Here is a 72089-nt window from a genome sequence, read left to right on the forward strand (position 1 = left end):
GAGGATGCAGGGACGATGGGACTGCAACATGGGGCTTTTCGGTTCCCCATACGCGCCAGTTCTGTTTATTGACGAAGCCGTCCAGGTAAAAATAAGCTTCGTCAGTAAACCAAATGCTGCCCACATGCATATCGCCGTCATCAATCCTGTGCACTATATCGTTAGCGAATGTCTCTCGTGCAGCAATGGTAGCGGCGCTGAGGGGTTGCCGTGTTTGGATTTTGTATGGATAGAGGTGTAAACTCTGGCGCATGAGACGATACGTGGACGTTGGCGTCATTTGGACTGCAGCTGCAACACGGCGAACGGAAACCCGAGGCCGCTGTTGGATCACCTGCTGCACTAGCTGCGCGTTGCCCTCTGTGGTTGCCCTCTGTGGTTGCCGTACGCGGTCGCCCTACCTTTCCAGCACGTTCATCCGTCACGTTCCCAGTCCGTTGAAATTTTTCAAACAGATCCTTTATTGTATCGCTTTTCGGTCCTTTGGTTACATTAAACCTCCGTTGAAAACTTCGTCTTGTTGCAACAACACTGTGTTCTAGGCGGTGGAATTCCAACACCAGAAAAATCCTCTGTTCTAAGGAATAAACCATGTTGTCTACAGCACACTTGCATGTTGTGAACAGCACACGCTTACTGCAGAAAGACGACGTACAGAATGTCGCACCCACAGACTGCGTTGTTGTCTATATCTTTCACATCACTTGCAGCGCCATCTGTTGTTGAAAATTGTTACTACTGTAATTTAGAAAGTTTGTCCGCCTGAAAATGTACTGGTGTCCCAAGCATATTGCAACAAACGGTGTATTTCTATCGCTGCTCGTTTAGTTTTTATTGCCATTTCAAATATACCAGTCATTTTTGAAACACCCTGTAATAAGTATTGGAAAATGGAAATGAAATCCCATGCTTCCTGACAGCGAGTAGGGGAACAATGCGGGAGACTAGGCAAGGTCCTAATGGAGGTGGTTTGCTGTTGCCTTCCTCTGACCGTAATGGATCCATGATGATGATGATGAAGACGACACAACAACACTCAGTCATCTCGGGGCAGGTGAAAATTCCTGACCCCGCCGGGAAACTGAACCCGGGACCTCGTGCTCAGGAAGCGAGAACGCCACGCCGAGACCACGAGCGGCGGGCATTATAATTATTCGAAATGCGTACATCAACGAATACAATAAGGTGCTAAAATATTCGGAGAGTGGCATGTCTGCAGATGATATTTACAAGCCAGTTGTTGGTTAGTTTGCCATAGCAGACAGCATTTTCATCTTCGAGTGTTATTTCTCTCGTAAATGTGTTTCTGGCCCTGAGTTATCCCTGCACGAAATCTTTTTTCGGATCTAACAATGGGTTTTGCCTTCTTTGTACGTAACTCGTGTCATAGTTCTAATGCCATAACCTGCACTGTAACATTTATACCCGACCTTATGTTGAAAGCGGTGCAGCTATACAGAATTTGTAGCGTGCCGCTAAAGAAAGCCACAAGCTGAGGCGTCACATTAATTGCGTCTGTGAAACGCTTAAAGCGCTCTGAGGGAGCGCTTGCATTTTGTCTTCAGTGGAAGATATTCCTGTCACCCATTTTATTAATCCTCGTCCGGTAATCCAGAAATAGTTACTTCCTATTTCTCCTGAACATGGCTTTACAGGTTCATCTTCAGATGGTTTTTTCCAAGATACATCACTGTTTCTAGCGTAATGCTGGGTGCTTACTTGCGGCAGTGTGGGCGCCTTTTTTCTGTCTGCTTCGATTTCAATGGCCAGTTGGTACATCACTTCTAAGGTTTTTACACAATCTGTATGCATTTGCACTGTGATAGCGAAACTTCACCACCATATACAACAGCTGTATGGCACATTTTAGAATTTCGCTCCCTCTATTCTTTCTTGGAAGAATAAAACGCAACTACAGTTATTTCTCTAATCAAAAAAGGTAATCGGATACGCACAGGAAATTATAAACGAATAAGCTTACTAAATGCAGCGTATAAAATTTATGGGAAAATTCTTAATCAAAGGTTACAAACTACCGCTGATGCAATAGTCTCAGAAGAACTGTGAGGCTTCAGAAATTATTGGAAAACGTCGGGAATTTGTTTTGGAAAGGCATTAAGCATTTATTGATTATGAGAAGGCTTTTGGTAAGAGAAAAAGATCCCTTTTGCGGAAAATGTTGGAAATAAAAGGTTTTTTAAACACCTTACTAATACCATGACAAATCTGTATGAAGATGTTAAAGTAGTTACAAGTTCGGGTTCGAAAATGTCAGATGAAATTTTAATAAATCATGGTATTCGACAAGGTTACAGTCTACCAGCCACTTTATTTAATTTATGTATTGACGACCTAGTTATGAAGCGGAAAGATGAAATACACTTAGAAATTAAAATAGAATCCTGCGTACCTTTAAATACTCTGTTATAAAAAAAGAAAACGGAAGATACTTTACAAAGAGAAATATAAAGACTGAGCCAAATTACAACTTAACTATATCTGGAATAAGACAAAGACTACAGCTTTCAAGGGAATGAATCTAGTCAGACCGAAAACAATAATAAATGAGAAAATTTTAGAACATCTACCCTACTTCAGCTAACTAGAATCTGATATTAGTTTTAACTACGACAAAGACGTTGAGAAGAAGGTTAATAAATATCAAACTATCTACATAACAATTGGAAAAAAATATGGGAAGAAAACCAAGAAAACAAACATAAAAAAATTCTACAAAGTTATGACTGTACCCATTCTTGTATATAATTCCGAATGATGGACACTAACAAAAAAAAGGGGAAGTTGTAAGTCTGTATCACGCATTGAACTTAATTCATTTCTGGCTTGAATCGTTGGTATACATGGTTTTCTAATTCACTGAGCTTCTGTCATCGGGTACCACCTCGTTCCACGACTTCTTTACAGTATTTAACGTGATTTTTTCCTCCACCCCTTTAAAACTTTCGTAATTATTTGTAACTTCACTCCATAATCTAAGTTTGCATCTTTTCATTCGTTTGCACAACACTCTGTATTGGAGCATTTCTTTCACGTAACCGAATGAAATACGGTCAGAGTGACGTCGCAGCATCTCTTCTTCGTGTTCATTGTACGGTTCATCAACACTCTCTTCATCTGGCACATACAATCCCGCACCAGTTTCCAACGTATCTTCATCACACTGTCACTATTTATCAACAAATGTTGGAAACAATCACACAAATATTGCACAATCATTCAGTCCCTTAAGGAACTTGTAGATTCCTTAAAGTTCGGAAAACGTTCATGGATCTTGTTATACGTAGCGAGTTATATTTGCTACATTCGTATTGCCCACGGAATATCACTCGTGTATTTAACACACCTATGCCCAAAGGACAGACAATCCACACCCAGCCAGGCAGCTTCGTCAACAGGAATTCTTTCTCTGCCGTGCACTGTAGTCAACTGGCGTCCTTCGTATGTTTGTTTCGTTTTGTTTCATTGTTTGTTTAGTTGTAGCGTCCTCATACCACAGTGCGGGAATCTCGCATCGGAACTGCTGCTTAAAAAAAATGGCTCTGAGCACTATGGGACTCAACTGCTGAGGTCATTAGTCCCCTAGAACTTAGAACTAGTTAAACCTAACTAACCTAAGGACATCACACACATCCATGCCCGAGGCAGGATTCGAACCTGCGACCGTAGCGGTCTTGCGGTTCCAGACTGCAGCGCCTTTAACCGCACGGCCACTTCGGCCGGCTAACTGCTGCTTACTCTGGGATCCCAAACACTAACACGTTTGTGTTCAATATCTCGTACGTTTTCATCGGCACTCGACACTGGAACCCCTTGATTACCAAGACGATGAGCTCGCAGGCGCACCTCCTATTTCTTATATACCAGGTGATCAAAAAGTCAGTATAAATTTGAAAACTGAATAAATCACGGAATAATGTAGATAGAGAGGTACAAATTAACACACATGCTTGGAATGACATTGGGTTTTGTTAGAACAAAAAAAAAAAAAAAAATTCAAAAAATGTTCGACAGATGGCGCTTCATCTGATCAGAATAGCAATAATTAGCATAACAAAGTAAGACAAAGCAAAGATGATGTTCTTTGCAGGAAATGCTCAATATGTCCACCATCATTCCTCAACAATAGCTGTAGTCGAGGAATAATGTTGTGAACAGCACTGTAAAGCATGTCCGGAGTTATGGTGAGGCATTGGCGTCGGATGTTGTCTTTCAGCATCCCTAGAGATGTCGGTCGATCACGATACGCTTGCGACTTCAGGTAACCCCAAAGCCAATAACGGCACGGACTGAGGTCTGGGGACCTTGGAGGCCAAGCATAACGAAAGTCGCGGCTGAGCACACGATCATCACCAAACGACGCGCGCGAGAGATCTTTCACTCGTCTAGCAATATGGGGTGGAGCGCCATCCTGCATAAACATCCTACGTTCCAGCAGGTGTTTATCAGTCAGGCTGGGGATAATGCGACTCTGTAACATACCGGCGTACCTCTCACCCGTCACGGTAGCAGTTACAAAACCAGAATCACGCATTTCCTGGAAGAAAAAAGGCCCGATGTGGTAAATCCAACCCATACCGTGACGTTCTCGTCGTGCAATGGAGTTTCCACGACAGTTCTAGGATTTTAGGTAGCCCAAATTTTGCAGTTATGGGCGTTGACAGACCCTCGGAGCGTGAAATGAGCTTCGTCGGTCCACAACACGTTACTCAACCAATCGTCATCTTCCGCCATCTTTTGAAACGCCTACACCACAGATGCCCTCCGCTTCACTAAATCACTAGGTAACAGTTCATGATGCCGATGGATTTTGTACGGATAGCATCGGAGGGTACGCCTAAGTGCCAACCAAACAGTAGTGTATGGAATGCCAGGGCGACATGCGACTGCACGAGCGCTGACTTCCCCGTGCATAGACGAACCCGCTACAGTCTCCATTTCTTCCTGAACTGTCTCAGCAGCAGTGCGCCTTGTGCTCGGTCGGCCACTACGGGGTCTATCGTCTAAACAACCCGTGGCTTCGAACTTGGAAATCATTCTCGCCACAGCTGCATTTGTCAACGGACCTTTATCCATTCGAATCCCCTTCCTATGGCGATAGGATCGTAACGCTGAACTAGCACATTTCCCAATCTGATAATACAGCTTCACTAAAAGCAGGTAACGTCAACATGCTGCGACTGCTGGCGTATCTGATGCTCTCTCTCATTACAGCTCCTTTCATACACGACTGTCATGTGCGAGTCACTGACGTTTTAGTGTCCAGAGCCATCTGTCGGACATTTTCTGAACTTTTTTGTTGTTGTAATAGAACCCCTTGTCATTCGAAGCATGTGTGTCAATTTTTACCTCTCTATCTACATTATTCCGTGGTTTATTAAGTTTTCAAATTTATACTGACTTTTTGATCACCCGGTACAAGAACCACATGCTATGCCCCTTCCGTTCCGTTTTGAAAGTTTGACTCTTGAATCCCGCTTACTTGTTGTTTCCATTTCTGTGACAAGGCTATGCGGCATCTTACCTGCTCTCAGTATTCATCACATTTACTTGCGACGTTAATGTATTCTTACCATACGGCTCATACTCTATAACCAATGTTTAGTATCACAATCGCCAAGACTACAGAAAGAAAACAGACACGTCAGTGAGCGGATGGATTGTTCATAATTGTGTGGAAGAAAGAGAAAAGAAAAAATGGGGCACGAGGGAGATTTGAACACTTTGCAGTCAACTGCCATGACCACAAAACATCAACGCCGTGGCTGTTCTATTCGCTCGATGTCGCACATCTGGAGCTTGGACCTTCACTGACGGGAAAAAAATCGCTACACCAAGCCAGACTTGTGCGACGTAAACGAAAGTTGGTAGGTGTGTTTCTACTTCAGAAAGACGACGGCCATTCAGATTTCGCGCCAGTCATATAAGAGGGGCTCTATTAGTGCCAGTATGAAGAAGAGAAATTTGTTAACATCGAGTATAGATTTAAGTGTCAGGAAGTCGTTTCTGAAAGTATTTGTATGGAGTGTAGCCATGTATGGAAGTGAAACATGGGCGATAACTAGTTTGGACAAGAAGAGAATAGAAGCTTTCGAAATGTGGTGCTACAGAAGAATGCTGAAGATAAGGTGGGTAGATCACGTAACTAATGAGGAGGTATTGAATAGGATTGGGGAGAAGAGAAGTTTGTGGCACAACTTGACTAGAAGGAGGGATCGGTTGGTAGGACATGTTTTGAGGCATCAAGGGATCACCAATTTAGTATTGGAGGGCAGCGTGGAGGGTAAAAATCGTAGAGGGAGACCAAGAGATGAATACACTAAGCAGATTCAGAAGGATGTAGGTTGCAGTAGGTACTGGGAGATGAAGAAGCTTGCACAGGATAGAGTAGCATGGAGAGCTGCATCAAACCAGTCTCAGGACTGAAGACCACAACAACAACAACATGAATATGGAAATCGGGTTTGCTTTAAACACACGCTGTAACGCCCGAGAGCATTAGTTACCTTTGAGATTGGGCGTATTGAGTTGATATTAGTCAAGGATGCCTTTAAGTTGATAAAAGCACCACTATCACGACCTCACTGAGTTTGAAAGTGGTCGTGTAATAGCGCTACGAGAAGCTGGATGTTTCGTCTGCGATATTGCGGAAAGAGTTGGCAGGAATGCAGCCACTGTTCAAGAATGCCGGCAACGGTGCTCACAAGAACGCACGGTCGCAGGGAGACCGGACTCCGGAGAGCCACGTGGCATTACAGAGGGGGAAGACGATCGTGTTCGGAGTACGGCTCTGGTACATCCTACTGCATCTGCAGTGACAATTTGAGCAGCAGTTGGCACCACAGTGCCGCAAAGAACTGTTACAAATCGGTTACTTCAAGGACTACTCCGAGCCAGAAGCCCTGTAGCGTGGATTCCACTGACGCCAAACCACCGCTGATTCATGGAGTTGAATCTTTCAAAGGAGAGAACAATCAGTGATTCAGAAAAAAAAAAACGGTAGCTCCAAACGTTTCCCGCAGCAGAGAGAGGGAGAGAGAGAGACGGAGCATATCAGCGGGGCCTCTGCTGAGCACACTACACGCCACACAACACAGCCAGCGCCGGCCTCTGCCCTGCTTCAACCTCGGCTGCCTGCATTGTGCAGTGCCCCATTGGATTTTGTGTTTCACATACGCCTTGCCGTCTCTGTGCTTCCTCTGCCGCGTGCAGTGTCTGGCGCAGCTTAACTTATAGCATCGCACTCCGTCGGCGATCGTTTCAGTCGCACGTCCTGCCCTCTGGGCAGCTGATGCGAGCAACAGGACAGAGAGCCTCCTAGCGGAGAACATAAGAACTACTTGCAACAACCTGCTCGCAAGAGAACGGACGATTTGTCTCGGAGCGGGTGACTCGTGGCCGTTCACCGCTCCCCCCACCCTCGGAACTCGCCCGCTCAACGCTCATCCCACCGTTCTCGACTCTGGCCAGAGCGTTGAGGAAAGCAACTCAGGTGTCACTCTGGTCTCTGCGGTCTTAGCTCACGCAGTAATACAGCTCGCGGCTCGACCTGCTTGACTCAGCGCCTCTGCATCGGAGTTCGTCTCTACTGGATATTGTTCTTCATAGTAATACTGCTATGTATATTACATTATTATGTTATGTATACATCATTTGTTTTTATTTTATTTTTATTTGTTTAAACTGATCAGATTAGGTTCCTGGCGACTCCTCTTACTATAGGATTTTTATTATGGACACTCGAATTTACGCTTTAATCACGAGCGAACCGATAAACGTATCGCAAAATGTGATACACCAATACTTTCCTTGTTTTATTCTGCGTAAGGCTATAAGCAGCACTTTACTCTTACAGTCAAATTTATATATTTTTTTTCTTATTCTGGTACGGATTTTGCGATTTTAGGCGTCTTCGGAAGGAAACGTTCATTTTAAAAATATATGGCTTGCGATGTATTTGTACGAGGTTAATGAAATTTTAATACTTTATAGCCAAATACATTGTTAATGCAAATCTCAAGTTACAACATTTTCCGATCACCCAAAAAACCACGATAGTGCAAAATAAATCAATAATCAAAAACTTTGTCATATCGTGGAAATTTCAATAAACAATACAAAATTCTTACTCATTATCTGTGTTACTTCAAAATAGGATCTAATAAGATCAAAATACAGGTATAGTACTGGAATAAACCAAGTTTAAAGGGCAATGTGCCTTCCATTTATTTTCTATTGTGAATGAGTGGTCAGTCATGAAAAAGAGCTAGTTCATTTCAGGGAGTGAACAGTTCTGATCCGATCTCTGGAAAGAACAGTTTTGCCCATCTCTACTTCAGAGGTGTCAAGCGAGATCCCATCAGGGGCAAGGTGGAGGTCTGTCGTCTGTGGACCTACAAATCGAGTTATGGTCTTCGGTATGATTTCGTGTGACATCAGGAACACTCTCATGGTTATCCCATGCACCCTGAGTGCAAAATTGTACTTCAGTCTGGTGACTCGACCTGTTCTGCTGCCAATCATGAACAGCAATCCAGGCGGTATTTTTCAACAGAATAACGCTCGCCCACATACCGCTATTGTAACTCAACATGCTCTACAGAATGTCAACATGTTGCCTCGGCCTGCTCGATCACCAGATCTGTCTCCAATACGGATATTTTAGCAACATATGGAACATCAACAGATGACAACTCAGGTGTCATCCACAACCAACATTAACGGTCCCTGTATTGACTGACCAGGTGCAACAGGCATCTAACTCCATCCCACAAATTGGCATCTAGCACCTGTACAAAACAATGAATTCACTTTCGCATGCTTGCATTCGGCATTCTCGCGGTTACACCGGTTGTTACTGTACAAGCACTTTACATTTTCCATGGTTTATCTCGCTCATATATTAACTTGTGATCCTGCAATGTTAATCACTTAAATACACCCTATATTACCTAGACAAATGTATTCCCAGGATTTTCATTGCTCTACATTAATTACTTTTTTGGTGCTGCAATTTTTTCTGTCATTATATTTTGTTTCATTTTTCACAGTACTATGCAGCTTCTTCCTGTTTTCAGTTTGAAATGTTTTCAGTTTTTGAGAGGCTATCCACTGACTCCTCTTACCACTAAACCCGGGGGGTAGGGGTGGGGGGTGGGGGGGTAAGAGGGAACGATGGGGAGTTCCCTTTGTGAGTTTCATAATGGAAACCTTGAATTTTAGAAAATTTGTTTTTAACTGCATCTAAGATTTGACTTTTTACGTGCTGCATCAGTCCTTCCTCTTTCATTTTTTCACATTTCTCCTGAAGGCATATGACGTCGTCTTGCGTGGACTACCCATTTATTTCATTCCTAAGTCATTTATATTACAAATTGACGAGGCAGTAGAAACCCTCACTAACGCCGTCCGGGACGCAGTGGCAGGCACCATACCTGATCGCACCTCACAACAACGCAGTGCGGCCCTGCCCCAGGAAATCCTGGGCCTAATCTCAATGAGGAATCGCCTCAGGAGACAATGGCAGCGCACCAGGCGTCCGTACTTCAAACGGGACATTAACAGACTACAGGGCATCATACACGATAAAATACAAACACACAGAACACAACAGTGGAATCAAAAACTCGAAGGGCTGGACACCGCACGACCTGGCGTGTGGCAGCTAGCCCGACACTTCACCAGGGAGAAAATATACACCCCAACGCTTCATGGGCCTGACGGACCTGCATACTCTGCGGAAGGAAAGCAGAACTAATGGCTCGAACACTCGCAGCGTCATTCACACCGAACCTGGTACCATCAGATCCAGTGTTCACACTTGCTACTGACCAAGAGGTTACACGCATTCTAGCCCAACCATCGCGCGACGACATTCGACATGCTACAACAGCCGAAGTCTCCTGGGCTATAATGCATTCCGCTGCTAGGAAAGCCCCTGGTCATGATGGCATTCAAAACCGTGTCCTCCAGGAGTTCACGGATAAAGCAACTGAGTACCTAACACACATAACGAATGCCATACTAAAACACCAACACTTCCCCGCCTTTTGGCAGACGGCCAAGGTCCTGATGTTCAGGAAGCCGGGGAAAGACCACAGCCTCCCACAAAATTACCGACCCATCAGCCTTCTGAGCTCGCTCAGTAAGATTGTTGAGAAGGTGATTCTCAAACGCGTCACTAGGCACTGCATAACAAATGACATCCTGAGACCGGAGCAGTTCGGCTTCAGGAATCACCACTCCACAACACAACAACTCCTACGGGTCGTTGAACATATAACACATGGCTTCAACATAAACAAAGCTACAGGGGCAGTGTTCCTGGACATCGAAAAGGCTTTCGACCGTCTATGGCACAACGGCCTCATCCGCAAACTCAGCGACGCGGGATTCCCCGACGGGCTGCTGCGTCTAATACACTCATACCTCACAGACAGGAGTTTCAACACTGACGTGCAGGGATAACAATCAACACGACACGGTATACACGCGGAAGTACCCCAGGGAAGCATCCTAGGGCCCCTACTGCTTAACCTCTACATAAACGATCTCCCAACCACACACAACACAATGATGGCAATCTACGCGGATGACACAGCCATCCTTGCGCAAGATTGGAAACCATCAAACATTACGTCACGCCTACAGACTGCACCGAGCCTTGGTTGGAGAAATGGCGTGTTAAAGTAAACGTCGACAAGTGCACAAGTGCGAAGCTATTCTGTTCACTAGAAGACCGAAGCAACTGCGCAAACACCGCTACTGCAGACCAATAACTCTACACGCACGCCCAATACGTTTCAGCGAGAAAGTAAATAACCTCGGTGTCTGGCTGGACCGGAAATTACTCTGGGGGGGGGGGGGGGGGGACCACATACAACACATGACCAACCGAGCTAGCGCGAGGCTCAAACAGCTCTATCCTATGCTCAACAGGCGTAGCACACTGAACAGAAGGGTGTCGAGGTCCATGTACATGACACTTATCCGACCCCTGATGACGTACGCAGCTCCTGTCTGGGGATACGCTGCGCCTACACGCCTGCGCCGTCTGCAGATCATACAAAACAAAGTACTCAAAATCGTAAGCAATGCTCCACGATACACACGCATCGCGGACCTTCACCGGGAATACCGACTTGAGACTCTCACGGAGGTAATCCACAAACTCACCACAAGACTATACAGAAACTCCAGACATTCGCAGAACCCGTTTATTCTGAATCTGGGGAACTACGACCACAACCATAGATGGAAACATAAAAGACCAAAAGACATACTTGTAAGGACATAACATCTATGGCCTAGCATACGCAAACATAACGGCACAGGCGAGCCCCTGTTAATCAGACGCCATTACTGGATATCCAGCTGGAATACACTGCCGAATAACTGGCACCACACAGGGAAGCCGTACCGTACACTGCATGCAAACAAGCTCCACACATCCCCCACACAGTGAGATGATCTATGGCCGATCTCCCACTAATGTATAACGATCTTGATTGTTCCAGGAATGTAGCAGCTGCAGCAACTGGGACACATCGCCATCGCTTGTCACGGTAATGATGCATGATACCTATACCAACAAACCCAACCTTGCATGAACTATCGCAGCTAGTAAGCCACTACGGCTCTTACTACCCATCCCACTGTCGCAGAGGTTTTTTTTTCCCACGGCACGAGCCATGGCACTTTTTTCCCTCTGCTCTTCAAATCGCTACCCTCACTCGCGTTTCGTCCACTATCTATCACCTGATGGACCGTGCTAATGCGTAGCCTTACCCAGACGCACGGACAACATCACAGCCCAGCATCCTGTGATCCACTTACTAGACAACTAACATGTTTACGCAGGTGACAGTAGAACTTTTGGTTTGGTCACCACGTTGGTGCGGGCGTGGAGGGGCCCCATCTCTATATCATTTATATTGCTGTATTCCTTTCTTTCAATGAACATTTTTGAACAGCGTATTCGGTATTACTAGCTGAAATATATTAGAGAACTCAATTAGTATTTGCTCTCTCTAGATCCTATTTGTTTTGTCACTAATCCTGGTTTGATAGTTTGAAGCAGCCCATCATAGAATCGTCTCGTGTACCAAACTCAGCCTCAGTGTGGCACATGCACCCAACGTCACTTGTTTGTTGGATATATTCCGATCTCGGTCTTTCCCTCCACCACCCACCCTCTACAGTTTCTCCTAGTATCACGGAAGTTAGTCCTTGGTGAAGTGTATGTTACGAAAATGGAATAGCGGAATTTAGAGCAACATTATACTGTCAATTTTTGTGTTAAACTTGGGGAATCCGCGATTGTGACCTTTCAAAAGTTGAAACCTATGGGGAACATTCCTCATCAAGAGCACAAGTTTTCCGCTGGCACAAATTATTTGTGGAATGCTGAGAACACGTTGAAGATGAACCTCGCTCAGCAGATATTCAGCTTCAAAAACCAACGGGAACGTCAAACATGTGCGTGAGATTGTTCCTCCAGGAAAAATTGTCAACCAAGTGTTTCACAAAGATGTCGTTGAAAGTCTCGGGAAAAGGATGAATCGAGTGAGACCGAACACTGCAGACAAGTGATGTTGGATCGTGACAACGACCCAAGACACCCGGTCACTTCCATCACGAAATTTTTGGTCTCAAACGTGTTCCTGTTGTCCCACAGTCCCCCTGTTCACTTGATATGAGCCCTTGTGACATGTTTTTTCTCTGAAATTGAAACTGTCTTAAAAGGAAGTCATTTTATGACTCTGGAGAACATTCAAAACAATGTGACGGTTATGTTAAAGACTGTAGCAGTTGAAGAGTTTCCGCGGTGCAACGAAGACTGGGAACGACGACTCCGCCTGTGCATAGCTGCCGAAGGGAAGTACTGTGAAGGGGGCAATATTGTTGTTTGAAAAACATAAATACTTCGACAGATAAAAAATTTCAGTATATCCACTGTGGAAGACGAACTGCGACTGTGATTTAAACTGGCGTTTATCTGGTAATAAAACTTCTTCTTAACATATCCACAATTTACTGACAAAATTCTGTGTTATACTAGATATGTGGATGACACAATAATACTTTTCAATGGTCCAACAGAAGAACTAAATAACCTAGCAGATGAAATGAATAAAATGCAGCCAAATATGAAATTCACAGTTGAACACCAGGCCACTGAAGGAATTAACTTCCTTGACATGACTATCTACACTTACAATAACAAGCATATCTTCCTAATATACAGAAAACCCACTACCAGTGATGTTACCATTAACAATACCTCGTGCCACCCGAACCAACATAAAACTGCTTTCTTCAGGTCATCTGTAAACCGTATGCTCCGCACCCCAATCAGTGAAAAAGATGCGTGTAAAGAAATGGACATACTTTAATTTATAGTTGAAAATAATAATTACAATGCCTCTTTGCCAAACACCTTATTTTAAAAAATCCAAAGGAAACTGAAGCAACCACCATCACCATTACAAACTAAGAAAGGAATTCCAAAATTTGTCTTTCTTCCATTCCTTGGCAAAGTATCATATAAACTTGCAAATTTTTTGAGACCACACAACATAAAAATATCCTTCCACACTGAAAATAAAACTGTTCACAATAATAAATTCACAAGAGATTAGCATAAAAATTCTGGCCTGTACAAACTCACATGCTCCCTTTCTTCCTCCTACATAGGCCAAACAGGGAGAAATTTTGCAATTCGCTACAAAGAACATATGGATGCCCTTCGACTCAAAAACTTAGATAAGTCCAGTTTTGCATCACATGTTGCCTATCATGAACACTCTGTTGATGATGTCAATGACAGTCTTTCTGTGCTACACATTGCTGAGAAAGGACTACAGATGGACCTTCTTGAACAGTTACAGAACACAAATTAAAATCTCCCCAAAAAATTCTGAATGAACAAACTGAGTCAACGCAAAGCTTTTTCTTCCACAATTTCCAAGATACCCTGGCACCCAAAAACAAAATGACGATAATTTATCTCTTACAATGTAGGCTTTCACGGCCGGTGTTGCCTTCAATTGAAACTTCCGGGCTGAGAGGCCGTGGTCGATGTATAAAATTTCCACCTGACGTTTCGTCTCCATCTGCAGGATACATCTTCTGAGGTCGTCCGGCTACTGCCGGTGGAAATTTTATACATCGACCACGGCCTCTCAGCCCAGAAGTTTCAACTGAAGAAAATAATTTATCTTCCTGCATAGATCTTGTTCTCCTTGGTTTGTAACGACTATGGTACACTGCGCCTTACAAAAAGTTTTTAATTATGTATTAAATATTCATCTCTAGCTGTTTATCTTTCGTATGCTGCTAGCAACGTTTACTGAAACGTAAAACCTGTACTAGTAATATTTGTATCATAATACAATGCATCTCTTGCCAAAGACTATTATGTAGTAATGTGCAGTATCTGTCTTATCCGTATTCTTTGTAAAACATCGAATGTTTACATCCTGTGAGTCAGTGTAAAACCAAGTGTAGCTACATACTGTGTTTAATTGTGTACGTAGCGTAATAATGTACGTTATAAGAAGCAATCTGATGTGAATACCACAAGGCAGTGCACTGTAAGTGCCTAAAACATAAAAAACCTTCATATTCGTAAATGTTTCGTCGCCGATTACTTAATTTCCGTTATTTCCGCCAGCAACACACCTAATACACTTCGCCCACAAGATAATGTTTCTGTAACACCTCCATCTGAAGATGAGCCTGCAGTGGCTCGAAAACACGTTCGTGATTGAATAAATCGTAAAAAGGCGACTGATTTGCATATTTATTACGAGATAAACGCCAGATAAAAAATTAGTCTTGTTACTTTTTTCAGACAAATTCTATGACAGCACCGGACACGTTAGTAGAACGATATGTATCGAAAATTTGTCATCTCTGATAGCATTATACATTTCACTAACACCCCGTTTGCATGGGGCTTCCAGAACCGAATTTCATAAACCGATTTCCCAACACCGCTCCTGAGTGGTCATGTAAACACTTCAAAATCGATTCCGCAAATCCGCTTCTCGTTACCGGTTTTCCAATTCCGCAATCGATTTTCGCTTCCATGTAAACGCGAGTCTATGGCAGCATCCACAGAAGCGGCCTCTGCAACACACCGAGAGAATTTAAGATACCCAGCAAAATCATTAGGATGATACAACTGTGCATGGATGGGTCAAAAGCAGTAGTGAAGTTCAGAGGATCCATAACCCCTAACTTCCCAATCAAAACAGGCTTATGACTGGGAGATGCTCTTTCATGTGTTCTCTTCAATCTTGCATTAGAGAAAGTGGTTCGAGAGAGTAATTTACAAATATACAATAATCTCCGATTCGAACACAGCGAAGTAAAACTTCTGGCATGTGCAGACTACACGGTCTTGCTCAAAGAAACAGAAGAAAAGCTAAAGGACTTGCACAGATCTCTCAGGCACAGTACCAACAAAATAGGACTTTTGGTAAACCAAGAAAGAACAGAATATATTGAATAGGACGAGTTATAAACCCAAATACACACTTTGAAATTGACCACCTTTATTGCTTCAGAAAAGTTCATCAGTTTTAATACCTAGGATCGTGCTTTAACAGTAAAAATATCATAACTCTGGACGTAAACGAGAGAATAGCCTCAGGATGTCTGTACTCTCTATGCAGCCCACTCAAAAGTAAAGCTTTGTCAGTCACCACTAAGATGAAGATATAGAACACCATCATCTGCCCAGTAGTACTATGTGGTTCGGAAAACTGGACGCTTACCAAGAAAGAAAGAGAAAAAACTGAATGTTTTCGAGAGAAAAGTGATGAGAAAAATTTGAGACCTTTGTTGGAGAATGACGTACGGAGAGTTCGAAAGAACATTGAAATTTATCAGTTAATGAAGCAGCCCACTATCGCCCAGAAATTAAAATGTAGGAGACTGCAATGGGCTGGGCATGTGGCTAAAATGGAAACCATCAGAATTCCTAAGAAGGCATTTGCGCGCACTCTCCAATCAACAACACCATTGGGCGGACCTCACAAGCGGTGGAAAGATGACATAGAGGACGTCGCAGCATTAAGAATACTCGCAGGGTCGAGAGATACAAGAAGATGGAAGCGAATCGTTGATGCAGCGCGTGGTTAACAGGGTCTGTGAAGAAGAAGAAGAATTAAATGAAAGCGGTTTTGAAATGTGCTTGGATTTTCAAGTGAGGCCTTGTTTCCAGAATATTCGGTTAATATGGACTTATTGTGCACTGAAGCTGTCAACCTGATATTTAACTGGGCTAGCAAATCCGCTTCAGACCTTAACATATAAACATGACAGTGAAAAACGGTTTTCGATATTCGGTTTTCGTCTTTCAGATAAGTCGCATGTAAACGTAGTGTAATAATCGCTCATACAGAAGTACTCGTTAAAAGTGCTCTGATACTATAGGTTACAAATAGTTTTTTCAACAACTGTACTGTGGACGGTTGTACATATATGTTTCACTGATAATGCTGTGGACACAGAATCGCTTATACGGACATTTAAGCTTATACGGACATTTAAGGCTGCCACTTCGTCGTAGGCAGCTTCAACCGCTGCGCGGCGCAGATGGCGGAGTTAAAGCCGTGGAGAACCTACCAGTGCCATCTCGTGGTGATTTTTCTAAGTTATTGCTAACTCAGGTGCCTCATTCCTGCTTTAGCTCAGCAATAGAGGGGTCTCTTTGGATGAAATCTGTATGGCGAGTGCACCTTGGCACCGACGAAATTCAGACTGGCGTTAAGCTAGCGTTCTAGGCGATATTAGCAGGCCTAAGCGCACGGTCGTGCTACAAATGCCCCCAAGTAAGCGCGGTTACACAGGCAGCTGATCGCGCAATTGCGCGGCAGCTCGTGGAAATTAGTAATGCTCCAGTACAGTAAAGTCTTTATAAACGCCTAATGAGATGTATGTGAAACGCAACTTGATAATCTCTGTCACAGCTTTGCGGTGGAATTGAAACAGTTGCCCAAATTAGATTTCTTAGACTTATCTAATATTAGTTTTAATGCTACTCAATGTGCATCGGAAACTCGTCTCAGCATCCAAAAACAAACTAGCAATCCTTTTGGTCAATGTTGAGAAAGTCCTTAATACACCTTAGCTTGCAGATAAAATTAACAGGGAGTTTGTTAAAGACGTTGCAGACACTATTATTTATGACGCTACGATAACCGATAAATTACGTAAGAACAAATGCAGACAGATTAAACAAGTTGCCGATAAAGAGATCACGATTATTAAAGGGTAAAATGATAAGGAAATGTCCTTGTTTGCCCTTTACCATACTACAGGACTGTTCCACGACAGGTTGCACGTTATGTTCCGTAATACGAACGTGCAGACTGGCAATCGTACTGACAGAATGCTGGGAAAGGTTATCCAACATGCTGCACAAGATTTTCAGCATTTTGCGTGCTCATGGATGTATGAAATAAATTGTGGTACCTGCAATCATTTCATCTATTTAGTAAACAGGAAAGGGGGGAGGGGAAGATTTGAGTTTAACGTTCGGTCGAGGACAAGGTCATTAGAGAAGAAGCATAATCTCAGATTGGGGAAGGACCCGAAAGAAATTGGGCCGCTCCCTCTCAGAGGAACCACTACAAGTCCAGCATGAGACTTAAGCGATTTAGCGGAACCAACCCCCCGCCCCCCCGTTCCCTCCCCCTCCTCCACCTATCCGAATCGTAGATAGTATATGGGAAGAAAGGCAATCCGTACACCTGGGTACAAGCCCAAATCGCTTCAATTTGGATACGTAATTATGCAAGATGTATGTTGCGTTAGTTAATTAGCTCCGTCTTCCATGCATCAAATCCACCATAAACATCGTGATGTGGAACGTGCCAACTGAAGAAACGTACAACCACTATATTTTAAAAACAAGAAGAATATTGATATGGAAATGCTGGTCGTAGGTTGTGTTCCAAAAATGAACAGCGTAGAGACAGAAGTGATGACACTTTCTGCAGGACCTGGCCATCATTTTGCAGGACAATGCTGAAGCACGTACAGTGCAAGCTGTTGCTGGTTTGTTTGACTGATGGGGCTGCTAAGTGCTTTCCACCTACTGCACTCCCCTCACTTAAGCCCTCGTTAGTTCAAAAAATGGTTCAAATGGCTCTGAGCACTATGCGACTTAACGTCTGAGGTCATCAGTCGCCTAGAACTTAGAACTAATTAAACCTAACTAACCTAAGGACATCACACAAATCCATGCCCGATGCAGGATTCGAACCTGCGACCGTACGGTCGCGCGGTTCCAGACTGTAGCGACTAGAACCGCTCGGCCACTTCGGCCGGCAGCTGTAAACAAATAGTTGCCATTATTAAAGTCGCAACCCTCATATATACCCCAGTTAACACCATTGCCCAGATATTTTCGATCAGATAGGGTATATTGCAAGATTCCACACTTTATACCGAAACTTATAAGTGGCCTTTTGTAGGACATTTTGTCTTAAAGCGTCTGCCAGCTCAGGATATTCAACATTTCAGCAACGCTGTCCCGTTTTTCAACCAATCATGTGACGGTTCGTGCTGACCTTCGTGTTCAGTATCCCGTTTTTAGACCTATCAGGTACGGGTTCCTCACACCTGAACAATATTGTGATAAAGGATGACGCGTATTTTGTCAGCAGTGTCTTTTGTAAACTGACTGCATTTTCTCAAATTCCTACCCATTAACCGATGGCCTGCCTTGGGGTGGTGTAAATAGCGACGCCGCTGGACATTGGATGTCGGAAAGCAGTGAGCTGGAGTGATAAATAACGCTTTACCTTGCGGCAATCATACGGAAGGGTTTTGGATTTGGCGAATGCCGGGAGAACGTCCCGCGTCATCATGTACTGGGTGATTCAAAAAGAATACCACAACTTTAAAAATGTGTATTTAATGAAAGAAACATAATATAACCTTCTGTTATACATCATTACAAAGAGTATTTAAAAAGGTTTTTTTTTTCACTCAAAAACAAGTTCAGAGATGTTCAATATAGCCCCCTCCAGACACACGAGCAATATCAACCCAATACTCCAACTCGATCCACACTCTCTGTAGCATATCAGGCGTAACAGTTTGGATAGCTGCTGTTATTTCTCGTTTCAAATCATCAGTGGTGGCTGGGAGAGGTGGCCGAAACACCATATCCTTAACATACCCCCATAAGAAAAAATCGCAGGGGGTAAGATCAGGGCTTCTTGGAGGCCAGTGATGAAGTGCTCTGTCACGGGCTGCCTGGCGGCCGATCCATCGCCTCGGGTAGTTGACGTTCAGGTAGTTACGGACAGATAAGTGCCAATGTGGTGGCGCTCCATCCTGCTGAAATATGAATTGTTGTGCCTCTTGTTCGAGCTGAGGGAACAGCCAATTCTCTAACCTCCAGATACTGTAGTCCAGTTACAGTAGCACCTTCAGAGAAAAAGTGACCAAAAACTTTATTGGCTGAAATGGCACAGAAAACGTTCACCTTAGGCGAGTCACGTTCATACTGAGTTGTTTCCCGCGGATTCTCAGTGCCCCATATACAGACATTGTGACGGTTGACTTTCCCGTTAGTGTGGAAAGTTGCTTCATCACTAAACACAATCTTTGAAACGAAAGATTCATTTGTTTCCATTTGAGCAAGGATAAAATCACAGAAATCGATTCTTTTAATCTTATCAGCTGCAGACAGTGCTTGAACCAATTTCAGACGATAAGGTTTCATAACTAACCTTTTTCGTAGGACTCTCCATACAGTTGATTGTGGAATTTGCAGCTCTCTGCTAGCTCTGCGAGTCGATTTTCCTGGGCTGCGAACAAATGCTTGCTGGATGCGTGCTACATTTTCATCACTCGTTCTCGGCCGTCCAGAACTTTTCCCTTTGCGAAAACACCCATTCTCTGTAAACTGTTTATACCAACGTTTAATACACCACCTATCAGGAGGTTTAACACCATACGTCGTTCGAAATGCACGCTGAACAACTGTCGTCGATTAACTTCTGCCGTACTCAATAACACAAAAAGCTTTCTGTTGAGCGGTCGCCATCTTAGCATCAACTGACGCTGACGCCTAGTCAACAGCGCCTCAAGCGAACAAATGTACAACTAAATGAAACTTTATAGCTCCCTTAATTCGCCGACAGATAGTGCTTAGCTCTGCCTTTTGTCGTTGCAGAGTTTTAAATTCCTAAAGTTGTGGTATTCTTTTTGAATCACCCTGTATAGTGACAGCAGTGAGTTACGTGGTCTGTTCAAAAAATACCGGAATTGTCGATTAAATTTTTCTACGCTTACCTTTTATTTATTTTGCATGGTCTCCTTCGGATTACTCTTCTCCATAATTGATACACCTCTCCCAACGCCATTTCCACTTCCAGAAGCAGCCTTGGTATGTCTCTTGCTGGATCGCGCGAGGCGGCGACTGCGAATTTTCTTTTATCTCATCTGTCGTTACAAATCTTCATCCTTTCAACGGGATTTTGGAAATAGAAAAAGTCCGCAGGGCCAGGTCTGGAGATTACGGAGGACGGCTGCAGCACAGTGATTTCGTGTTTTGTACAATTGTCACACGCCAACGGGAATGAATGTGCCGGTGCGTTATCGTGACGCAAGAGCCGTGAATTGCCTCACCACATTTCTGACCGTATCCTTCTCACATTTTCTCGCACGCGTCGCAATACGCCGCGTCCCAGTGTGAAGACTGAACCTTGGTCTCAACATCGTAACTGTAGATCCATGTCTCATCACCAGTTATGAATTTCTTAAGGAACATCTCGTTCTCATTTGCGCGATCCAAAAACTCTTCACAGATTGCGAGGCGAAGGTCTTTTTGGTCTTAACTCATGAGCAGTGGCTCGAACTTGGCGACATTCCAAGATGTTGTGTCAGGATTTCATGACATGATCCAACTGCAATGTTACATTCTTCTGCAATCTCTAGGACAATAGGTCTTTGATTGGCACGCACAATTTCCTTGCCGTTCCGACATGAGCGTCGTCGATAGATGTCCAAGGGTGTCCTGAAAGAGAGTCACCTTTATCTTCCGTCCGGTCATTTTAAACTGTGTGGACCATTCGTAATACCGAGTACGGCTTTAGCGCTCATCACCGTAGGCTTATTCCATCATTTGGAGTGTCTCTGTAGTGGTTTGTTCTTGAGTTTCATGCAAAATTTAATGGGGACGCGAAAGAACTTGCCCCCCTTCTAACAGCCGTGTACCGCAAGTCTCTAGAGGAACGGAAGGTTCCAAATGATTGGAAAAGAGCACAGGTAGTCCCAGTCTTCAAGAAGGGTCGTCGAGCAGATGCGCAAAACTGTAGACCTATATCTCTGACGTCGATCTGTTGTAGAATTTTAGAACATGTTTTCTGCTCGAGTATCATGTCGTTTTTGGAAACCCAGAATCTACTACGTAGGAATCAACATGGATTCCGGAAACAGCGATCGTGTGAGACCCAACTCGCTTTATTTGTTCATGAGACCCAGAAAATATTAGATACACGCTCCCAGGTAGATGCTATTTTTCTTGACTTCCGGAAGGCGTTCGATACAGTTCCGCACTGTCGCCTGATAAACAAAGTAAGAGCCTACGGAATATCAGACCAGCTGTGTGGCTGGATTGAAGAGTTTTTAGCAAGCAGAACACAGCATGTTGTTATCAATGGAGAGACGTCTACAGACGTTAAAGTAACCTCTGGCGTGCCACAGGGGAGTGTTATGGGACCATTGCTTTTCACAATATATATAAATGACCTAGTAGATAGTATCGGAAGTTCCATGCGGCTTTTCGCGGATGATGCTGTAGTATACAGAGAAGTTGCAGCATTACAAAATTGTAGCGAAATGCAGGAAGATCTGCAGCGGATAGGCACTTGGTGCAGGGAGTGGCAACTGACCCTTAACATAGACAAATGTAATGTATTGCGAATACATAGAAAGAAGGATCCTTTATTGTATGATTATATGATAGCGGAACAAACACTGGTAGCAGTTACTTCTGTAAAATATCTGGGAGTATGCGTGCGGAACGATTTGAAGTGGAGTGATCATATACAATTAATTGTTGGTAAGGGGGGTACCAGGTTGAGATTCATTGGGAGAGTCCTTAGAAAATGTAATCCATCAACAAAGGAGGTGGCTTACAAAACACTCGTTCGACCTATACTTGAGTATTGCTCATCAGTGTGGGATCCGTACCAGATCGGGTTGACGCAGGAGATAGAGAAGATCCAAAGAAGAGCGGCGCGTTTCGTCACAGGGTTATTTGGTAACCGTGATAGCGTTACGGAGATGTTTAACAAACTCAAGTGGCAGACTCTGCAAGAGAGGCGCTCTGCATCGCGGTGTAGCTTGCTCGCCAGGTTTCGAGAGGGTGCGTTTCTGGATGAGGTATCGAGTATATTGCTTCCCCCTACTTATACCTCCCGAGGAGATGACGAATGTAAAATTAGAGAGATTAGAGCGCGCACGAAGGCTTTCAGACAGTCGTTCTTCCCGCGAACCATACGCGACTGGAACAGGAAAGGGAGGTAATGACAGTGGCACGTAAAGTGCCCTCCGCCACACACCGTTGTAGATGTAGATGCTCCTCTGCCGTCTCGAAATTCGCAAACTGTGCGACACAAAGTTCTATCCACTACAGCACTGAACAATAATAACTAACGAACGTACAACAATGAAAACTTCCATAGTTAACATTAAACACAAGCATGTGCAGGGATGCCAACCGCATTTCGCTCCAATACACCATTGGCGCGAAATTACGAATGTTCCGGAATTTTTTGAACAGATCTCGTACAAAGGTGGTGTTATGGTATGGGTGAACATATTGTGCTAGTACACGATCACTTATTGTGCTTAAGAAAATGCTAAATGGGCACATTTTGCGGCAGTGTGTACTGCGCGCACTAGATTTGGAATACTACACAGGTACTGCAAGAGATTACAGATCATGCTATGGGGTTCTTTTTGATGATGTCATAGAGGGTTGTAATCAGTGAAAGCGTTACTGTCCGCTTTCTAAATCGTTCCAGTTCATTATATGGAATACTACACAGGTACTGCAAGAGATTACAGATCATGCTATGGGGTTCTTTTTGATGATGTCATAGAGGGTTGTAATCAGTGAAAGCGTTACTGTCTGCTTTCTAAATCGTTCCAGTTCATTATATTTCTGTCATTTTGTATTTACTTCCATTCATGACCGTGACCGTTTTTTCACATTTACAGTTGTATAGATATAAAAATGCCTCTGACTCTGTGTTTATTACGTGCTTGAAACATTGATACTCACATAGCCGTTGCTTGATACGCTAGCAATTTAGGTGTTCAAATGGCTCTGAGCAGTATGGGACTTAACATCTTAGGTCATCAGTCCCCTAGAGATGTTTCATGAACTCAAGTGGTAATCCCTGGAGGGAAGGCAACGTTATTTTCGCGGAGCAATATTGAGAAAAATTAGAGAAACCGCGTCGGAAGCTGACTGGAGAACGATTCTACTACGCCAATGTACATTTCGTGTAAAGATCACGAAGATAAGACACATTGGGGCAAGTACGGAGGTATACAGACATTTGTTTTTCCCTCACTCCATTTAGAACAAGAAAGGAAATGCCTAGATATTCTTCGCTACGCACCATAAGTTGACTTGTGGAATATGTAGATAGATGTAGAATTGCTGAAAAGAGACAGAGTTAGAAAAAATAGCAGAAATACGTTAACAAATTTCGCTGATTTCGATATAGCACTCTGACATGACGTATCTCAGGTTGGTTGGTTTGGGGAAGGAGACCAGACAGCGTGGTCATCGGTCTCATCGGATTAGGGAAGGATGGGGAAGGAAGTCGGCCGTGCCCTTTCAGAGGAACCATCCCGGCATTTGCCTGGAGTGATTTAGGGAAATCACGGAAAACCTAAATCAGGATGGCCGGACGCGGGATTGAACCGTCGTCCTTCCGAATGCGAGTCCAGTGTCTAACCACTGCGCCACCTCGCTCGGTGACATATCTCAAACATATACTTTATTTCAGTTTCGAAGTTATGTTTTTTCTTTCATTTTAGGCTTAAATGGTCCAAATGGCTCTGAGCACTATGGGACTTAACATCTGAGGTCATCAGTCCCCTAGAACTTAGAACTACTTAAACCTAACTAACCTAAGGACGTCACACACACCATGCCCGAGGCAGGATTCGAACCTGCGACCGTATCGCTCGTGCGGTTCCAGACTGAAGCGCCTAGAGCCGCTCGGCCACAGCGGCCGGCTTCGTCGAAAGGAACAAAGTATTAAATTTAATTTCTGTTATTAATTGAGGAGCACTTGGTTTGTTTACTTTTGCTCTCTGACGTCATACATAATGGCGAGTATTACATCTTCTGTATATGACTATCCGACATTAGCTAACACTTCTGTAACTGTTTCTGTGGTGACACAGTACCTTCACCTACTGTGCAAAAAATGCTGTAATATAGCTGCGCACCGAATACCAAGGAGCAAAAAATGTGGTTTATGGCTTGATAAATATGTAGCCTTTATTTATAACTTCCTGCACTGGCTCCAGATGCAAAGTCAAGTGAGAAAGATGTACACCAGGTGCATGCAGAGTTACACCAATAGAGTGACCTTGTCCGGCAATTGCCTAACGGTCTGTCGTTTCTGCGCTGGGTCTTTCGTACGCCGCTAGTAGTTGCCATCACGACCGCTAGATGGTAGCGCCTGTACTTTGGCGGAGGATGGAACCTGCGTGACAACTCCCGCGCGAAAGAAAATGAAGTAACGGTATGCTGCTGCTCGGGGATTTAAACGCGAATGCGTTGTTCTACTTCTTGTTTAAAAGAAAACAAGGATTTAACTCTCTCTCCGTACTTCTGCCAGACAGTCGTTCAGTGCAGACAGCAGTTGAAAACTCAAAGATTTGACCGAATACTCACTCTGTTCAATGATGTATTAAACGCCACAATAAATGTAGTGAAGTACCGAGGTACATAAATGGAGCTTCGTATGTTGTAACGAAGTTCGAGTGAATAGCTAACATACCCAGCTGATGTCAGATACGCATCAGAACGAGTCAAGACACCTGTATATATAAATTAATCGATTGAAGCAAAATGTTGGTGTCACTACGAAGTCGTAGCGCGTTGTTCAAAGCCAAACATGAAACCATAGTACTGCTGATGCACAGAATTGCGCTGAAACGTTTGTATATAAAAAGGTGTTTACAGACATGCTGCAGAAATCAAAGATGTTAATTCGTTGTCTATAAATGAGGCGTGTCATAATTTCATAACTGTAGAGATTTGTATCGGCATAAATGGCCACGTTCCTTATTTACAAGCGGTAATTTATAATTTGTAATCTATATTGTTGCTGAGAGTCATTTTTCGTCGTTGGGCTCTTGCCTTGTATTGACTATTGCCATGCAGCTTGATTGCATTGGTGCCTTGTTTTCTTATTCACCATGTTTTCCGGAATCTCGATCGATAGTAATGAATCGATTGGACAGAACGCACGCAGTGATGTACTCTTTTATATTTCCGAGCTTTGTTATCAGTGTGATTGAGGAAGGTACAAATCACGGTACTAAAGCAACTATTACTAATTTTCTCTAACTCGTTCATACGCGAACTCATGGACTATTACGCTCAAGGACACACAGATATCGTTCTTGACAGAAAACATTGTAAGACTTAGAACGCTGCTTTTTCCAGATGCAGTCGCATTTTTATTTAGTCCACTCAATACCGCCCCATCATCAGACCATCCCTTGACACGCAGTCGTGATTATCGCTTTCAGAAGAAGTAATGTCACACACACACACACACACACACACACAGCTTTAATATATCTAGATAAATGACTGCGAAAAAAGATTCACGGCAATCTGTCGTGAGCAGGGGATTGAGTGTTGAGCACTTTGAGATTGGCTGATACACCTAACTTTTATGTCTATTAAGATACTTCAACGACAGCTATTGTTGTTTCAGTCATCAACACTAATGGTGGTTCGATACATTTCTCCATTCTTTCACCCATTTTTCCAGCATCATCATCTACGGTGTACTTTCTATACTCACACGTACATCTATCACTGCGATTCTTTCCTTCAACCATCTCTTCAGTTACAACCTTCAGACAATGACTAATGCATTATGGACCCAACCATTCTACTCTTCGATTCATTACATTCTTTATAAGGCATTTCTGATGCGACTTATTGCAGAGCGTCTTTATTATTTACTTTATCAATCAATCTGATCTTCAGCAGTCTCATACTTGAGTCGCATTCGTGAGGACGACGGTTAAAATCCGTGTCCGACCATCCAGCTTTAGGTTTTCCATGGTTTTTCCAAATCGCTGCAGACAAACGCCGGTTTGGTTTCTGTGAAAGGCGACAGCCTATTTCCTTCCCCATTCTCAAACAATTGCTCTGTCTCCAATGAATTTATTGTTGACAGTACGTTAAGCACTGATCTTCCTTTATCAACAGTCTCCTGCAACATCGTATTCCAGAGGCAGCAATCGTTTGATTTCAGTCTTCCTCACTGTCCACGTTTCACGTCTATAGAAAGCCGTGACACAGGCGTAGCGTCATATAATTTACTATTGTATGATTACCGTGTTTTAAATGTATGAAACTTCAATAGCGCTTGAAGAGAGAGTAGTGATACAACGCCTGACAAAGTTCGGAATGCAACACGCTTCTCAAATACAGCTAGCTGGTATCTTGTAAGTCAAGGCCAAGGTTACCCACACAATGCCTTGCAGATTGTATTAGAATACGGACATAGATTTACGGCGTTCAAACTATTCTTTTGACACAGATTTTAAAGTTTCCCGGCGAAACACTCAGCTGCGTTATCACAACCATATTAGTCTTTTCAAGAACTGGGGGGTACTGCAGAAAAAAAAGTCTTTTTAAGACCTCGGCAAATGATAGAAAGTTACGATTATCAACATTGTCAACTTTAAGCACTATTAAAGGTTCAAATGGTTCTGGGACTTAACATCTATGGTCATCAGTCCCCTAGAACTTAGAACTACTTAAACCTAACTAACCTAAGGACATCACGCAACACTAAGCACTATTACTCGCACTTACTGAAAAGTTTGTTTCGACATTCTGAAGTATTTATTTATTGGTATGCGTGCTTAAGAAAAGTGTGTGTGTGTGTGTGTGTGTGTGTGTGTTTGAAAGTTACGCTTCTACCATCCAAGCGTCAGCGAGCAATATTGATCTGTTATCCACAGAACCAACTAGGAAAAAGGTGCTGTTGGTGATATTAAAAGCAGAAGCTGTATGAAACGTGGTCAGCTCCAACTTAGACTTTTACCTTTTGTTTCTATAGTTTATCTTGATACCGGAAAATTGCTTATAGCTTCTGTTGATCGAGATTTTCCCCTGAAATGGTAAATGTTATTGCTATGTTATTCCAGAGATAACACAAACAGCTACCAAATGCTCTTCTGCTCCTCTGAACAGTAAAGACTCACGAACTCACCGTAAACATTAGAGGACCATTTTATTACTGGTTTATAGCCCTTTATTACTTACGTTTAACGTGTTGTTGCTGAGATATAGTTTTAGGTGACGCTGTGGTTAATATATTAGGGAACGGCAATTCAAATCCCCGCCCGCCTACACACGACTAGCTTTCTTGTACCTTCCGTAATTCGCTTAAAGCAAATACCCGTATGATCCCTTCGAAGAAGAATTAGCAATTTGTTTCCCTGCACTTCCCTGTTTGAGTTTGTGTTCCACTGCCGTGTTTGTGTTCTTGCCGTATAAGCGTCCCTAACCGTTTCGTCCTCAACTTTCAACTTTCAGTACCAGATATTCCTCTTTATTCGATGTTCTTAATCTCTGTCATCTTAGCATTTTTCGTTTCGGCTGTTGGGACACATTCCTGGCCAAAAGCCATCTGTTAAATATCAAACATCTGCCTTAATTTTAGGAAGAAATATATGACAGTGTGTGCTTGGAGCACAGCATTGTTTGGAAGTGAACATGGATTGTGGGGAAGAAGAGAATTGACGCGTTTGAGATGTGATGCCTTAGAAGAATGTTGCAAATTAGGTGGAATGATAAGGTTAATAATCAGGAAGTTCTTCCCAGAATCAGCAAGGACAGGAAAACACGACAAGAAGACGTGTTAATACGTGGAGATATAACTTTCATGATACTAGAGGGAGCTGTAGCGAGTAAAGCCTGTAGGAAGAAACAGAAATCTAAATATATCCAACAAATAATAGACGATGTTAGGTGCAAGTGTTATTCTGAGACGGATAGACGAATAGGTTGGCGCAAGAGACGAAATAAAATAAAATAAACGGCACATGGAGATTAACAGTTTAGATGACGCTGGATTTTTCATTCACATTACGTTTACAGAAAATTAGTCGTAGTATCTCATGTTTCTGTGCAGTTATAGACGTTCACATATCAACTGAGTAGAGCCTATGGTACTATAGATATTCTTAAGTGATGTTTAAATGTTTTGTGCAAAGTATAAATTTTATATCTTATGACTATGTATATGGTATTCACATCGATGTCTCTAACTGGTAAACCGAGCGAGGTGGTGCAGCGGTTAACACACTGGACTCGCATTCGGGAGGACGGCGGTTCAATGCCGCGTCCGGCCATCCTTATTTAGGTTTTCCGTGATTTCCCTAAATCACTCCAGGCAAATGCCGGGATGGTTCCTTTGAAAGGGCACGGCCGACTTCCTTCCCCCTCCTTCCCTGATCCGATGAGACCAATGACCTCCCTGTCTGGTCTCCTTCCCCAAAACAACCCAACACCCACACACTCTCTAACTGGTAATCATTTCCTGGTACTATTATCTGACCAAATTAGATCTCCTTTAGTGTTCGTCAGCGCATCCACTCTACAAATTCACACGAAGCCAGCAATTTCAGTTTTTCGGTAAAAATGTTCATGACTACTTGTACTCCCTATGATGGTCTCAAGCACTTTATTTTGTGGTCTGAGAGTCCCATTAACCGTTGAAAAATTTCCCCAAAATGTTAGTCCTTATTTGAGATGAGCTTGAAAATGTACGTAGGAAGGAATTAGAAACTGATGAGCGCAATTTTTTTAGGATACCTTAAAGATGTCACTCTTTAGTCAGTCTTTCAGTCAATCATTCAACAAGTATGTGGCATTTTGTCACTTTGTATCGATACGTACCAAGGGAATTCACTGGATTTTTGATTTCACTCGATCCGTTTCTAATATTGGCATCAGAATAATGTGAGATTTTGTATCGATACATACCAAGGGAAATCGGCGGATTTTTAATTTCACCCGATCCGTTACTAATATTGGACGTCAGAATAACGTGAGATTTTAAGTGCTGCAGACTTTTTTTGATAGCGCTGTTTATAATGGGCCGATTTTCTGTTGGTAGCGTACAGGTGGCTCGTACTGCGTGCCAGAGACATTCACTGTTTGCTATTCTTACTGCATTGCGATCCTCTCCTGAACCCTTTCTTTCTCTGCAGTCTGTGTCATGTCTTTCACGTCTTGTGTGTGTGTGTGTGTGTGTGTGTGTGTGTGTGTGCGTGCGTGCTCCAAGAGTTCTGTTTACTTGAATACCGGCGAGCAAGGCTTGGCAGCAGCGACAGGTAGCGCCTTGCAGCGGGCAACCCGCCAAGCACAGTCCGTTTATCGGTTAGCGCTGGGCCGGAGGTGGGGGGAGAAGGCAGTGAGTGGCTCTGGGGGTTTCATTAAGCGAAGCACCCGCGGCACGTAGCTGCCTGCTACCATCCCAGGCTGGCGGTCTGCGCGGAACGCCGATGCCAGACAACACGATGCGCCAGAGCACCCATCCTAAGCAACTCACCTCTTTCTCTTCACGAATACATCATCTACATCTACATCTACATGGATACTCTGCAAATCACATTTAAGTGACTGGCAGGGGGTTCATCGTACCACCTTCACAATTCTCTATTATTCTAATCTCGTACAGCGTGCGGAAAAAATGAACATCTATATCTTTCCGTACGAGGTCTGATTTCCCTTATTTTATCGTGGTGATTGTTCCGCGCTATGTATGTCGGTGTCAACAAAATATTTTCGCATTCGGAGGAGAAAGTTGGTGATTGGAATTTAGTGAGAAGATTCCGTCGCAACGAAAAACGCCTTTCTTTTAATTATTTCCAGCTCAAATCCTGTATCATTTCAGTGACACTTTCTCCCATATTTCGCGATGATACAAAACGTGCTGCCTTTGTTTGGACTTTTTGGATGTACTCCGTCAGTCCTATGTGGTAAGTATCCCACACCGCGCAACAGTATTCTAAACGAGGACGGACAAGTGTAGTGTAGGCAGTCTCCTTAGTAGGTCTCTTACATTTTCTATGTGTCCTGCAATAAAACGCAGTCTTCGGTTAGCCTTCCCCACAACATTTTCTATGTGTTCTTTCCAATTTAAGTTGTTCGTAATTGTGATACCTAGGTATTTAGTTGAATTTACGGCTTTTAGATAAGACTGATTTATTGTGTAACCGAAGTTTAACGAGTTCCTTTCAGCACTCATGTGGATGGCCTCACATTTTTCGTTGTTTAGGGTCAACTGCCACTTTTAGCACCATTCAAATATTTTTTTCTAAATGGTTTTTCAGTCTGTTTTGATCTTCTGATACTTTATTAGTCGATAAACGACAGCGTCATCTGCAAACAACCTAAGATGGCTGCTCAGATTGTCTGCAAAATCGTTTATACAGATAAGGAACAGCAAAGGGCCTATAACACTACCTTGGGGAACGCCAGAAACCACTTCTGTTTTACTCGATGGCTTTCCGTCTATTACTACGAACTGTGACCTCTCTGACAGGAAATGACAAATCCAGTCACATAACTGAGACGATATTACATAAGCACGCAATTTTACTAAGAGCCGCTTGTGTGGTACAGTGTTAAAAGCCTTCCGGAAATCCAGGAATACGGAATCGATCTGAAATCCCTTGTCAATAACATTCAGCACTTCATGTGAATAAAGAGCTATTTGTGTTCACAGGAACGATGTTTTCTAGACCCATGTTGACTGTGTGTCAATAGACCGTTTCCTTCGAGGTAATTGATAATGTTCGAACACAATATATGTTCTAAAATCCTGCTGCGTATCGACATTAACGATATGGGCCTGTAATTTACTGGATTACTCCTACTACCTTTCTTGAATAGTGGTGTGACCTGTGCAACTTTCCAGTCTTTATGTACGGATCTTTCATCGAGCGAACGGTTGTATATGATTGTTATGTATGGAGCTAATGCATGAGCATACTCCGAAAGGAACCTAATTGGTATACAGTCTGGACCAGAAGACTTTGTTTTATTAAGTGATTTGAGTTGCTTCACTACTCCGAGGATATTCACTTCTACGTTACTCATGTTGGCAGCTGTTCTTGATTAGAATTCTGGAATATTTACTTCGTCTTTTGTGAAGGCATTTCGGAAGGCTGTGTTTAGCAACTGTGCTTTGGCAGCACTGTCTTCGATAGTATCTCCATTGTTACCGTGCAGACAAGGCATTGATTGTTTCTTGCCGATGCTTCACATACGACCAGAATCTCTTTGGATTTTCTGCCAGGTTTCGAGACAAAATGTCGTTGTGGAAACTGTTATAGGCGTCTCACATTGAACTCCGCGATAAGTTTCGAGCTTCTGTAAGGGATCGCCAATCTTGGGGATTTTGCATAGGACTAATGGCTAGATGTGACCAGGTCGATTCGCAGCTTATTGCCTTCCTGATACTGTGTGACGCAGTACCACTCTAATGCTAATTTCTTAAATGTAGTTACTTCTGCTGCAAAAATGAATATGTTGGAGATTCTTGCCGTTTGCAGCCCAGTTGCAGCAACAATTTTAGAATTTTTGTCTGCTGTGTAGGGAAACATTTTTATTGCTTATGACGTTTTATTATCGCTTTTTGTGGTTTTCAAATCAGCTACATTTATGATGGCTTACTTGGTACGTTAAGTAGTGTAGGAGTTGAGTTTATTTGACTGGTGGAGAATGTTATTTTGGTTGGGGAATTATGGACTAATGTAGATATAACTTCAAGAGTGCCCCAGGCTATTGTGTTCGCTCTCTTCCTATTCGTGTTCTATATCGATGACCTGGTAGAAAATGTTTAATAGTAACCCCAGACTTTCTGCAGTTGAAGTTCTATGTGAAAAAAAGCTGCACACACATTCAGCCAGACCTTTTGAAGACTTCAGAATCGTGCAAAGATTGGCAACTGGTTTTAAATGTTCTCCTCTCTGCCCCACAGGCCCTGGATGACCTAACAGTGCCGACCGATCACCGTGTCACCCTCTCCCAATGGCGTCATCAGGTACGGTATGGGAGTGAGTCAGGTCAGAGCATCGCTCTCCTGCCCACTGCCGGCCTTCGTGACCTGGATTCACTACTACTCGCTCAAGTATCTCCTGAATTGGCCTCAGGGAGCTGGGGGCACCCCGTACGTGTCCTCCCACAAGGGAAAAATCTTTGGAAACAGCGGGAATTGAACCCGGATCCTCCACATTGCAGTCAGATATGCTGCCCACTCAACTATGGAGGTGGCATTTTAAATGTTCAGAAATCGAAGACGGTGCCCAACAGAAAACGCACCAAATGACTACAGTATCAGTCTGTCACAATTGGAATCAGTTAACTCATACTAGTACCTCGTAACAACTTATAAGGGTGTGAAATGGAACGGTCACATAGCGTCAGTCATAGGTAAGGCAGAAGACAGATTTCAGTGCATTGGCAGGGCTCTGGGATAAATGTCAGCATACGAAACAGACTGCTTACAAAGCACTTGTGTGTCCCATATTGGAGTGTTGCTCAAGTGTGTGTATGGATTCTAATTATTCCCACATTATTACATTTCACTCGACTTTTTAATACACGAATATTTAACTGTAATTACTTTTGCTGCAAAAACGAATGTGTTGCTGTAGCAATAATTGTAGAATTTGTTTCTTCAGTGTATGGAAACAGTTTTATTGCTTTTGATGTTTTTTTACCACGTTTTTCTGGTTTTCCCTTCAGTTACAGTTGTGGTTGCTTCTTTGCTACTTTAAATAATGAAGGTATTGAGTTCATTTCCTATGTTCGACGTTCACTGATTTGACTGAAAGTGTAGTGAACAAAACTTCACGTAGTTGGATAAATATACGACGTCCTTCTGCAAAAAGTTAGGCTTTCTCCTCTTTACTAAACGTTTATTTGTTCTTAAAAGAAAACAACATTCATCACTAAATATCTTTGGTTACCAGAGAATCGTTAAAGTGTCCCACGGTATTAGGAACCTAAAGAAAGACAAATGTGGTGTTATGTTGTAGTTATTATCCACTTTTATGGCACTATACACGCTCCCTATTGTAAAAACTATGTTACAAATCATTGTAAACCATACTGTTTGGATCCATCCGATATCGTATTCAGAAGTGTAGCTTGCTGTCCGCTTGGAGCGCTGCTGTCGCAGTGTACACCAAAAATCAGGAGTGTCCTGAACATATGTTTCAGGCTGTGCTAGTAAATACAAAATTAGTAATGCGTAAACAGTGGTTGAGCCCAAAACGGATGCATCATGTCTGTACGTTTCTGTCGAGCAGTATTTGTTTTGTCTGTGACGTCATAGTACCAGTGTTGGCGCATGCGCGTGATTGCTACGAAATAACTTCGTGTAAAGTTATAAATGGTGTCGCGTAGAAACCAACTTAACTAGGACACTGAACCGGGTGTCATTGTGAAGAGCTTCCGGAGCACTATTAGAACCCAAAGTGAGAAAATAAAAATATTTGCCGTAATGTAAGTGAAAATCGATATTAAATTGAAATTTACAAAATGATGAAAGACTTCGTCTCGCATGACTCTTGAATACGCTTGGAATTGTAGAAAACCCAGGTCAGAGAAAATATCGCGTCGAAAGGAATCCAAAAAGCTTAAAAACCAGTGCCGATCGAATGCGAGAGCTACGGCAGCGTCGAAAGGGAAGTGAAAAGGCGGCGCTAAGCTGTTACGTAGATGGACTATCGGGTATACAGCGGCAAGTCACAGTCCAAACTAATGATTTGTCTATTCGCTAAACTTGTGATCCGTCTATTCAGTAGCCATTATACAACTCTGTGTGACCATTTTATTGAAGAGATTGATAATTAAATTATATATAATACGAAACACGTGTTACGATTTTATCCCTGCGTTTTCACGAAATACGAGAGTAAGTCAATTATTATCCGCAAAGTAGTTATAAAATTCTATTGTAATCAAACAGAAAACATACAAGAACGTCATTTTTCGACATAGTCTCCCTGCGTTTCAACACACTTGGTCCATCGTTGTAGAAGCTTTCTGATGCCCTCATAAAAGAAGGTTCTCGGTTTATCTGCAAACCAGGAATACACCGCGTCTTTCACCCTTCGTCCGAGGCAAATCGACAGCCCCTTAATGCCTGTTTGAGTGGACCAAACAAGTGATAGTCAGAAGGGGCAAGATCGGGGCTATATGGAGGATGATCCAGTACTTCAAATTTGAGTTTCTGGAGCGTTTCAGCAGTGTGGGCAGCAGTATGCGGACGGGCATTGTCGTGCAACAACACAACACCTTTTGACAGCAATCCTCGGCGATTGCTTCGAATTGCAGGCTTTAGCCTGGCAGTAAGCATCTCGGCGTAACGTGCACTGTTTATTGTCGTACCCCTTTCCCCATAATGTTCCATTACTGGACCTTGTGCGTCCCAAAACACCGCAGTCATCAGTTTTCCTGTGGACGGTTGGGTCTTGAATTTTTTCTTGTACGGCGAATTTGGATGTTTCCATTCCTTATTCTCCGGTTCGTAATGATGGATCCATGTCTCGTCACCAGTAACGTTCCTGTCTAAGAAATTGTCCTCTTCGCTACCATAGCGATGCAAATCTTTTTTGCAAATGTCCAAGCGCGTTTGTTTATGCAACTGTGTGAGTTGGTGAGTTGTTTTAGGACCCATCTTGCACAAACTTTATGAAACCCAACTCTGTTGTAGGTGATTTCTTATGCAGAACCGTGACTAATTTGCAGACGGTGTGCCACTTCGTCAATAGTTAATCGTCTCTCTAACAAGGGAACCTCCCCATCGCACCCCCCTCAGATTTAGTTATAAGTTGGCACAGTGGATAGGCCTTGAAAAACTGAACACAGATCAATCGAGAAAACAGGAAGAAGTTGTGTGCAACTATGAAAAAATAAGCAAAATATACAAACTGAGTAGTCCATGCGAAGATAGGCGGCAACATCAAGGATGATCTGAACTCAGGAGCGCCGTGGTCCTGTGGTTAGCGTGTGCAGCTGCGAAACGAGAGGTCCTTGGTTCAAGTCTCCTCTCAAGTGAAGAATTTTTCTTTATTTTCGCAAAGTTATGATCTGTCCATTCGTTCATTGACGTCTCTGTTCACTGTAATAAGTTTAGTGTCTGTGTTTTGCGACCGCACCGCAAAACCGTGCGATTAGTAGACGAAAGGACGTGCCCCTCCAATGGGAACCGAAAACATTTGATCGCAAGGTCATAGGTCAACCGATTCCTCCACAGGAAAACACGTCCGATGTATTCTATACGACACTAGGGAGGGCATGTGCGTCACATGACAGGAATATGTTGTCGACCCACCTAACTTGTACACTTGGCGAATGGGTGAAAAGATTCTTCTACATTGCCCGATTTAGGTTTTATTGTGGATGTGAGAATTACTCCCAAAAAAGTGATTAAAACATAAGAGTTTGTCACATAAACTGCAACAAATGAATGCAACAGTTTCACAGTCGCACAATTTTCCCTGTGCTCTGTCAAAACATATTTTTAACGTTTTCAAATTTTTCCGTGTGTAGACCGTCAAATCCTGCATATGTCCAATGAAATCTGAACATGTCCTGGAATTTCGGAGAGCGAATTTGATTATGTGTGAGTGTCTGAACTTTGATAATTGTCTGAAAATAAAATTTTACGCTCGAAGGAAGACTTGAACCAAGGACCTCTCGTTCCGCAGCTGCTCACGCTAACCACGGGACCACGGCGCTCCTGATCTCAGGTTATCCTTGATGTTGCCTATCTTCGCATGGACTACTCAGTTTGTATATTTTGCTTATTTTTCTCATAGTTCCACACAACTTCTTCCTGTTTTCTCGATTGATCTGTGTTCAGTTTTACAAGGCCTATCCACTGTGCCAACTTATAACTAAATCTGAGGGGGGTACGATGGGGAGGTTCCCTTGTAAGACAATCATTTCAAGTGAACGCTCAATGGTTTCTTCATTTCTGGCGGTAAACGGTCGTCCGGCTCCTTCATCGTGCGTAACACTTTGGCGACCATTTTGGAATTTTTAAATCCATTCGTAGACACTCCGTTGTGGCAAAACGCTGTTCCAGTACTGTACCGAAAGGCTTCGATGGATTTCGGCCCATGATACGCCTTCCGACCATTAAAAAGGGGATCACTGAACGTTGCTCTTCTTTGGTGCAAATAGACAGCGGAGCAGCCATTACTAAGAGCACGGCAGCGATAACGAAACTAACCTAGCAGCTTGAAAATTGCAAAGATATAACAACAAATAAACAAAGCATGCGTCGTCAACGTAAAACGACAGTACTACCAAAATAAACAACAATATAAGCAAATCGCGAATAATACGTAATTGGCAGACCCTCGTATCTACGGCGTGGACCCGAATTGCGCACGCAGAATTTTTTTTATCTTACATGCAACGTTGTATGTTTTTTTTCGGAAAAGATCAATAAGAACAGTAATCATCATAGTGGTACATTCGTGGTAAGGTATAATAAGTAATAGTTATGAAATAAACTCTAATTTATCGTGACATTCGTACTTGTGTTAAAATGTTATCGTACGGTAGTGAAGTCATTGGTGAGCCGACAGCATTTTTGGTGGTATCTTGCAGAATAGTATGAAAAACATAGTACAAATTTGCGCTAAACACAGTTTATCAGTGCCACTTTCTCACGTTCACATTTGATTTTTTATAATGATGATGGAAAATGTATCTCATTAACATTTAGCAAGACTGACAGTCCAAAAAACGTTTTTATACAAATCAGTCATATTCGAGCATATGTACAAATACTGTGTTATCAACTGATGCAATACCCTAGAATGAAGAGTAATGCAATATTCTCTAGCGCTGGAACAATGTAAAATCATTTTACAACTGCTTCAGAAAATTTTTCTCTTAGCGGTAAAGATAAGACTGACAGAATGGTGTGCATTTCGGTGGTATGATATTCAGCGTAAACACGCTTGAGTATAACGATGAATAAAAGTTCATTTCCTCACGATTCATTATTATGCCTCGATTATACAACACCACGAATATACCACTATGGCTATTATTATTACTATTATTAATGTTATTATTGTTTCCTTACGATACAATTCCTTGATATAAGTGTATAGTGAATGGTTAGAGCAAAACTGATGACACTCGAACGCAATTCTGTTTTCCCGCTTTAGCTGGTTGCGTTAACACCATTTCTGGAAGGCTTTAGCCCTGATATGGTGTGCATCATACTCGTAAAACACTGAAAATGCTTCCCTTGCCAGTATCTCACCGACACGGCGTGGCTGACGATGGCTCTAACTGAGCTGGGATATCTTGACACCCATACTTTACCACATATTTACATAGGCAGAAAATATTTCGTATGTGACATACATAAATCGGATAAGACAAGTCGGGTAGGACAATTACTGTTATACAAATATTAATGACTTATCGCTCAGTACTAGCTGCAGTCCAAGACTCTTCACAGCACACACGGTTATTTGTGATTAACGGTTGCCTGATAAATATTATACAGTCATAATCTGACAAAGCATCGACCTGTTGCAAAGATTGGCAGCTAGCCCGAAATGTAGGGAAATATAAACGCGTGCGCTTTACAAAAAGTAAAAATAACTCCACAGTTAGTGATTTACAACTGGAGCTAGTCTCGTCATACGAATACATGGCAATAACAGTGTTTGCGAACAAGGAGTTGAGCTTTCACGTAGCTGTAGGTGAAATGAATGACAGAATTCCAGTTATTGGCAGGATATTGGGAAACTGCAGTTAACCTGTTTTATCACAACTTGGCGTCAGTTAATCTCTATATATATTGACCCTCCAATGGGACACATCTTTCCCAACGATGTACCATCTGGCGAAAACTTTTGTTGCAGAAGTCTGCATTTTGATTAAGCGGCGGTGCTTTTCGTCCTGATCAAACAAGTTATAGACGTTGAAAACTGATCCCTGACTGATTTTCACCTGAAGATGTACAGACATTGTAACCAAGGTTAAATTGTCGTTGTTCAAAGCGAAGGCTTTGTTCAGGGTTCAGAGATCAATATATCGGTACTCCATTTATTAGTCAGTGAATGTAGGCCATGACATGCATTTCTGTCCCACTTATTTAAAGGTATTACGCATATTTAAGATAATATGGGATTCCTTTCTTTCTGATTCAACTTGTTAGTAGAACTGTACGTCACGTGGTCCGTTAGAGGACGCATCTAACCTTGTTACTGCAATTTCTCATTTGTTTATGGGATAATACCAGGGCTATTCGGAAAGTAAGGAACGACAGCTCGCGAAATGGAAACCACAGTGTAAATCAAAACTGTTCTATTTGCAACGGTTAGCTACACCTTCCAGCTACTTCTCTACACAGTCGCCGCTCAGACTTAGACATGTGTCGTAGCGTTGTACCAACTTTTCAATTCCCTCGTTATAGAAGACAGCCGCCAGTGCTTTTTGACAGTTTTCTACTCTGGACTGCAGCTCGCTGTCTGCGTCAAAATATTGTCTTCATAGCCAGCGGTATATCTGAGCAGAGAAGAACCCCAGGGGTAGCCAATTACGGGCTGTATTGTGGGTGATCAAACACTTCCCATCGAAAACGCTGCAGGAGCATCTCCATTGCCCCTGCAGAGTGCGGCCGACAATTGTCGTGTAGAGCGAACTGCATGACAATTATGTTATGTGGATTGCATAGCTTCAGGTGAAATCTTTCGCCGGGCCCTCAAACTTGGCGGGAGACGTTAATTTCTAGCCATCTTTACGTTCTCACTGTGAGCTCAAAACTGAAAAGAGCGACATGATGCAATCGACGGTCGTACTAGACACAGTACCCAACGCAGCAAATCTTCAACAGATTTTCACTGTATTTTCCATTTCGCGACCGATCGTTCCTTACTTTCCGAATAACCCTCGTAACATGAAGCAATTCTAAATTTATCTTTAATGATATTGATGGTACAGTTATTTCTGAAAACTGTTGTCCTGGGCTGTTCCCATGTACCCATGTATTCTTACTTAAATCGGTAGCTGATACGACTATGCCTTACTAGACGCTTCCTGCCTACAGCGGAATCGTTTTCCAGATAAGCTGCCGTGCGCAGAAACACTTGCAGTTCGTTGCACGCCTCTTACAGGAAGTATCTGCCAGGAAGTTTCAAGTATAATTTAAGTCTGTATTGCTGAGAACTTCGAGAATTCATGCTGATTCTGAATATGTTAGGAAGGATTATTATGATTCTCGTGTTCATTGCAGAAAGGCGTTAGAGCATACCAAGCGAGGTTTTACGTTCTCATGGGACATATCCTCTCTATAAGGAACAGTGCAGCTATAATTTCATATCGTACCAGGAGGTTAAAGTGGGTTGATCGTAATGTTGCATGTCTTAAATACATGTTCAAGCTGTCCTTATATTGTTCGTTTTCTTACTTCTGGGTATGTTAATCAAACAGCAGTCAGATAGCTTTACTTTTCCTTCGTGTGTCTAAGTTTGATATAAAAATGGGAATACATTCAGGTCATTTTCGCTGGAGTCATACCAGTTATGTAATCAACTTGGTTCAAAAAACGATTGGAGAGCTTTCATTACAGACAAATAAAATACAAAATAAAAATTGTTCGGTTACCTTTACTTTTTCGAAGTGATAAGACAATATGAATGTCCCTAGTAGTAAGTGCAAGATGAAAAGATTAGTATACAATGGAAAATGTGTAGAAAAGCATCAAACCAAGAGAGAGACTGTTAGCATTTAAAAAAAATTGTTACCAGACTGTATCAGAACGTTTGTGGAACACTCTGTGAACGGCTCACGCTTGTGTGGCGTCCTAGAGCATCCGTTCTCAGCCCTGCTGAACATTTCTGGGTCGCCTTGGAGTGACCAGCGCGAGAGTAGGACGCAGCTTCGATCTCTTCCCGTGAGTTGTGGCCGGCGGCGGAGTGGTCGAAGCGGCGAATGTCTCTCCAGCGCTTTCGGTGTCAAGAGGACGCGATGCCGATTGGATATCTAGCATTCCTAGTTACCCATCTCCTAACTTCTTAATTCGAATAATAAATGTGAAATGTCGATGGATAATTTTACCGGCTTTTTAGGTTTCCGAGTATGAAATTTTATTCGCTTATTCTGTTTTCAGTTTGATAATATATATTGGATTTCACTTAGACCGTAACATTATGTTCTGTTAATCAGTACAGTAGTGGAAATCAGTATAAAGAAATGAATTTTAATTGTTGGCTGGAATAGTTGTGTACAGTGTATATGCAAATAATATGAGATTCAGTATCCTGACAAATGCAGTCAAAAGGTATCCCATTTGATATCAGTAGTACAGCATACAGGCTGTTACAAAAATGTACGGCCAAACTTTTAGGAAACATTCCTCACACACAAAGAAAGAAAATATGTTACATTGGCATGAGTCCGGAAACGCTCACTTTCCATGTTAGAGCTCATTTTATTACTTCTCTTCAAATCACATTAATCATGGAATGGAAACACACAGCAACAGAACGTACCAGCGTGACTTCAAACACTTTGTTACAGGAAATGTTCAAAATGTCCTCCGTTACCGAGGATACCATGCATCCACCCTCCGTCGCATGGAATCCCTGATGCGCTGATGCAGCCGTGGAGAATGGCGTATTGTATCACAGCCGTCCACAATACGAGCACGAAGAGTCTCTACATTTGGTACCGGGGTTGCGTAGACAAGAGCTTCTAAATGCCCCCATAAATGAAAGTCAAGAGGGTTGAGGTCAGGAGAGCGTGGAGGCCACGGAATTGGTCCGCCTCTACCAATCCATCGGTCACCGAATCTGTTGTTGAGAAGCGTACGAACACTTCGACTGAAATGTGCAGGAGCTCCATCGTGCATGAACCACATGTTGTGTCGTACTTGTAAAGGCACATGTTCTAGCAGCACAGGTAGAGTATCCCGTATGAAATCATGGCGGTGAATCGAGGAAGTACAGTACATACTGACGACACTAAATTGAGCTCTAACATGGAAATTAAACGTTTCCGGACACATGTCCACATAACATCTTTTCTTTATTTGTGTGTGAGGAATGTTTCCTGAAAGTGTGGCCGTACCTTTTTGTAACACCCTGTATAAAAGACATCAACGATTCATGTGGTAGTGGGCCGTTCTCAGTATAAAGACAGTCGGCTGTTTGTAGGTGCGTACATGCCTTTCTTGTAGATAGGAAACAGACACCAATAGTGACAGTGTCTGTTTTATATATAAACCACAACTGTGACAGTTCCTCGCAGATGACTGTTATCTTGAGATGAAAAAGCAAAAATCGGTGCTTACAACGAAATGGGACTCTCTGATAGCCAAGAAGATGAACCGTTCATGTACAGTGGTTGATAATTTCGTTAGTTTGGGCGCGCGATACGGACAGAACGGAAATACGGGATGTATAGAAAATTGTTTGAGGCATTGTAACGGTTCCTTTTGCGTAAAGCAAAGACCACAAATCGTTATTCTTCTGAACTTGTTGCTGATTTACAGCTGCCTGTAACTCTCAGACGTGTTCGACGAACTGTGTCAAACATGTTGCATTCGAGAAACATCCAAACATAAACAGGTTTGATGAAAAAACGGACTTCAGAATGGGATAAAGTGATCTTCAGTGGTGAGAAGTTTTAGATGGGCTGCATGGATTTCAATATTACTAGTATGATCTGAGAACAGAGCAGCAGGTAAGAATGAGTATAAATTTTACTGATGGCAGCCTTCTGGGCTAACGGTAAATGATGCAGTGCTTGGCTGAACACTACAATGAAATCTAACATGTACACTGAGAGACTACAGACAGAATTGATTACAGTGTATGACGACTGGGGGAACGAAAGTCTAGTGTTTCAACAAGATAATGCATCTGTGCCTGTTCCTACTACTACCAAAAGTGGTTTGAAGATAAAGATATCGATGTCTTGCCCTGACCTGCATGTAGCCCAGGTATGAACCCCGTAGACAACCTTTAGGGAATACTTGCAAGGCGCGTTTATCGCATTGGAAGGCAATTTGAGGCCGCATGTGAGCTGAAAAATGCGACACGAGAAGAGGCTGATGTATGGTTTGTAGAGTGCTCAACTGCGCGGTCCTCAGTGCGCAATTTTGACACAGTCCGAGGTGTTTTGACACGGTCCGAGGTGTTTTGACACAGTCCGAGGTGTTTTGGCACAGTCCGAGGTGTTTTGGCACAGTCCGAGGTGTTTTGGCACAGTCCGAAGTGTTTTGGCACAGTCCGAGGTGTTTTGGCACAGTCCGAGGTGTTTTGGCACAGTCCGAGGTGTTTTGGCACAGTCCGAGGTGTTTTGGCACAGTCCGAGGTGTTTTGGCACAGTCCGAGGTGTTTTGGCACAGTCCGAGGTGTTTTGGCACAGTCCGAGGTGTTTTGGCACAGTCCGAGGTGTTTTGGCACAGTCCGAGGTGTTTTGGCACAGTCCGAGGTGTTTTGGCACAGTCCGAGGTGTTTTGGCACAGTCCGAGGTGTTTTGGCACAGTCCGAGGTGTTTTGGCACAGTCCGAGGTGTTTTGACACGGTCCGGGTGGCTCCCCTCGTCGGAGGTTCGAGTCCTCCATCGGGCATGGCTGTGTGTGTGTTGTCCTAAGTGTAAGTTAGATTAAGTAATGCGTAAGCTTAGGGACCGATGACCTCAACAGTTTGGTCCCAGAAGATCTTACCACAAATTTCCAATTTTTTTCCAATTTTTACACAGTCCGATCTAGCCACAGTTACGAATGATGATGATGATTATGATGAAATTATTAGAACAACACGAACACCCAGTCCCCGGGCAGGGAAAGTCCCCAACCCGGTCGGGAATCGAACCCGGGAGCCCGTGATCCAGAGGCAGCAACGCACGAGAAGAGTGGGCGACAATTTCACAGCAAGAACTACAGACCCTAACAAAAATCAATGCCGAAGAGAATTTTTGAGGTAATTAGGAAGAACGGAGGTTAGGGAAAGTACTAACAATGCAATAACACAACATGACAATGAGAACCTTAACACCAATTTTCATCCAGGAAATGCAAACGCCATATGGTGTTACTCGTGTTATGAAAGAAACTATGTAATACCGTCGTTAGTCTTTATGTCATATGTATCTTCTATTCTCACAACAAATTCGACAAAGTATGCTACTGATGTTGTACTATTACTTTCGTAGGAACCGTACCCTCATACTGATTTCCACTACTGTATTGCCTCCAGTGGATCTTTACGGGCTTATATTGCTTCTAAATTATTTTTCTGCTACAGTTAATATTGACCCGTTTCGAAGAGACTTATTTTTCTGCAGGTTTTTCGAACACTTTCTACGTCTTTAATAGAATTGTGTCGTCGCAAATGAAGGAAAGGTTGCAGCCTAAGCTCTCTAGGACATTGCTGTCATTAGAGACAAGTCAGCAATGTGTGAAGCGGTTCCAGACTCTAGCGCATAGAACTGCTCGTCCGCAGCTCGTGGTCGTGCGGTAGCGTTCTCGCTTCACACGCCCGGGTTCCCGGGTTCGATTCCTGGCGGGGTCAGGTATTTTCTCTGCCTCGTGATGACTGGGTGTTGTGTGATGTCCTTAAGTTAGTTAGGTTTAATTAGTTCTAAGTCCTAGGGGACTGATGACCATAGATGTTAAGTCCCATAGTGCTCAGAGCCATTTGAACCATAGAACTGCTCGGCCACCCCAGCCGGCAGTGTCCATTACATTCTCGGTTTCGGCTCTTGAGGAAAAATGAACTGCCATCCCTCCACAGACATTCAGATAGATCATTGGAAGTGTTCGCATCAGTGCTCGAATCTGGGCGCACGCCGTATTGTTCTCCGTATACTTTTGACGATATAGGATAAGGCACGAGATGTTTTAGAAAAGAAACTGATGATATGCTGAGCAAATACACGAAGCGAAGTAAAGAAAAAGAAATGGTCGAAGACACCCTGCTACTAGATCCAGACGACTGCTCAGTGCCGACCAGCCGCCACGCCATTCTATGCCATATGCCGCATGGTGGGTGCTGGATCAGCACACCTCTCTCCTACGTGTTGTCGGCTTTCCAGATCTTGGAGCGGCTACTTCTAACTGAAATAGCTTATGAGTTGTCATTATGGGGATGTGTGGTCCCCTTCCCAGTCATTCCACCATCGACAAATTCCTAGCAGTGTCGGAACTCGAACCCGCCTCCGTGTGGTCGTTTCATGTCATGACCACTTAGCTGTTGAACGGGACAAAGGTTATTAAAAAGCCACTGCCAAAAAACGTCTAGACGTGATGCAGAATTATTTAGAGAAAAACCATGAGAAGCAAGAATGTCGTTATGGCTCTAAACACGCTTTGAATGGATACTTAAACCGGTAGTAATTGGAGTATACACTGATCAGCCAGAATATTATGATCACCGACCTACTGTCGATAAAAACCCGTCCAGGCGATAGCAGCATCACTGGCGAGGAATGACTGCTGGTCAGACACACGCACGGTGCATTTAGTATCAGTGACCGTGCTGTCCCGTGTGTAGAATGGGCAGGGCACGCGATCGATCAGAGTTTCACTGGGGGCAAATTGTGATGGCACTGTGGCTCAGTACGAGTATTTTGTACTGTGGTGAGTGTCTTCGACACATGGAGAAACCAAGGTGCCGGCCGAAGTGGCCGTGCGGTTAAAGGCGCTGCAGTCTGGAACCGCAAGACCGCTACGGTCGCAGGTTCGAATCCTGCCTCGGGCATGGATGTTTGTGATGTCCTTAGGTTAGTTAGGTTTAACTAGTTCTAAGTTCTAGGGGACTGATGACCTCAGCAGTTGAGTCCCATAGTGCTCAGAGCCATTTGAACCATTTTTGAAACCAAGGTGAAACCACGTCCAGAAGTCGTGGGGTTGGGTGGCCAGCCCTCATTACGGAGGTCGGACGTCATAAGCTGAGCACACTGGTAAAACTTGACAGGCGGTCAACTTTGACGGAACTGACATCAGACTTTAATGCTGGGCAGAGTACAAGTGTGTCTGAACATACAGTGCACTGAACACTCCTAACCATGACTGACGACCCATGTATGTGCCAACGTTAACACCACGACATCAGAAACTACGACTGAAACGGGCACGTGACCATTGGTGCTGAACGTTGGGCCAGTCTCAGAGCATTGCATGATTTGACGAATCCCGAGACTTTCTCACACCATCCCTGTGGGAGGCCGCGAATCCGTTGTCTTTCAGAGAAACAGCTTCTTGAAACCTGTGTTGTAGGACGGAGATAAACTGACGGTTACTCAATTATGGTCTGGGAAACACCCGCGTGGGCGTCTATAGGTCCAGTGGAAATCGCGCGAGGCACCATTACAGTCAAGGAGTATCGTACACTCGTGGCAGTTCAAGTACACCCCTTCAACACGACCATGTTTCCCGACGGCAGTGGCATTTTTCAGCAAGACAATGCGCCATGTCACACCGCCAGGAATGCGATGGCATGGTTCTAGGAACGCAGTGGTGAGTTGCAATTGATGTGCTGGCCCCCAGCTGTCCAGATCTGAACCCGATCGAACACATCTGGGGTGTGACTGAGCGTGACGTCAGAGCTCGTCCCCCCCCCCTTCCCCCCATCCCACCACCCCAGAATTTACGGGAATCAGGCGACTTGTGTGTTGTGTAAATGTGGTGCCAACTCCGTCCAGTAAACCACCAAGGCCTCATTGCTTCCATGCCAAGACGCGTCGCCGCTGTTATCCGTGCCAAAGCTGGACATACCGGCTGTTAGGTAGACGCTCACAATGTTCTGGCTGATAAGTCTTATTCGAGGACATCAACTAATTGCTGTTTCTTAAGGGGCTCCGGAAAGGCTCAAAATCATGAAAAGTTCAATTTTAACTTTTTTGCGTTTTCTGAATCTGCAGACTATTACCTTTTAATAGATATATAATTTATTCAATTCCGAAGACTACAACTATTTTAAATTTTTTTTGAAATGTGTTCTACATGGGCGTGACCCACTGTGGCGCTGTTAAACTGCTGTCAAATGGTGTTATTATTAACGTCCGTGTTCATTAGGTACATTTTAGTGATGTGAGATAAAGTATGTGTTTTGGCTAACCTGTGATGGTTCAATATACACTCCTGGAAATGGAAAAAAGAACACATTGACACCGGTGTGTCAGACCCACCATACTTGCACCGGACACTGCGAGAGGGCTGTACAAGCAATGATCACACGCACGGCACAGCGGACACACCAGGAACCGCGGTGTTGGCCGTCGAATGGCGCTAGCTGCGCAGCATTTGTGCACCGCCGCCGTCAGTGTCAGCCAGTTTGCCGTGGCATACGGAGCTCCATCGCAGTCTTTAACACTGGTAGCATGCCGCGACAGCGTGGACGTGAACCGTATGTGCAGTTGACGGACTTTGAGCGAGGGCGTATAGTGGGCATGCGGGAGGCCGGGTGGACGTACCGCCGAATTGCTCAACACGTGGGGCGTGAGGTCTCCACAGTACATCGATGTTGTCGCCAGTGGTCGGCGGAAGGTGCACGTGCCCGTCGACCTGGGACCGGACCGCAGCGACGCACGGATGCACGCCAAGACCGTAGGATCCTACGCAGTGCCGTAGGGGACCGCACCGCCACTTCCCAGCAAATTAGGGACACTGTTGCTCCTGGGGTATCGGCGAGGACCATTCGCAACCGTCTCCATGAAGCTGGGCTACGGTCCCGCACACCGTTAGGCCGTCTTCCGCTCACGCCCCAACATCGTGCAGCCCGCCTCCAGTGGTGTCGCGACAGGCGTGAATGGAGGGACAAATGGAGACATGTCGTCTTCAGCGATGAGAGTCGCTTCTGCCTTGGTGCCAATGATGGTCGTATGCTTGTTTGGCGCCGTGCAGGTGAGCGCCACAATCAGGACTGCATACGACCGAGGCACACAGGGCCAACACCCGGCATCATGGTGTGGGGAGCGATCTCCTACACTGGCCGTACACCACTGGTGATCGTCGAGGGGACACTGAATAGTGCACGGTACATCCAAACCGTCATCGAACCCATCGTTCTACCATTCCTAGACCGGCAAGGGAACTTGCTGTTCCAACAGGACAATGCACGTCCGCATGTATCCCGTGCCACCCAACGTGCTCTAGAAGGTGTACGTCAACTACCCTGGCCAGCAAGATCTCCGGATCTGTCCCCCATTGAGCATGTTTGGGACTGGATGAAGCGTCGTCTCACGCGGTCTGCACGTCCAGCACGAACGCTGGTCCAACTGAGGCGCCAGGTGGAAATGGCATGGCAAGCCGTTCCACAGGACTACATCCAGCATCTCTACGATCGTCTCCATGGGAGAATAGCAGCCTGCATTGCTGCGAAAGGTGGATATACACTGTACTAGTGCCGACATTGTGCATGCTCTGTTGCCTGTGTCTATGTGCCTGTGGTTCTGTCAGTGTGATCATGTGATGTATCTGACTCCAGGAATGTGCCAATAAAGTTTCCCCTTCCTGGGACAATGAATTCACGGTGTTCTTTTTTCAATTTCCAGGAGTGTATATCGCTGGTGTGATTGTCGATTGTTTCATGTTTATTTACTCTGTCGTTATCTCGAAAATATTCGTAATTAATTCTGTTTCTTGAGTCTCTGTTTTGTTGAAGTATAATAATGAGTAAAAGTAAAGTTATTATAAATCCTCTGAAGGCTTTTAAGACAAGGAGAAATGTTGGAAAGCCAAAGGTATGTGTTATTACTGTAAACAATAAAGACGATAACCAAGTGAGTGAACCTAACCTCTCAAGTACACCTGCCCATAGCAGTCAAAGTGGGAAAGAAAATACTTCACAGAAGAAGCTTGGTTCAATGAGTGAAAACTATGAATGTTTTATGGGCGAATCGGATGTGAATGAAATATTTGATATGTCGGTTCTCAAAGGAATTTTTTCAAACTGTGTAAGATGTATTCATTGTAGTGAAGTTGGTCTGGAACTCTCCATAATAAAGCACGTAGGACTTGCTAGTGAAATACAACTGAAATGTGATAAGTGTTCATACATGACCACCTTTTGGAACAGTGTTGCAGTAACTGCAACTGAAGAAAATGGTAGCAAAATCTACGAACACAACAACGAGCGATGCTTGCTTTAGACAAGGAACGCCTTCGGGCAGCAGACAGGGCTGTAAAGAGTCTAGAAATACAAGCAAGAGTAAACAGGAGGAGGAACAAGAGGAAGCTGGAGGAGGAGTTTGCAGAGGATGAAGATAATCCATCCTATGGACCTGGAATGCACTAAAAAGTTAATCCAATCTTTGTCGCTCGATTCCCAAAACTTTTATTTTCTCATACTAATTACATGTTTTCTAAGGATCTTCCAAAGATATTTGTTTCAAACTTTCAGTAAATGTTACACAGTACCTTCTGCATTATTTAACACAGCCTTTTTCCAAAAAACTATATATTTTTGAATATATAAATAAAAAATTGCAAAAAAAAGGTCGTGAATTTTCATTACAATTGAAAAAAAAATCATCTTTAATAACTGAAGTAAAATTTTGTAAAATCCATGTGTTAAGTTGTAGCCCATATTTCAATAAATAATCTGTAGAAAGTTCAACTTCCTACCTCAAATACTTTGTCAGGAAAGATGTATTTTATAAGGGTTATTTTAACATTGCAAGTATAGGGCGTTCCGGAGCCCCTTAAGCACAATACAGTTCAAAGTGGTTTTAATTGTAATCTATTAATACAATGAATAGGAATAATTAAAAAAGATACAGAAATCACTTAAAATGTATTAATTTCAGATCATCTGTGACATTTTCTGTATATTAGCTACTTAATTCGGAACTTACATTCCACAATTCTTCGCTATTATGTGAATATGCCTATTTGTGCACTGAAAGGAGTTCTTCTATTAAACTTGCAATGTTGTTAAAATCCTTTTCATTTTATTACTGAAGTATTTTAGAATGACTGTACGAAACATCACAAGTAAAGATAATCCTAATGATGCAGACAGGACAGTTCAAGGACAGAAAAACATGCACCGATAGACACTTTCTTTGTTATGCGAGGCAGTGTCGTTCCTTTTTATGTCGGGATAGTTTACGAATTGCATGCGGCCTGACTTACTGCAGGCAGGCTGCGCCCTTGCAGGTGACTGGCCTCGCGCCTGCGTTGCACGCCTCAGTACTGGCAGTTCTAAGCTCTGGGCAAGCGGCCAAGAAAAAACGAACCAGAGCGGCAGGAATGTGTTGGACACAACTGTGTTTCATTTACGGTAATTCTCTCGTCGAGGACAGACTAAAGCTGTCCTCAGTCAGGACGTGTTTCTCTCACCAGCACACTGCGGTTGGTGCACGCATAGAAACTAACTGATACATCACATCGTGACTGGTGACAGCAGTGTTCTCCAGAGTCACTTGTCGGCCGTGTCTGGCTCGTAAACCACACAGTTTGTTTACGGAAATTCCTACGTTAGCTCTATTGGAATGCACATTTCCTCCCTTGTCCGTATGATAGTCATGTTGTTCTGTCTGTGCAATACTCAAGTAAAACATTCGCTATTAATGAACGCATTATAAGGGAAAAACGAAAGCTCCGTGTCGTGTCAGTAACATCAGCATATAAAAGTTCCATTACAAATGGTGTGGTAGCATTTTACAATAGTATTCCATGTTGTTGTTGTTGTGGTCTTCAGTCCTGAGACTGGTTTGATGCAGCTCTCCATGCTACTCTATCCTGTGCAAGCTTCTTCATCTCCCAGTACCTACTGCAACCTACATCCTTCTGAATCTGCTTATTGTATTCATCTCTTGGCCTCCCCCTACGATTTTTACCCTCCACGCTGCCCTCCAATACTAAACTGGTGATCCTTTGATGCCTCAGAACACGTCCTACCAACCGATCCCTTCTTCTGGTCAAGTTGTGCCACAAACTCCTCTTCTCCCCAATCCTATTCAGTACCTCCTCATTAGTTATGTGATCTACCCATCTAATCTTTAGCATTCTTCTGTAGCACCACATTTCGAAAGCTTCTATTCTCTTCTTGTCCAAACTGGTTATCGTCCATGTTTCACTTCCATACACGGCTACACTCCATACAAATACTTTCAGAAACGACTTCCTGACACTTAAATCTATACTCGATGTTAACAAATTTCTCTTCTTCAGAAACGCTTTCCTTGCCATTACCAGTCTACATTTTATATCCTCTCTACTTCGACCATCATCAGTTATTTTGCTCCCCAAATAGCAAAACTTCTTTACTACTTTAAGTGTCTCATTTCCTAATCTAATACCCTCAACATCACCCGACTTAATTCGACTACATTCCATTATATTCGTTTTGCTTTTGTTGATGTTCATCTTATATCCTCCCTTCAAGACACCATCCATTCCGTTCAACTGCTCTTCCAAGTCCTTTGCTGTCTCTGACAGAATTACAATGTCATCGGTGAACCTCAAAGTTTTTATTTCTCCTCCATGGATTTTAATACCTACTCCGAATTTTTCTTTTGTTTCCTTCACTGCTTGCTCAATATACAGATTGAACAACATCGGGGAGAGGCTACAACCCTGTCTTACTTCCTTCCCAACCACTGCTTCCCTTTCATGTCCCTCGACTCTTATAACTGCCATCTGGTTTCTGTACAAATTGTAAATAGCTTTTCGCTCCCTGTATTTTACCCCTGCCACCTTTAGAATTTGAAAGAGAGTATTCCAGTCAACATTGTCAAAAGCTTTCTCTAAATGCTAGAAACGTAGGTTTGCCTTTCCTTAATCTTTCTTCTAAGATAAGTCGTAAAGTCAGTATTGCCTCACGTGTTCCAGTATTTCTACGGAATGCAAACTGATCTTCCCCGAAGTCGGCTTCTACTAGTTTTTCCATTCGTCTGTAAAGAATTCGTGTTAGTATTTTGCAGCTGTGGCTTATTAAACTGATTGTTCGGTAATTCTCACATCTGTCAACATCTGCTTTCTTTGGGATTGGAATTATTATATTCTTCTTGAAGTCTGAGGGTATTTCGCCTGTTTCATACATATTGCTCACCAGATGGTAGAGTTTTGTCAGGACTGGCTCTCCCAAGGCCGTCAGTAGTTCCAATGGAATGTTGTCTACTCCGGAGGCCTTGTTTCGACTCAGGTCTTTCAGTGCTCTGTCAAATTCTTCACGCAGTATCGTATCTCCCATTTCATCTTCATCTACATCCTCTTCCATTTCCATAATATTGTCCTCATGTACATCGCCCTTGTATAGACCCTCTATATACTCCTTCCACCTTTCTGCTTTTCCTTCTTAGCTTAGAACTGGGTTTCCATCTGAGCTCTTGATGTTCATTCAAGTGGTTCTCTTATCTCCAAAGGTCTCTTTAATTTTCCTGTAGGCAGTATCTATCTTACCCCTAGTGAGATAAGCCTCTACATCCTTACATTTGTCCTCTAGCCATCCCTGCTTAGCCATTTTGCCCTTCCTGTCGATCTCATTTTTGAGACGTTTGTATTCCTTTTTGCCTGCTTCATTTACTGCATTCCATATAAGACAAAAATAATTTGATTATTCTCATTTTTCAGTGTAACCCTAAGGGCATTGTTACTAGATCACTGCTTCTATTCAGTAGCAGAACTTTTACAACTTGTGAAACGCAAGACGCTACACAAGGAAGTGCAAAAATGTCCTACTACAAGCAGAGCAAGCTACTTTTTTGTACCTTTTGCGTGTGTGTGTGTGTGTGTGTGTGTGTGTGTGTGTGTGTGTGTGTGTGTGTGTGTGTGTGCCCCGTGTAAGTTAGTTTAAGTTAGATTAAGTAGTGTGTAACTCGAGGGACCGATGACCTCAGCAGTTTGGTCCCATAGGAACTTACCAAAATTACCAAAATGTCTGTGCACGTGCACGCACAGTCATAAGCAATATTTCTAAAGGAATTTTGTATTCCAAAGAATTGCTGTTGAATAAGGCAGTGGTGCAGAAAGCAATCTTGGAATTCATTGGTCCATATTCCCCGCCAGGTTCACAAAACAGAGAAAATTCATTCCTGAGAGGATGCACCCCTATATTTATATAACATCGAATATTACAGGGCATAGTCCTATTAAACTTGTAAGAAAGTCCCAGAACCATTTATAAAACACGAAAGTGGCTAAAAAATTATTTAGGTACTTGATAATGGCCTAAGGCCGAAATTGCAATAGAGGAAATAAAAAGTTTAATAGTCACTGGCGTAAACATGTCTTTCAAGAAATTTCACACGACTATGAATGCCAGTTATGAAAAGTTAATTATTTAGATGTAGCAAGATATGAAACAACTACCCTTGACTTCATAAGTCAGCACCTCTATCCACTACACTACGCTGAACTTGGATTGCATACGAACAACTCTTTTATGTTAGAATCACCTGAAGGCTTTCATCTCCGAGATGTTATCAACTGACATTTAATTAGAAGTAACTGTACCCACAACAAGCGTCTTTGATAAATGTTCATTGTACTGTTGCCTTGAAACGGCATTTTCATAACGCGCAAATGAAATACCAAAATAACCAAATAAGAAAATTCTTTAACCAATATGTGTTTTCTCTACATTTTACTGTAACAAATCGTATCAATAACGACCATTTTTCGAGAAATCCTTAATGTAATGATGTTTTGAAACGGCTTGTATTTATAGGACGAAAGCACGAAAGTTATAATACTAAACCCTTGAAATATGGGCTTCTACTGAAAACGATGAATTCCAATACGGCGTCTTCCAAGCTCTGCATGTGGCACAGAGCGCAATCTTGCGTCTCATTGGTCACGTTCTGCTCCAGGAAGCAAAAATCTCACTTATCTTATTCGGTATGGAACGTGAAATTTCGCGCTGTTACGTCGCAAAAGTCGACCAGCTACTCGTCCACGAACGCTTTCTAGCCGGCACATAGTCCCTGCTTTCGAACGTCAACGCTCAGTATGCCGAGTTCAGTGTGCTGCTGATCGCTCAGGAAAGATGTGACTTGTGCATACGGTACGTGGGCCTCAACGTGAAAAACGCTATTGCAGCACGCTCCAGCGGCATTTGGCTGTATCTGGCTCGCACATCACATTTTTTACGAAATTGACTGGACTGGACGTATTTGGGGGAAGAGACCAAAAAGCGAGGTCATGGGTCTCATTGGATTAAGGAAGGCCGACCGTGGTGGCCAAGCGGTTAAAGGCGCTACAGTCTGGAACCGCGCGGCCGCTACGGTCGCAGGTTCGAATCCTGCCTCGGGCATGGATGTGTGTGATGTCTTTAGGTTGGTTAGGTTTAAGTAGTTCTAAGTTCTAGGGGACTGATGACCTTAAAAGTTAAGTCCCATAGTACTCAGAGCCATTTGAACCATTTCGATTAAGGAAGGGTGGGTAAGGAAGTCGACCGTGCCTGTCAAAGGAACCATCCCGGCATTTGTCTGAAGCGATTTAGGGAAATCACGGAAAACCTAAATCAGGATGGCCGGATGCGGGGCTGAACCGTCATCCTCCCGAATGCGAGTCGAAATGTAGGGTGTAGAATTCGCACGTTAGCTCTATTAATAAGCACATTTGCTCCCTTGTCCATATGTTAGTAATGCTGTTCTGTCTGTTGTAAACGTAAATAAAAACTACAATATCCATGGGTATGTTATGAGGCAAAAAGGAAAGTACCATGTCCTGTCAATAAGGACATCGGGTTATAACAGTGCCTTTACAAATAAAGTGATACAAATTCTTACTTGCTCACTGCTCCGATTTAGCAGCAGAATCTTTAGAACATGCGAAACACAAAACTTAAAACAAGGAAATGCAAAACATCTTACTAGAAATAGTGCAAACTGTCTTTCAGATTAAACCAATCAAACAAACTCTGTCCTTAGAAAGAGTGCACTTATATTTAAGATGACATCGGGCGCTATAGAACGTAATTTTATGAAACTAATAAGAAAGTATGAGACCCTACTAGAAAACGCGAAGGCTAGTGAAAAGCATTTTGCATCCAGAGAAGAGCTACATCGCCCACTACCTTACGCAACTGTGCGTCTTACGCTACAATGATCGTGAGTGTTATGCGACCATATTTTGCGTCTCCTGAAATCTTTAATCGCAGATATGTTATTTACTGAAATTTCTTCTGAATCCTTAGTGTGCTGTTGCTCTGAAACGGCATACTTTCATAATACGCTAGTAACAATAACTTTGTAACCACAAATATGACGTTTTCCATCATTTTACTAAAACAAATCATACAATTGATAACGGGTTTCCGACAAAGCCTCAGTTTGCTGAAGCTCAGAAACGGCATATACGCCGATGTGACAAAAGACATGGGATACCTCCTCATATCGTATTGCACCTCCTTTTGCCCGACTTGGTGCACCAGCTCAACATGGCGTGAACTCGACAAGTCTTTGGAAGTCCGCTGCCTCTATACGCGACCATAATTGCGAAAGTGTTGACGGTGCAGGATTTTGTGCACAGGCTGACCCCTCGATTACGTTCCATAAATGTTCCATGGGATTCAGGTCGGGAGTTCTGGGTGACCAAATCATTCGTTCGAACTGTCCAGAATGTTCTTCGTATCAATCACGATCAACTGTAACCCATGACATGGCGCATTGTCATCAACAAAAGTTCTATTTTTGTTTGCTGCAAATGTTCTCTAAGTAGCCGAATATACCAATTTCCAGTTAGTATTTTAAACATAGCTGCACAACAGCAACGGTACCACGTAATAAAATTATAAACAGCCGACCAGTTGCAATGGATAAAGAATTCTTTACCTAGGTTTCAACAAATTTAAATTTGTCTTCTTCAGAAGGTGGCCTAAGGACAATGAACATCATAGCTTACATTAGAAAGGTATGAAACTTAAGTCAAGAATAGATTTTAACACCAATTGGAGAGCTCTTGCATTACAAAAATATGAGAACGACGACTGGTACTTACAATTTTACATTAGTATGGACTGATGTATCATCGCCGTTTTTACAAATGTCTGCATAGATCCATTTGTCAAAATTAAAATATAGCCCTAAAAATAGGGTTTGTCACGTAAATATAAATTAGTACATGGATGTTGCAGAGCTCACAACCGACTGACAAGGGAACCTCCCCATCGCACCCCCCTCAGATTTAGTTATAAGTTGGCACAGTGGATAGGCCTTGAAAAACCGAACACAGATCGATCGAGAAAACAGGAAGAAGTTGTGTGGAACTACGAAAAAAAAGCAAAATATACAAACTGAGTAGTCCATGCGCAATATAAGTAACATCAAGGAGACGCTCTGCTGAGGAGCTCCGTGGTCCCGTGGTCAGCGTGAGCAACTCCGGAATGAGGGGTCCTTAGTTCAAGTCTTCCCTCGAGTAAAATTTTAATTTCTTTATTTTCGCAAAGTTATGATCTGTCCGTTCGTTCATTGACGTTTTGTTCACTGTAATAAGTCTAGTGTCTGTGTTTTGCGACCGCACCGCAAAACCGTGCGATTAGTAGACGAAAGGACGTGCCTCTCCATTAGGAACCGAAAACATTTGATTGCAAGGTCATAGGTCAACCGATTCCTCCACAGGAAAACACGCCTGATATATTCTATACGACACTGGTGACGGCATGTGCGTCACATGACAGGAATATGTTGTCGACCCACCTAACTTGCACACTTGGCGAATGGGTAAAAAGATTCTTCTACCTTGCCCGATCTAGGTTTTCTTGTGGATGTGATAATCACTCCCAAAAAAGTGATGAAAACGTAAGAGTTTGTCATACAAACTGCAACAAATGAATGCAACAGTTTCACAGTCGTACAGTTTTCCCTGTGCCCTGTCAAAACATATTTTTTTTAACGTTTTCAAATTTTTCCTTGTGTAGACCGTCAAATCCTGTTTATGTCCAAGCAAATCTGAACATGTCCCGGAATTTTGGAGAGCGAAATTGATGTGTGAGTGCCTGAACTTTGATAATTGTCTGAAAACAAAAAATTAAATTTTTCACTCGAGGGTAGAGTTGAACCAAGGACCTCTCGTTCCACAGGTGCTCACACTAACCACGAGCCCGCGGTGCTCCTCAGGTTACATTATCCTTGATGTTGCCTAACTTGTGCATGGACTACTCAGTTTCTATATTTTGCTTATTTTTTCGTAGTTCCACACAACTTCTTCCTGTTTTCTCGATTGATCTGTGTTCAGTTTTTCAAGGCCTATCCACTGTGCCCACTTATAACTAAATCTGAGGGGGGTGCGATGGGGAGGTTCCCTTGTGAGTGTAATCGGCCAGCGTAGTTACTCAGCGACCATGGCAGGTGGCGCTCATGGCGCGAACCATGTGTAAATTATCCGTATTAATAATGTCCTTAGATAAAGTAACAATAAAAAGAAGGAAAGCGTTTAACACTCCCGTTATAACAGTGTGGGAGCCTTGGTACAATTAATGTAGTTATACATCAAAAAGGCAGGTGGCGCTTACGCCGAGAGAGTTACGTACAGTGGCATGTAAAAATTACATTACAATATTAGTGAAGCCCACACACGGTATATATGTCAGAACTTTAAAATTGACAATAATGGCTCTTAAGACAGAATTACGAACCCTGGTCCACAATCCGGATAATACACATTCGCAGGGAACCAACGTTTTAGAACCAGACAAAATCACATAAGGGCCGATGTAGTGGCAGCCATACATCGTGAGAAAACCACATTACATAAAGGGTAGTGAGCTTGAAGATTTGAAAGTGCATCATAGCTTCCTGAGAAAATAGACCACTGAGGTTACCAGCATTAATGTTATACCATAAACAGTACAGGTTTAAAGCCTTCGAAAAATTGTCTACAAGCAAGGTTCAACTGGTCGTTCAGTATATTACCGTCTTTGAGCTCTAGATCAGGGCTTAACAACTGGCCGGTTTTGAGCGCGAGTACTCGCGTCTGCTCAGGTAAGTGCTCGCGAGCAGGTGCAAGGTCGCGGAGAAGGGAGGGAGGGGAGGGAGGGGAAATGCGCGCGCACGTTTGAATGTGATCTCGCGTTCGTAGCAGATTTAACTAGCCATCTGAATGCTTTGAACATTTTACTACAAGGTAAAGATCTGCTAATTACTCATTTCATATATCGAATACGAGCTTTTAAAATGAAATTGACACTTTGGGTGAGTCAGCTGGAAACAGGAAACCTAGCTCATTTTCCTAAATTATTATCCATGCAAGATGTTCACAAAGACTGTGAACGTTATTCACATAGTTTAGTTGATCAGCTCCTTCAAGATCTGACAGCACTAGACAGTGATTTTGATCTGTTCTCTCCATATGCAGCGAATATTGAAGAGATTCGTCCTGAGCTGCAGCAAGAAATTATTGACCTCCAGTGTGACAGAGAATAAAGAGACAACTTTTAGAACAAGAAAAACATTTTGGAATTCTACAGACACTTCCCTCAGGATAGATTTCCTCGTTTGCACAAACTGGCGGCTACAATAATATCAATGTTCGGTTCCACGTATGTTTGTGAACAACTGTTCTCTGCAATGAAACGTAACAAGACGTGCCTGAGAAACGCATTGTCTGATCGAAATTTAAACTGCACACTGCACCTAAAATGCACAAGAACAATTACTCCGAATATAGACGCAATTGTAAAGGGCAAAAAGTACTAGACCGAGAATCCCACACTTCAGTGACACCTTTTATTGTGTAACAGTTCACAAATTAATGCGAATGTAGAGGCATACACTAAGCTAATAAAATTATGTGGCACGTGTACATTCTCCTTTATTTGTTTCATTTGTCGCAATAATAATTCGTGGGTGATATCCCTGCAAGTGGCCGCGGGTTTACATTGACTGGCGGCAGCTGTTGTGTGCCCCACGTGACTTTCCCCACTCTCCGCTCTGGTCCGGTAGTGGGGGTAGCGTGCTCGCGCTGCTCCGTGCTCGCGCCTTGCTGCTCACAGCTTGCTCCGCGAGCACGTATGTTGTGAAGCCCTGCTCTAGATGTTTAAAAATTTGTAACTCTTCCCACAGATCTAGTCTACGCCCTTTGACTTGTCTGTGTAGGATAACCGTGTCTTCTAACTGTTTAGGCGTATGGCCGGCTATCAAGAGGTGTCCAGCAAAAGTAGAGCTGTTCATTTGGACCAGAGGATCCAGTCCATTCCATGTAAACACAACGCACACCATTATGGAGCCATCACCAGCTTGCACAGTGCCTTGTTGACAACTTGAGTCCGTGGCTTCGTGGAGTCTGCACCACACTCGAAACTTACTATCAGTCTGACCAGCCCACGGTTTTCCAGTCGTCTAGGGTCCAACCTATGTGGTCACGAGCGCAGGAGACGCACTGCAGGCGATGTCGTGCTGTTAGCAATGGCACTCGCGTCGGTCGTCTGCTGCTGTAGCCTGTTGACGCCAAATTTCGCCTCACTGTCCGAACGGATACCTTCGTCGAACGTCCCACGTTGATTTTTGCCGTCACTTCACGCAGCACCGACAACTCTACCGAAACGCCGTTGCTCTCGGTCGTTAAATGAAAGCTGTAGGCCAGTGAGTTGTCCTTGCTGAGAGGTAATGCCTGAAATTTGGTATTCTCGATACATTTGACACTGTCGATCTCGAAATATTCCGCGTTCGAAATACGTTAATTCCCGCCCTGCGGACTTAATCACATCGGGAACCTGGTCACGTGAATCACCTGAGAACAAATGACAGCTCTGTCAGTGCACAGCCCTCTTGTAAGTCTTGTAGACGAAACTACCGCCACCTGTATATGTGCAAACCCTTAGCTCATGACTTGTTCCATCTCAGTCTATGCACATGGCTTTCAACTGAAAGCTAATATGGCGTCTCGAAACTTTGTGCTGAAGCGAGATGGCGTGCGTGCGACGTAGGAGGCGTTCTCCCACCTGACCGGTCATCGTACAAACACACATTCAAAATACACTACTGGCCATTAAAATTGCTACACCACGGAGATGACGTGCTACAGACGCGAAATTTAACCGACAGGAAGAAGATGCTGTGATATGCAAATGATAAGTTTTTCAGAGTATTCACACGAGATTGGCGCCGGTGGCCACACCTACAACGTGCTGACATGAGGAAAGTTTCCAACCGATTTCTCATACACAATCAGCAGTCGACCGTCGTTGCCTGGTGAAACGTTGTTGTGAGGCCTCGTGTAAGGAGGAGAAATGCGTACCATCACGTTTCGGACTTTGATAAAGGTCGGATTGCAGCCTATCGCGATTGCGTTTTACCGTATCGCGACATTGCTGCTCGCGTTGGTCGATATCCAATGACTGTTAGCAGAATATAGAATCGGTGGGTTCAGGAGGGTAATACGGAACGCCGTGCTGGATCCCAACGGCCTCGTATCACTAGCAGTCGAGATGACAGGCATCTTATCCGCATGGCTGTAACGGATAGTGCAGCCACATCTCGATCCCTGAATCAACAGATGAGGACGTCTGCAAGGCAACAACCATCTGCACGAACAATTCGACGACGTTTGCAGCACCATGGACTATCAGCTCGGAGACCATGGCTGCGGTTATCCTTGACGCTGCATCTCAGACAGGAGCGCCTGCGATGGTGTACTCAACGACGAACCTGGATGCACGAATGGCAAAACGTGATTTTTACGTATGAATCCAGGTTCTATTTACAGCATCACGATGGTCGCATCCGTGTTTGGCGACATCGCGGTGAACGCACATTGGAAGCGTGTATTCGTCATCACCATACTGGCGTATCACGCGGCGTAATGGTATGGGGTGCCACTGGTTACACGTCTCGATCACCTCTTGTTCGCATTGACGGCACTTTGGACGTTACATTTCAGATGTGTTACGACCCGTGGTTCTACCCTTCTTCATTCGATCCCTGCGAAACCCTACATTTCAGCAGGATAATGCACGACCGCATGTTCCAGGTCCTGTATGGGGCTCTCTGGATACAGAAAATGTTCGACTGCTACCCTGGCCATCACATTCTCCAGATCTCTCACCAACTGAAAACGTCTGGTCAATGGTGGCCGAGCAACTGGCTCGTCACAATACGCCAGTCAGTACTCTTGATGAACCGTGCTATCGTGTTGAAGCTGCATGGGCAGCTGTACGTGTACACGCCATCCAAGCTCTGTTTGACTCAATGCCCAGGCGTATCAAGGACGTTATTACGGCCAGAGATGGTTGATCTGGGTACTGATTTCTCAGGATCTATGCACTGAAATTGCGTGAAAATGTAATACACGTCAGTTCTAGTATAACATATTCGTCCAATGAATACGCATTTATCATCTGCATTTCTTCGTGGTGTAGCAATTTTAATGGCCAGTAGTGTACGTGCCATGCTAGATATTGGTCTGCACGTTCGGAAATGCGCTTTCTCCATGCCGTGACGTCAGAAACTCAGCACGCTGAACGTTCGAGTGCACGGTCCGAGTGCCGACTGCTTTAGCGTCGCAGCGCACGGGATTTGCTGCCGCTCGTGAGTCCCGTCCTCTGGAACAGCGACTGCGGGAGGCGTGCTCAAGGCTGCTGAGTGGGCGGCAGCGGCAGCACGCGACAGGAGAAGCCGGCCCCGTGCAGGTGCAGCCGAGCCGCCTCCGGAGGTCATCGACTCGCCACTCTTACGCAACGCCTACACGCTACTGTAGGCGCCGGCGATAGCCGTTAACTGGGACACGCCGCGCGGGATAAACAGAGGGGAAGTCTCGCCGATAAGATGAAAACAATCCTTGTCGCCTTTGTTCCGGTCCACACTGCCTGCGACGCTACTGAAACAAAACAAGCGGCGGACTAAAACAGATGGCCCCGATTCAGGTTTGACGCTGGTACCGTTCGACGCGTGGATCCAGAACTCCGTTCTGGGACAGAGGCACAGGGATGACAGTTTGTTATTGTCTTTGTCTCCCTCCCCTCCAAATAAAGTTGTCACTTTCACTTCTCACGTGCCACAGATGGGTGTGATACTAATAGTAGCCGGCCGGAGTGGCCGAGCGGTTCTAGGCGCTACAGTCTGGAACCGCGCGACCGCTACGGTCGCAGGTTCGAATCCTGCCTCGGGCATGGTTGTGCGTGATGTCCTTAGGTTAGTTAGGTTTAAGTAAATGTGAATGTATGCTTTCTCGGCGTATACAGCTAGCGAAGAGTTCTCGGGCTTCCGGCTGGGTGGCGATGTCTTCAAACTGGCGAAGATGATGAGTATGTCACTCGTCGAAACGTCGCAGTTTGAAGACATCGCCACCCGGCTGGAAGCCCGAGAACTCTTCGCCACCTAGGTTTAAGTAGTTCTAAGTTCTAGGGGACTGATGACCACAGAAGTGAAGTCCCATAGTGCTCAGAGCCATTTGAACCATTTTGAACTAACAGTACCTAGTTTCTTAAAATATTGTTACAGGCCAACTAAGGACCAAGTCAAGATAACTACTCATTTCTCTTTTCCTTCACCTTCCTCCAAAACTCTTTCGTTATCTCGGAATTGGTTCTTTTCCTCTCAGCTGACGAAATGAGACCAGTTGTTTTTCTGTTTTTTTAGAATCCTGAAAATCTTTGAGTTTCTTGACTTTAGTCTGAGTTTTCCTCTCTTGAGTTACATCTCCTATTCAGTTTGTATTTCTTGTGTTGGCTCTCGTCCCATTTTCTTTATCTCTTTTCCTGTCGTGGAAAAATGTGTGGATCTTCTTCGCCAGTCATTCTCTGTAGATGTTCATAGAGTGTAACACGTCTTTCCCTGCATGAATGATATTTTGCATAGGGATAAAAGTAACGTTTTCGAGTCATAGAAGAGTTCTGATTTTACAGCTGTATTATACTGTCGTATTGAACATATTACGAAAAACATTTTTTTATTAAACAGTTTTCCCGCTTTCACGTGAGTTCATCTTAATCTTCTGCCCTAATTTTAATTGCTTGTTTTTCGCTAATTATGTTTATATTTTTACCCAGATATCTAACAATGTTTTCTTGATGTTGTCGTACTTGATTTTTAAAATTCTTGGTAAGTCGCGTTCATTAGCTTTGTATTCTCTCTTTTCAAACGATATTGGTAGACTTGCATCCTCACGTATTTCCTTCAGAAGTTCTACTCTTTTCTTTAACCTTTTGTGTTTCTCCTTCTATTTTCCGTTCAGTTATAACTTTTTCCAGCAAGCAGTTGAATAATAATAGTGATAAACCGTTTGCTTGTCAACTCCTGATACAATTTATTATTTGTTTTCCCGTCTTAAGCTAACTGCAGTTAAAGTGTATTTTTCATCTGACGCTTTCCACTTTTGTTAATAAAGCGTTTTCTGTGGTCATTCGGAAAATACTGCATGTACAATATGACTCTAAAGTTTGTTACTTATAAGCTGGAAACAGCATTTGTTTATAACACTTGCGTCCAATTTACTTGGGTGTTCTTGCTTCTTACTCACAAATTCTGAAGACCACCGCCATTTAACGGATGCTGGAGACGAAAACTGTGTCACATATTCACTTATCAGATTTTTCGTCTTTTCGAAACCCACTTTTCCTTACACTGCATTTTTTCTATTGCACATCAGTTTTGTAAACTTCAGAAAAGGAATACTACCGTAGTTTCATGTGTTCTGCACGCAACACAGTGTGTATGTATTCATTTGTTTTCTGTGTAGGCTGTCATCATTGCCAACCTGTGAATGGATTTGTAATACACATAGACACTATGCTAAGTGCAGAACACGTGAAACTACAGTACTGTTCCTCTTGTTTGCAAAATTAATTGTGCACCAGTTTAAGGAAATACTGTTTTTAACCAAAACGTAGATATATATTACGTGCATCGCATTTCCAGAATGACCGCAGAAGATCCTTTATAAATAGACCCGAACGCGTCTAGGGAAAGAGGTGTTTAACTGCACTTAGTTTAAGACAGAAAAGCCAATAATAATTAATTTATAATAACTACTGCAGAAGATAGGATTTTAATAATAGTGAAAATAAAATAATAAATGTTTTAATGTAGTAGCAATTACCATAAAATAAATAAATACTTTAATACAGTTACAATAATCTCTTTACGTTCAAGAATTTGCCGGTCGTAAAAATAGAGCGTTTCGAAAGCATTCATTCAAAATTGAGTAGTATATGTGTCACGAAATTAATTCAAGAACTAAAAAATCAACGAACTCTCTCAACATTATTAAAGTCATAATTTACACAATATAAAATCGAAGCGTGCACAGTTGTCGATATTTCAGTAAGCACTACGATTTTGAACAGAAGTATAGAAACCATGGCTATAAAAGAGGGTAAATAAATCGAATTACATTTATTTCATTCGTTCCTGAGCACGTTTGGGAATCCTCTTTATCTCTTTATCTTTTCCATTTAGTGCAGGGTGTTTCCTATTATGTCAAGTCTTACAAAAAGTCTACGGTTTGCCGAGTCTACCTGTGGATTCGCGAGTATTATAGAATCTGTGACAACAGATAGATCGGGCTCTGCGTAAGTACTGTTGTGGTAAAAAAAAAAAAAAAAAAAAAAAAACAGGACCTTCATCTTTTGTAACGCCGAAATATGTTTCAGCGTCTTCGTGCCATCATTGTGGGTATTTTTATTCTCTTCTGTAAAATGCAAACATTGTAACGAATGATTATTGAGGCGAAATAGGACTAAAATATCTTATGTCTGTTGGGACTATTATATTATTTTCTAAAATGTTTTGTTATGTGGATTCTTCTTGATATTACTGTGTAGCTTGCATTATGCAACGTAACGATATTATTGTCAGTTAGGTTTGCATGTTAACAAATCAGTATAACGTAATTTTGTCGCGTGAAGACATATCTCGGCTGTACTGTGGGACTACTTGCAGCTGTTTTCACACAATCTGGCCTCATCTGTTGTGAAAATATACGCAGAAACACGGTACATGTTTCTGAAGAACTACACTCGCAAGTTACAATCCTGAATCTGACAAAACTAAATGTTTATACTTCGATCTTACTTAGCATTCTCCCCCCCCCCCCCCCTCCCTCTCTCTCTATGTGTGTACGTGTGTGTCTGTGTGTGAGAGAGAAAGAGTGCAAATTTTTAAAATTTCATTGTTAGTTTGTATCTCATTTTTTTAGTTCCTCTAATGTGTTGAAAAATGTGAAATTTTGTAGTGTAGTTTAGTCGTTTATAGCCTGTCTTCCATATGCCACTGCCTTCTGAATGTGGAAGTTTTCTTCTTTCGTAAGTTTTTGGTATAGCCTGTGGATGTATTTTATTATTTTTAAATATGTTTATTTGACTTGGATGATGTCTTTGAGCTACTAAGTGATGAGCATATATGCAAAGGGAGCTATTACTTTTTTAGGGCTTTGAGGTGTTCCGAATATTTTTTAAAAAATTTTGTATATCTGTCCTATGATAACGGCAAGAAAATAAAGGAATTATCACGACAAACATAAAATTGTATTAGACCTAATTTCGTTGGAAAATTTACTTGAAAACGCAGCAGAAGATACATAGGTAGAGCGCGAATACGAGGATACTGAGCGATAAATCGCTACGTAAAGAGAGATAACAATCTAGTAAACATGGGTATTGGAAAGGGACAGTAGCGGAAGGAATAGATGAAAGAGTTGCTAGAGAACGCAGGCTTGATATTAGGGATGAAAGGGAGAAACACTGAATTCTGGGAAAAATTTACGTTCGCAGTAACGAATCGCAAGAGCAGGGAGTATACTTGGAAGAGGCCTAAAGCCTCAGGAAGATTCCAGCTCTATTACGAGTATATTATGGTTAGACAGTGATTCAGAAATCAGACGTTAGATTGTAAGGCGTACCTTCTAGCAGATACAGATTCAGATCACAATTTAGTAGTGACGAAGAGTCTACTGAAGTTCAATCTGGAAGGAGCTGGGATTCTGAAGTACTGAGAAATAATATGGTGCGTTTGAAGTTCTCTTAAGTCTGTAGACAGTGAGAAGACGACTACCAAAGTAGGCAGCTAACTGAAGAAGTATGGATACGTCTAAAAAGAGCAGTCACAGAAGCTGGACAGACAAAGATAAGAATAAGGGAGGTAACTGTGAAGAAAGCTTGAGTAACAGAGGAAATACTTCCATTGATCGACTAAAGAAGTAAGTACAAAAAGATTCAGGAATACAGGAAAGTAATACAGCAATATAAGTCACTTAGGAATGAAATCAATAGAATACACGTAGAAATGGCGAAAATGGCTACAGGAAAAATATATGATGAAATCTGAACAGACATGGTCGTCGAAAGAACAGATTCAGCACATAAAAATTAAAAGAGTCTTCGTTGAAATTTAAAGCAAGAGCCGCAAAATTGGACGTGAGGTGGGAACGGTGGTGTCACCGCCAGACACCACACTTGCTAGATGGTAGCCTTCAAATCGGCCGCGGTCCGGTAGTATACGTCGGACCCGCGTGTCGCCACTATCAGTGATTGCAGACCGAGCGCCGCCACACGGCAGGTCTAGAGGGACTTCCTAGCACTCGCCCCAGTTGTACAGCCGACTTTGCTAGCGATGGTTCACTGACAAATTACGCTCTCATTTGCCGAGACGATATTTAGCATAGTCTTCAGCTACGTCATTTGCTACGACCTAGCAAGGCGCCATTACCATTTGCTATTTATCTTGTGATGCATGTACCATCAGACCGATGTTCACCAATTATGGATTAAAGTTAAGTATTCCAGAAGCTACGTACCTATTTTACTAGTCTCTATTCCTTTAACTGTTCCAGACCTCACGCCAGCCTGCGTGAGCTTAAACGCGTGCCTTTCGGCTTCCTCTCATAGTGGCTTGGCTGTCTTGCCAAGTCACAACAGGAACTCCACTGTTAAACTCAGAGAGCAGGTGGGTGGTAGGGGAGGACTCTTCTGACGGGATAAAAGAATAAATAGTAGATTTTCACTCTGCAGCGGAGTGTGGCAGATTAAAACTGTGTGCCCGACCGAGACTCGAACTCGGGACCTTTGCATTTCGCGGGCAAGAGCTCTACCAACTGAGCTACCCAAGCACGACTCAGGCCCGGTACTCACAGCTTTACTTCTGCCAGTATCTCGTCTCCTACCTTCCAAACTTTACAGAAGAATAGTAGTCGATGTGGAAGGCATAGGAGATACAGCATTAGAGTCAGAACTAAAAATGGTTCAAATGGCTCTGAGCACTATGGGACTTAACATCTTAGGTCATCAGTCCCCTAGAACTTAGAACTACTTAAACCTAACTAACCTAAGGACATCACACAACATCCAGCCATCACGAGGCAGAGAAAATCCCTGATCCCGCCGGGAATCGAACCCGGGAACCCGGGCGTAGGAAGCGAGAACGCTACCGCACGACCACGAGATGCGGGCTGAGTTATATAACTCAGCAGCACTTTGGAAAGCAAAAGGGACAGACAACATTCCTTCGGAATTACTGAAGTCATTAGGAGAAATGGCAACCAAACGACTATTCAAGTTGATGTGTACCAATCGAACTTTCGGAAAAATATCATTCACGGAATCCCGAAGATAACAGTGGCAGATAAGTGTGAGAGTAATCACACATCAGCATAACAGCTCATACAACTGACAAGAATAATATGTAGAAAAACCGGACAAGTGTAAGTAGGACTCACGCACTGAGCGTTCCGTAAAAACTTACCGCATTTTTTTCTTCGAAAAATTGCCCCCAAAATTCAGGTGCGTCTTATACTCGAAATTAATATAAAAATGTCCAGTGCTTGATTTAAAATTCCTGCCAGTATTAAAAAGGGCCATATATTCGATACTGAGGGAAACCTACGTCTATCTGGCAATACTTGATCCAACTGGCAGCAGCAGTGCACCAATGCGACGAACATGAACTGCAGGAATTCTCGTTTGCCAACACTGTCTCCCTCCTGCCCCACCACCACAAACCCAGAACACTGTCTAGCCTATGATGCGTCATCCCAGTATACGGTGCCAGTGAATTTGAAATGGAACTGATATGCGTTGTCGGTAACAGTACAATATTTTTGCTAGCAGCTAGTTTCGTAAAGGAAAAAAATGAAACATATTCTTATGATGTGGACTATAAATTAAAATTAACAGCATATCAGAAGAATATGGGAACAGAGCAACTGAGTGGCATTTAGGCCCTCCACTAACGGAAAACGCCATTCGCGATTGACGGGCTAGTAAAGCAGGAGTGAAAGAAAGGAGCAAGACGATTTGCGCAAATAGAGGAGTGAATGCAAAACGGCCAAAATTAGAAAATGACACACTGAAATGGAGTCAAGGACACCGTAAAAATAGCGTTGGAATTAATACAAAAATGATTCAAATACATGCTCGTAAGTAAGAGACACAGTGGATCTTCACGGACTTTAAGGGTTGAGTTGGTTGGTGCTACAGGTTTATGAAGCGTCGTGAACTTAGCATGTGAACCAAAATCAAAATCTCTCAAAAAATGCCACGAAAGTATGAAGAGAAAATATTTTCTTTCCATCGCTTTATTACTCAACATCGAAAGAAAATCATTGTAAAGTAAGCCAAATAGCGAATATGGACGAAACTCCTTTGATATCTGAAGCGCAGAGTAACGGCTGTCGCTATGAAAGATGCTAAAAAACTGTAACTATAAAAACAAGTGGACATGAAAAAATTGTCTACGCTGTTGCCTTTTCATCTTGTGCTAAACTTAACCCAATGATCACTTTCAAGCGCAAAACAATGCCAAAACCCTCTGAAATACCTCCAGGTGTTGTTCACGTGCATGACAAGGGTAAGATGTACGACATTGGTATGGAATTATGGATTAACAGAATGTGGGAGAGAAGGAAAGGTGTTTCATTGGAGAAGAGGTCTCTCCTGGTGCTTGATCAGTTTAGTAGTCATTTGAAAAATTCTGAAAGAGAAATTGAGACGGGGAAACACAGAGCTTGCTGTTACTCCAGGAGGACTTACCTCACAACTGCAACCTCTTTATGCCTCGATAGATAAATCATTTAAAGTATACATGAGAGAGGAATTGAACAAATGGCTGTTGGATGAAACCCAAAATGAATTCACGCGGAAGGCAGCTTCAAAACGACATATAATCAAACAAGTGTGTCAATAGATAAGACAGACGTGGTCTAGAGTGAAAGAAGACATTACTGTTAAAATCTTTGAAGAAGTGCGACATAAGAAACGCCATCGATGGCAGTGGAGACCATCTTATATATGAAGATGACGACGATGATTACGAAGGGGAAAAGAAGAAGAAGAAGAAGAAGAACAAGAAGAAGAAAAAGGTCAAAGTACAGATAACGATTTTCTGTGATTCTGAAGGTCATTCGAATTTGTTTTAGTCCAGCTTTGCAATCTAAAATTGTAAGGCGTTCGTTAGGGGTTCATTACTGTTCGCTAGCGCACTTGAGCAGATGTAATTTCGATGGATTGCTCAAGCGCTGCCTGCGGTGTGGAATATCTATGTTACAATACAATCGCAAGTCAGAGCAGTGTTGGCAGTAAGTCGAGTTTAGTAGCTCGCAGAGAGCAGTCGTGTTTTGCAGCTCGCACAGAGCACAGAGTTATTCAGTTCGGACAGGGCGGTGCAGCGGTTGACTTGTGTTGGGCCGGTCGTGCACAACGATGTCGGTGGCTGAGCGATGTGGTAAAATGTTATCCATAAATAATTGTTTAAAAATTAAGGTCTTATAGTCCGCAAAATACGGTAAGTTTGCCTATAGACAATAATAATAATAATAATAATAATAACTTTTAAAACAACACGATCCTACATACAAGTATACACCACAAAATGTACTGGAGAATGATGAATACAAATTATACTGGAACAGAACCATTATAACAGATAAAACAACGCCACATAACAAACCTGACATCATACTCACCAATAAAAAGAAGAAATTAACACAACTAATCGAAATATCCATACCCAATACAACAAATATACAAAAGATAACAGGAGAAAAAATTGAAAAATACATCCAACTGGATGAGGAAGTCAAAGACATGTGGCATCAGGATAAAGTTGACATCATACCAATTATACTATCAACTACAGGAGTCATACCACACAATATCCACCAGTACATCAATGCAATACAGCTACATCCAAACATATATATACAGCTACAGAAATCCGTAATTATTGATACATGTTCAATTACCCGAAAGTTCCTAAATGCAATATAACACATACCGTACAGTTAAAAGGAAGTGACGCTTGATCAAGGTCCGCGTCACTCCATTTTTAACCGGACTTAACGTCTGAGAAAGTGAAGACAATAATAATAATATTCATTTCGTGTGGTACAGTGGCTTGGTGCATGTCTTTCTGTTGGGCGCCAGTCGGCGGCTTGCGTATCCTTAACCTACCCAATTACCTAACTGAGGAAGGGGCACCAACAGTTTGAAGCTAAATCCGAACCACGTGTTGCTTCTGGCGACTCCTCACATCATTGAGAGTTGGAGACTAGGTTAAAACGAAGACTATGAAATGGGTAGATCGACCGAGATGCGATGCAGCACCCTCTCGGTTTCTAGGCGCGCGCTTTACCGATTTTTCCCATTTTGTTCGTCATTGTTCTCATCATTTGGCCTGGACAGCCGTCACATGACGCCCCTTGAGGTTCACCGTTGAATACTTCACTCAATTTTTTTATTACAGAGAGACCGTTAGACCACCGGTCCAGACATGTATTGACGTAGTTCACCTGTAGGTTTTAATGAGTGAGTTTGAGAGTATCTATGTGACGTATATGGCCGTATCTGCTGAGCGAATTGACTTAGAAGCTTATTTTCACCGCCAAGGTCTTAATATTTGACATAAATTTCAACTTGATACCCGTTCCTTAGAAGAACGGATCTAACAGACGGACAGAACGACGGACGACAAACGGCAAAAAAATATTTTTTTATATGATATAATAGCAAATTAACAATTTTAGTTGTTTTTCTTTTACTCGTACTGTGATTTCATGCTTCTTGTCAAATTTTATTTTTCTCTGTTAATGGGAAGTACGTTATACGTTTTGATGAGTGAGCGCACGAGAGTCAAAATATGACATAAGTGGTCGTATCTTTTGATTGCATTGACCTAGAAGCTTAAAGTTTTTACAGGAGGCCATAGACATTATTACTCGACTTGAATTTCAACTTGATACCTATACCTGAGAAAATGCGTCATAACAGTCAACACAGACGGGCAATTTAGTGATCCTATAAACATATTTCTTTTGCAAATGAAAACCACCTTTTGTTGCTGCCCTGTAATCTATTTCTCTCAGAAGCGTTCCGCCTTTTTTTTACTCTAAGGCAACTTCAATGAGATCTATAAAGATACAGTTTTGTTTTGATATGTTTTATAATCGAAAAAAACACATATCAAAACAAAACTGTCTCGACCTAGACCTGATCGAAGATGCCTTAGAGTAAAAAAAAAAAGAGAAACGCCTCTGGGAGAAATTACAGTGCAGCTAGACAATGTGGTTTTTATTTACAAAACAAATATTTCTGTGCTTGCTGCGCAGAATGGCCTCGCAAAAAAATTGAAACAAAGGCGTTTTTCGTTGCGACGGGATCTTCTCATGAAATTTCAGTCACCAGTTTTCTCCTCCGATTGCGATAAGAATTGTGTTGGCACCCACCTACATAGGGAGAAATGGTCATCACGATAAAATAAGAGAAATCAGGGCTCGAACAGAAAAATTTAAGTGCTCTATTTCCCCGCATGCCGTTCGAGAGTGGAACGGTAGAAAGACGGTTTGAATGTGGTTCATAGAACCCTCTGCCAGGCCCTTTATTGCGATCTGCAGAGTGATCACGTAGATGTAGATATGATTCTACAGTGGTTCCGTTTTCACCGATGGAGCTACGGAACACTAAAACTGGAAAAGAAAGTTAACGATGTATTACCGTCGTTCAATTAGGCTTTAGGAAAGGTTAAAGAACCATAGGGATGCTTGATAATGGAATAAACACATAAGAAAATCAAAATACTTTCATAAGATGTGAAATGGTGCAATATGTTCGAAATTATGAAGAAAGTAGCAGTACGCTGTAGAGAAATATACATAATATACATATGAACCAAGAAGGAAAATTAAGAATGAAAGACCAAGAACGAAGTACTCGGTTTAAAAAGCTTAAGACAGAGCTGCAGTTTTTCTCCGATAGAGTCCAGTCTACACATGGAATAAACAATGAGATAAATAAAAGGTTAAAGAGTGGGATTAAAATTGAGGGCGAAAGAATATCAGTGATAGTATTAGCTGATGACATTGCTATCGTCAGAAACGCGAATCAAGATTACACGACCCGTTTATATGAATGAACGGTCTAATTAGAACTCACTGACTAACACGGCGAAAGACGAAAGTAATAAGTGCAGAAATGAAAATAGGGTGAAATTTAACATTGAATTTGGTGGTCAGGAAGAGGTCGAATTTAAAGAATTCTGCCACTTAGCAAAATAACCCATGACGACCGAGGCAAGGACGTAAAAAGCAGCCTGGCACAGGCAAAGAAGGCAATCCTGGCCAAAAGAAGCCTATTAATTTCAAATACAGGTCTTAAGTTCAGGAAGAAAATTCCGAGAGTGTACGTTCGGAGCACAGCGTTGTATAGTAGTGAATTATGGAATACAGGAAAACAGGAAAAGAATAGAATCGAAGCGTTTAAGACATAGTGCTATAGAAGGAAGTTGGACTGAGAAGATGAGAAATGAAGAGGTCTTCTCAGGAATCGACGAAGAAAGGAACATATGAAAAACATCAACAAGGGACAGAATAACAGAACACGTGTTAAAT

The sequence above is a fragment of the Schistocerca piceifrons genome, chromosome 6 (genome assembly GCF_021461385.2).
Source record: "Schistocerca piceifrons isolate TAMUIC-IGC-003096 chromosome 6, iqSchPice1.1, whole genome shotgun sequence".
NCBI classification, from domain to species: Eukaryota; Metazoa; Arthropoda; class Insecta; order Orthoptera; family Acrididae; genus Schistocerca; species Schistocerca piceifrons.